Genomic DNA, 72,089 nt, shown 5'->3' with positions numbered 1-72,089 from the left:
CCCCTGAAACCACCCATAACATAAACCCCGCCTTGAAACTGCTACCCATAACGCTCAAACACCAATAACAGAAATTGTCGCCACCCATAACCATAAACCACCCATAACGACCACAAAAATGTCCTTCTACCATCTCCGATCCCCACCCCTCGAAACCACCCGTAACTCAAACCTTAGATTAGCCCCTAAAACCACCTCCTCTCGCACCCCCACCCTCGAAACCATCGATAACCCAAACCCCCCACTTTCTCTCTCCTCTATGTACAGAAAAACGCAAATAAAATGGGGTAAGGGGAAGGTTTAATTTTCGATGTAGGGGGAAGGGAGGGAGTTCTGAAATGTGGGATGGGTAATTAGAAAGGGTGGTTCAAGGTAGGGCTATCTGGTTGGGGAAGGGGTGGCCACCAGTGGGCGTTTGATGGCCAATGCTTTTTATTTTTTAACCAATTAACATGCAACATATGGCAAATAATTAGTTTTTTTAAAATAAACTTTTATTCAGGTTACCAATCATCGGGATTGAAAAAAGAAACGCATGTGAAAGTTAGGATTATTACAGAATGAATTGAACGAAAGTTGGATCATTAAAAGAAAAATGTACAAAATTAGGATTATTAATATGATTTTTTTTTCCTAAATTTTATAGTAAAATTAGGGGAGTCAATTGGGTATACGATTTGGTTTTGGGTTCGATTCATCGGTTTATAATGGATCGGTTTATAACGGTTTAAAATAATTAGTGGGTCTGTTCGGGTCAATTTTAAAAACTATAAGTGGTTCGTTTCCATTTGGATCGGGTCCTAATAAGGTCGGTTTGTAATTAGTTCTAGTCATAATCGGGTCGGGTTGAACTCGATCGGTTTGAAAACACGTTTTGCCAGTTTAAAGCGGGTTTTTGGTTAAACAGATCGAGTTTTGGGCTAAAACAGATCGGGTCTCTTTTGGGTCGAGTTGTAATCGATTCGGGTTCTAATTGGGTCGAGTTGAATTCGGCCAGTTTGAAAACAAATTTTGTTAATTTAAAGGGGGTTGCAGGTCAAAACATATTGGGTCCGGTTGTAATAGATTCAAGATAAACTAACAAACGCGTCGGGTCAAATTCAGGTGAATTAATTAATAATCGGGTCAGGTTCGAGTCATTTCGGGTTTTGAGTCAACTAATAATCAAGTTGGGTCGGGTATCGGGTAAATATCGTTGTTTTTTTAGGAAGTTAATATTGTTGTTATTGTTGTCTTCATTATCAGAAGATTACTATTATATTAATTCTTATCTATAATACTCCCTTTGATTTTATTTACGTACACCATTTTGACTAGACACACACTTATGCCTATGTAAAATTTTGACAAATTATATACTCGTATTATAATTATCAATAAGAATAAATTATAACAATTGAATAATACGCTATTAATTGTGACAATTCTAATAAGTACACATGAGATTATAATAAAAACCACACGAAAATAAAATTTCAAGCTTTAATAACTTAGTAAGTAGATCTTCAATATTTTTACCAACTTGTTAATCTTGTGGTAGAAACTCTGTTAGTAGGGATCTTGTAGTATAGTCGTTTATTTTCAACATTTTTACTGATTTGTTATAACTCAATGTAAAAAAGGGCAAAGAAAAGGAATACTCCCTTCGTTATTTTAACCTTTTTCACAAAAAATTCTCTTATCTAATATTATTTCTCTCTCCTCTCATGATCTCGTCCCCATCCAAACCCTCTACTAGGGGTTCTAATGAGCTGAACAGATTATGAGTAACTCAAAATTGACTCGGTCAACGTTTGGTCAAAACTCGGCTCGAGTTAGCTCAACCCGATTTAATTGTTCTAAGTTTAACTTGACATACTAGATAAACTTGTTAGCAACACATAATTTTTTTAATTAAATATTTAAAATTAAAAATCATAGCTAAAAAAAAAATTAGTATCACATTAGAGAAAAGTTAGTAGTTATGTCCATAATTCACCCCATTTTAAGTTTAAAGGAGAATTAATTAAATGATGATGAATGACTCTAGTACAAAGTAGGCAATATTGATTAAGATTGAACAAATGAAACAATGTAATGGGAAGAGAAGAAAGAAAGAATGAAATTGGCTGGTGAGAATAAGCTGGCATAAAGTAGTTTTGTTGAATAAAGAGATTTGGTCTAAGTCCTACATTGAAGAAAAAGTAAGGAGGATAATTTATAGAGGTTATAAGAAGAAAAACTTGAGTCATAATTTGCTCGATCTAGTCCTACATTGAAAAAAAGTGGGGAGTATCAGCATAGAAAGGTTATAAAAAGAGAAACTTAAGTCTCTTTTGTAAAAGTAATAAAACATGAATAACTTAAGGTTTTTTTTTAAGGCCAGAGTTATAAAAATGTTGGTTAAATTAATTAAATTAGGCCAAATCTGTTTTGGACTTGAACAAAACTAAAGTTAAACTTTTTTACATTAACGGTTTGATCATAATGGGTTGCGGGTTTTAAACGGTTTGGTTATAACGGGTTGCAGGTTATAAACGGTTCGGTTATAACGGGTTGCGGGTTGAAAACGGTTCGGTCACAACAATAGATTACAGGTTGCAAACGGTTCGGGTTTATTGGTTTTTTATCGAGTTTAAACGATTTCGGTTTAAAATGGGTCGGGTTACTATTGGGTTCGGTTATAATCGGTTCAGGTTGTTCACGGTTTCGGGTTGTAACAATTCAGCTTGCTAATGGATCAGGTCATTAACGGTTCTCAAAAATTCAGTTTGGTTCAGTTTCGGGGTATAAAAATTGGGTTGGGTCGGTTTTCGATTTCCAAAAAATGGGTTCTTAAAGACTCAGATCCTTTTCGGTCTAGTTCGGGTTCACCAGTTTGGGTCGGTTTTTTGACAACTCTAAGTAAAATTATTAAGTATTACTCAACTCCCTCCATTCCCGAAAAAGTTGCATTGTTGGTTTTACAAGGTTTATAAAGAAAAAAAATAATAATGGAGAGTAATAATTAGATGTCACATATTTTATGTATCAAATCATTAAATTAACTTTAAAAATAGGAATATATGTATTTGAAGTATGAAAATATTTATTTAAAAAAAAAAAATTGAGAATAGTTGCACTAGGAATATGCAAATATTTTGATAAATGGGGATAGTAGTAAGGGAAATATGTATGTATGAGGGGAATTTATTAAAAATAATTATGTTAAGATAGGAAATAATTGAAACATAATATTTAGAGGGAAACTCTTAAAATGGGAAACATAACCCTTTGACTATTGAAATAAGGTGAATAGTATATAACCTTAGTATTGGAAGAAGAAACCCTAACCTTGGTATAGTATTTTTTTTTCAAATAAAAATTATAAAAAATAAAAATATATGCAATCAGGAACATACTTCCTCCGTTCCTATTATTTTGCATCAATTGGCTTTTCACAATCTCCAAGATGCATCTTAAAATATAATCCCCCGTTTTTATTACTTGCACCTTTTACATTTTTCTTTACAATTCATTTAAACTATTATGACTAATATGTTTGTGATTTATACAAAAGAAAAAATAAAGTCTTGTGAGTACTTGTTGGAATCGTTTCAATAATAGATTATTAATTTTCAATTGTTATAATTTATACTTATTAATAACAAAAGATAGTAAAATTTCCCGGAATAATCCCACCTTTGGGGCGTCCGCCAAAAATAATCCTACCTTTGGGTTACTTTTTAATAATCCCACATTTAATGCCAATCATCTTTAAATTGTCCCAGATGATCGGTAACCTATTAAATAGGTATAAAAATTTTGTGAGTTTAGCATACACGTGTCACTGCGTGATTCATCAAAAATTTTAAATTAAAAAATAATTGAATTTAACAAAATAAAAAATAGCCTTAAAAAAATAATAAATAAAAAACTGGCAGCCCCCAACCCCAGCCACCCCTAACACAGCCCCAACCCCACCACTTGAAGCTGGAGTTAACGGGGGCCTGAAAATGTTGACAAAGACAAGCTGCTGCTAACCGGGGGCCAAAATTGTTGACGTGGACGATGAGTAGGGTTGAAATTGAGATGGGGGAAAGGGTGGAGGTCGAAATCCGGGTTGGGGAAGGAGAGGGAGGCCAGAATCGGGACGGGGGAAAGGGAGAATGCTGAAATCGACACCGGGAAGGGGGAAGGGGGCTAGAATCAGGACGGGGAAGGGGAGGAGGGGCCAGAATTCAGACTGGGAAAGGGGATGAGATTAGGGATCGGGATGGGGAATTCGGTTATTGAGGGTAGTTGGTGGTTTTAGGGTGAGATAGAAGAGAGTCGGCAGTTCAAGGGAAGGGGGAGGGTGTTGGCATGGTGCTCCGACTGGTAGCCAGGCAGGGGGTCGTGCTGGTGGGGCTGCGCGGCCATGGAAGGTGGTTGGGCTAGTGGGGGTAGTTTTTTAATTTATTATTTAAAAACTTTTATTATTTTACTCTTACAAAAAGTTTTAATTTTAATTTTTATTTTTTTTACTAATTAAATGCCGACACGTGTCATGTAACTTGGTATAACAAGTTAAATGACCGGTTGGGACCATTTAAAGCGGATTGACATTAAAGGTGGGATTATTAAAAAATAACCCAAACGTGGGATTATTAAAAAATAACCCAAACGTGGGATTATTTTTGGCGGACGCCCCAAAGGTGGGATTATTCCGTAAAATTTTTTCTTAAAGATATTACTAAACAAATTTTTGCATCGACATATGTGTTTAGGAGTGTAATGAACAAGTAATAAAATATTGAGGTAGTATATCCTCATTTTCATACGTTTAAATTTATAGAAAAATTATATATTATTAAAGTATACAATGAGACGAATACAACAAGAATTAACATCATGTGAATGTTTCACCCCATGTTTTCATGGAAAAAAGTTTATTGAAATGTACATATAAGCTCTTGCTTCCCACCACACACATGCAAAAAAAAATTATATTTTTAAAAAATAACACCATAAAAAAAAACCCAAACTCGATTATAACACCATAAAAAAGAAAAAACTTTTATTATAACACCATACAAAAACCCAAAAATTTGATTTCACCACCACTTAAAGGATTCTTGGATGAAATCCTTTAATGGGGCCTATAATTAACACGTGTCAATAGCCTATTGGTTTAAAAAATTAAATTAATAAAAAAAATTAAAAAAAAAACTTATCCCCTAACCTAGCCAGCCCCACCATCGGCGCCACCTTGCCTCAGCCGTGGATACCTTAACCAAGGCTGCCGTCACCCCTCTCCCGCACCAAAACCGGAGAAACCACCCCACGCCACCGAATTTTGCCTTCCCCCTCCCCGAAAATTACCCCACGCCGCCGAACTCCTACCACCAAACCTGAAAACCACCCCACTCCACTAAACTCCAACCAACAACATCACACCACCACCACCTACCTCAGCTACATCACCACCATAGTCGCCGAACTTCTCTCCCCTACCTACTGCCGTCGTCGAAACCCCAACCCAAAAACTTACCACCCTAATCCTTTACTCACCCGAATCCAAACCCGTACCTAGAAACCGAATTGAATCGGGGCTGAGGCTGAGCCTGAGAACGGTGTCTTTGGGTTAAGGTGGTGCGTCGTTCAGGTGGTCGGTTGGGATGGTTTTGTTGGTCAAGGGTGGTTAGCTAGGGGATCCAGCAGCGACACTGAGGGCAAGGGGAACCGGCACCGACGGTGAGTGTGGCGGCTAGGTTAGGATTTTTCAATTTTTCAATTTTTTTTTAAATTTTCATTTCTTTTATTTTTCTTTTTTTTTTTAATCCAATAGATAGCTGACATGTGTATAGTGTAGGGGCCCACTAACGGTTTTTTGGATGGCGTTAGTAAGTGGTGGTGAAATCGCATTTTTTTTTTTTTTTTTTTGTGGTGTTAGTTTCTAAAAATCCTAAAAAAAAAGTTACAAATTAGTAATATAAGGGTTACTCTTGTAAGTATAATACGGGTTACTCGATTATAATTAGCGTATGTCCTATTTACCTTATTTTCACTAATTTCAGGTCTAAAAAGTTCATGTAAGTTCAGTTTGAAAGGAATGGTGTCCTTCGAACAAGTGTATTATTCCGATAGAGGGTTCAGAATTATTAGAAAGCTAATTATTAAGTTTGGTCAAGTGATCGGAATGCCTAGTTGGAGGCTGCTTCCAATCAGTAATATTAATGCATAATTAATATTACAGCTTAATCCTAACTAAACCCTTCGAGTCACACCCAATCGAGTAACCGAACTGAAATGACGAATTAATCCGAAGGATTAAATGAGCCAATATTGTTTTACAAACAAAGACGTTGGATTCCGAGCTTAGAGCGTTGAAACCGAGCGTCATGTGTCGAGTCGATTCAACGAATCGAGAAGACGAGAAAATTAATCAAACAACAAGTCAAGTCATACGGAGTTGGGGTGGGGTGTTCCATGCACATGGAGTTGGTAGGTGTATGCTTGCTCTCCGAGGATGGATTTGTGGTCCTTACCTACTCCCTCCCTCATGTTGACACTTTAGAAGTTAAGATATTCGCTTGAGTTGAACTCAATAAGGTATCTCCCAATAGGTGAGAAAACCTTTAAGTTCGTGATACTCTAGTATTTTTTTGGTCTAGCCCCGACTAAGCTTCGGGGTCGGGGCCATCCGGGTCAGGTCTTAAGGGTGAGAGTTGTTGGAGACTTGCGCATTTGCGAAGCTCTACGCCTTCAAGTTCGAGCTCTAAAAGGAGTTAAACACGCATCAAGGGTATGATTGTCTCTCTCTCTCTTTGTTAATTAATTATATGATTGTTAATTAATATGCATGTTAAGTTACTTTAATTTGTGTGCGGACTTTAGGAGGGTTTCATTCCGCGTAGTGTTGGATATTACGATGCCCAACAGTGTTATCAAAGTCGTGCTCATTTAATTATTGTAACTAATAATTAATTAAGGTGATTTAAATGAATTTAAATTTCTTGTTTTGCTTTCTAATTTGATTAGAAGCTCGTTTTAATTAGTTTTAATCTCGTATTTAAGCTAATTTTGGCCCAAGAACCCATATTTCAACCCAAAAATAGTGAATTTTGGGTGGAACTGATGTTCTAAATCAGTTTTGACTCTTTTTGAGTATTGTCCAGAAGCCAAAATCCACCCAGAAACATGTTTTTTGAGGGGTTTTTCGTTTTTGACGAAAAGATTTAAATCTTTAAACCTTGATTAATTATGGCATGTTAATATTAGATTATGTGTATGGTTACATCATTAATCTACTGCAATTATAAGCCTTTTTAAGCATGATTATAAAGTTATAATAGGTGCTTAATTTGGTTGGCTCATTTTTCACATAAACTTGCAATTTTATAGTTTTTCAAAATAATTGCTTTGAGTGTGAATGTTTATGGTGAATTTGTTATTTTTTAAGCCCCTAAAGTGTCAAAGATCCAATATTTAATTGTTTATTTGGTTGGAACTTTACTTTCTAGATTCCATGTTGAACTAATTTTTTATTTAATCAATTTTTGAATTGATTAAAGTCTTAAAAGTTCAAGACTTGTTTTTGAAATTTAATTAATCTTCATATTGGAAGATGTAGTTTTTCAAGTTTACACAAGTTAGTGTTGGAAATTTTTCATTGGATAATTGTGGTTATTTTTCCAACTCCTTTTATTTTGTTAAATCTCATTATTAATTTATGTTTGGTTAAATTAATTGTAAGAATAACCCACAATTTTTGTAGCATCAAGTTGAGCCAAAATTAATTTAAAGAATGGTTCTTGAACTAATTCTGGTTTGTGCACTAAAATTGAATTTATTTAAGTTGGACTTGTTTTATTTTCATTTTTGCTCAATATTTGTTCTAAAATTAATTTAGAATTAATTTTAATATCACACACAAAATCGGGATAAAATCACACACAAAGTAGAATTTAATTTAGAATTAATTTTAATTATTTTCACGTAATTAAATTCTACTCTTAGTTTGGATCATTGTTCATCAACAATTTGAGTTCTTTCGATTGAAGCAATTGGTACCTATCTATTTCTCTTTTCTTTTACTTTTCATTGCTATTTAATTATGTCTTCTCTATTGAATCTTGTTTTTTTATTTCATTACTATGTGTGAGTAGATCCGTAATCCGGGATCTTGCAAAGCCCAAATATGATTGATATATAAATTGAATCTTTAAATTCTCCAATATTAACCCCAATTGACATGATTAATTGATTATGTTTATGTCAATTCTAGATTAGGAATAATTAGTATTGTTATCATCCCTTTGTTCTTATCGCAAGTTGGGTATTAACGGGATTTGGGTATTTCAATTAAGGGTTTGAAGTTCATCACGAAAGTAGATGATTGGATGATTAGGAAGTTAAGTATTGTGTTTAATGTCCCTTATTTGCTTGATTCCATGGAAATAGGCTTTGTTTTGGGGTTTTCTGATGTCCTGCGGGAGAGTTACAATTCCGAGACTGGAACCGGACGCCTGTACCTGCAAAATAACGGAGACTCCTGTGAGCTCCGCCTCCAACGGTCAAGTTAGTACCTGATTAAGGAGTAATTAATGCGGAAATTAAAGTGATTTGGTCTCTCTAGGTGAGAGTGTTTAATGTAGGTAATCTGCTTTGTTAGCGAGATCAGCCGGTTATTACTGTGTGTAATTAATATGTTTTTTCCGTAATGTTTCTGTTCTCTTTTTGTAATCCCCCTTAATGAGGATTAAGGGAGGTATTTATAACCTTGGGAAACGTGCCCATCCTAGGTTTAGGTAAACCTAGGGCCGATTGGGCTTCCCTCGGAATTTGGGCCTGGGTGGCCGGTTTCTCCATTAAGCATGGATTATGCCACATGTCTTGACATAACAGGTCCAAGGTGGACGAATAAGCGCGTGCCACGTGGGAAGCCCTGACTGTTCCAACTGGGGGACACTTGGCAGGACCTGATTGGTCCACGTGGCGCATTCCGATTGGTGGGAGCAAAATCCCTTAATCATTTTCCCCTCACAGGTGGCACGTGATTGGTCACGTGTTACCTGTGACAGGTGTCGCACTGTAACAGGCGACGGCCTGCTACAGGTGTCAGTCGGCGAAAGGACGAGAGATTTTCCCGCCCAAATTTTGAATTCTGAAAGTGACCCTTTGCCTTCTCACTTCGCCTATATAAGGGAGAGTTGTCTTGAGTCATTTTCACACTTTGAGAACATTCGGACCCCTGAACTTGCTCTGACATTTTGGACCTTTTCTGCCTACCGCCTGTTCTGACAAGCCGACTGCACAGGATTTCCAGAACTTCATCAACCGTCACTCGTTCAGGTAACTCAGTTCTCTTACTCTTAATTTTCTTTTTATTTTCTGAAATGGCACCACGGAAGCACACGACACGACCTAGGTTAGTGATCAGCCGGTCACCGGGGACGGCTGAATCTAGGACTAGGAGTGTCGCCTGCCCTTTTCCGGACCCATCTTTGCCCTTTATACAAAGTCCGACTGTATCTGTGTCTATGCAGAGCAGGATGGCCAGAACGAAAAAGACAGCTAGGATCTCAAATTCAGACGGCTCCTCCCACAGGGTGCCGCTTAGTGAAACATCTGACCAGGCGCCAGATGTGGAAGTGAAACAAGGCGGCCTGGATGCCGGCATTTCTGTGGGGGGAGTCATAGTGACCCCTTCCCATTTAACAGTTAACAAATCTGCTCCTTTTCAAAGAGAGGAGGCGGGCCCCTCCGGGAGAGGGGAGGAGTCGTCTTCTTCAGACTCGTCGGAGGACGATTCCGAGTCAAGCTCTTCTGGCCATGCTTCTTTGGGTACAGAAGAGAAAAACAGCCGCCTGCAAGAGGCGAGACTTTCTCACGCAGTTGAGAAGGGGGACAATTGGGCGGAACCATCCGCCTCTTACCGAGAGCTAAATACCCCCAACTACTGCACGGTACCTCGGGGCCGAATCACAGCCATGCAAGAGAAAGTGGAGAGCTTTATTGCAAACCACACCATGGGCCCCGACTTTCTAGTGTTTGTGCCGGATCTAGAAGACACAGTCGTCTGGCCGGCTGGTTCCAGTTATGAAAGCGCCTGCTTTGGCTGCTACGAGGCGGCCATCAAGGCAGGGCTTCGCTTCCCATTACATCCGGTTGTTCAGCGGATTTTGGATGGGTATGAGTTGGGGTTATGGCAGTTAGCCCCAAACTCCTGGGTCAACGTACTCGGCTATGTGGCCGGGTGCGAACTGCACGGGGTGGAGCCGAGCTTCGAGGCTTTCGCCCATATGAACTATCTCAGCCGGACCCCTAAGACAGGCGGTACCGGCTGGTATCAATTGACAAGCCACAGGGGCTACCTCATGACAAGAGGTAAAGCAAACAAGTGGAAGGACTGGCGGAGCACCTTCCTCATCATTGAGAGTTCTGACATTGAGCAGAACAAGCGCTTCAATAGGTGGAACAGGAATCCGCCCCTTCTTGCAGGCGGCCGTAGCATGCCGCCTGTTCTCCCCAAGGCTAAGAAAGAGATCCTTGATAAAGGACTCTTTAAAGTAGAGTCGAGGGTCGACTCTACTTCAGGGGTACGAGAGCAAGTACCCCTGCACTGCGTCCCGAGCTTCAAGTGGCTCTACAACGAGTACTTTTTGGCCGCCTGTGGCCTCAGCAGTCGGTGCTCAAGAGGTAGTCGGCCTGTCGAATACTCTGTTGTTCCATACATTTGTTGTTTATCTTTTATTAACTTTGCTGTTTGTTTTTTGCAGCTGACGCCATGAGCAAAATCACCGCCTCCAAAACTGCGGCGGCCATGTTGCGGGCCTCTATTATGCAACAAGCTTCAACCGACTCCCCCAAGAAGGGGGCACCCTTGGTGAGCTTCGAACCTTTCACCCTCTTTTTGGAGTGTTTATGCATATACTGACTTTTTTCTTCTTTTTTAGACAGGTGCTCCAAGAGCTTCATCTTCCCAACAGCCGGACCCCAAGGCCCGGAAGACGACTGTTGGGAGCTCTCCTGGTTCTGCCAGGAAACAGGTGGCGGCTGAGAAACAGCCAACCACTTCTTCTAAAACTCCAACTGGGCCGCCTAGAGGTATGAAGTTGTCCTTGTAAATTTTAGACTTTCTCCCTTTGTTACTAAGTCTAATCCGTTTGTTTATGCTTGATGCAGCCGGCCCCCAGGAGCCTGACTTGGTAGAGATGGCCAAGTCTATGATCAGGGCAGTTCCTCCAGCTGAAAGGGAGGCGGTCAGGGGTGTCGGCACCCTTGACCTTGACGGGATTGCAGGGGTCCTTGCTGAGGCATACTTAGCATATTTTTGAGTATTTGAATTTCTGGACGCCTGTTTTCTTTTTTGTTTGGAAACTGACGCCTGTTTTTTTGTACTTAGGCCCTGCTCCGAGTTAACGGCCTTCGCAAGCCGCTTGATCGGAAGAACAAAGAGGTAAAGGCTGCAAAAGCTATGGCCGCCTCTGACTGTGATAAGGCAATGTTTCAAATTGCCCAAAATGAAGTACTGACCATTGATATTCTTTATTATCAGGCGCAGGCTACCGCCGCTGTTCGGGCTCAGTTAGAGGCGGCCCAGAAGAAGAATGACGAGCTGGAGGCGACCATCACAAATCTCAAGGTCGAGCTGAAACCTCTTCGCCTGAAAATGTACTCTTACGAAGCCATGGAGAAATCCTTGGCCAGCGTAAAGGAACGCCTGGTGACCCAGGAGAAGAGTCTTACCCAAGAGCTCTCGGAAAAGGCCGAGCAAGAGAAGAAAGAGCTGGTCCGGGAAATGATGGAAGACTCCGCTCAAATCCAGCGCATGACCTGGGGCCGCCTCTTCCCCAGTGCCGACTTTGCCTCTTGGGAAAGAACGTACCGCCAGTGTTCGGAGACATATAATCAAGAGATCCTGGCGGCTGCTGAAGAAGAGGCGTTGGGGGAAGCGTTGGAGGAGGAGGAGCCGGTAGTGGCGCTTGTGCCGCTTGGGGGTAAGGCATCAAAAAAGGATGCAGCTGAAGCCGAGTCCAGCAAGAAGAGTGCTGACCAGGCGGCAACTGCTAATACTGAACTGCCCCCTTCTTAAGCTTTATGTATTCTTTCCACGGCCTGCGTGCCGTTTGCTTTGTATTTACCCGGCCAGGGGGCCGGGGCTTTGAATATTTTGCTGGTCTTTAATGACCGGCTTATTTTTAATGAATTTTTGTTTTGCTTCAAATTTGTCCAAGTATTCCATATCTAATATCCAATTATTCACTAGACCGACTGTTTTACATGGCCGAACGTGGCCGAACGTTGCAGATAGGTACGGATAGTTAGTACGCCGCCTATGCCCCTGGACGACTGGTTGTCTGTTTCCAGGATAGACGATCAGTCGGCCATTTATCCAATCAGTATTCGAACTATTTTGTCTAGATCCTGTCATTTGTAAATTTAACCAAGTAGGAAAGTGGTCTGACCAAGTAAATAGAGTATTACCTAGTCGCCAAGAAACTGAGTAGTAGAGATAACAAGCGGCGGGTACCGGTTGTTTCCCTTTATTGCCAATGTTTGTTGGCTTTTAGCTCATAATTTGTTAACCTAGCAAGAGTAGTGGTTGAGAGCCCCTGTTTGTTAAAAACAGGCGGACGACTCATACCTTTTAGGCTCCATACTAAGTTTGAGTGACTATTAAGTTAACATAGGAGTTACTTAGTCTTCGTCACAATCTAGATTGAGTAGTAGAGGTACCAGGCGGCTGAGGCCGGCTGATCCCCTTGATTTGCCAATGTTTGTTGGCTATTAACTCAATAGGTTACCTAGTAGGAATAGAGGTTTGAGTGCCCCTGTTAGCCAAAAAACAGGTGGTCTACTCAAACCTTTTAGGTTCCATACCAAATTTGTGGGAGTGACTATGAGTTAGCATTGGAGTTACTCAGTCGCCGTCACTTTTGCTTGAGAAGTAGAGGTACCAGGCGGTGTAGGCCGGCTAGACCCCTTGATTCGCCAATGTTTGTTGGCTATTAACTCAATAGGTACCCCCTGCATTTATCCCAAGTAATACAGGCGGTCATCTGACTCAGATGTCAACTGCTACCACTGGTTTGGTTAGTGATAGAGTTATCCTTGTCTCATAAACGGCTACGTGGTTGCCCTTGGGGAAAGTCGTATAGGTGCCGTGTAATTATTTTATAGAACAATGTTCCACCCAAAAGGGAGCTGCTCTCTGTGACGAATTTCATCCGGAGGGATGCCGTCGGACGCCTGCTATGATGTTGGGACAGGTCGTATTAGTTTTGTAGATTTGATCAGTTGGCTTGGCGCCTGGTCTGATCATTCGGCCTGTGGCCTTGGTAAGTTCTTGGTGAACGTAGGTGCTAAGTAAAAGGAGGGTAGCCGCCTGTTAGGCACAGGGTCGGCCAGGCCCTAATCTTTTTAGCTAAGTATTAGGGGGGTGGCTAATTGTTTGGAACCAGTCGGCCATCTTCTTATGGAGAGTAGCCGACTATATGCCCAGACGACATGCCCCTATTGTGAGTGAAATACTCCATGGAGAGTAGCCGACTGTAAAGGTGCAGACGGCATGCCCCTCTAAAGATAGAGTGAAAAACTCAATGGAGAGTAGCCGACTGTAAAGGTACAGACGGCATGCCCCTCGTAGTACAAAATTGAATAGTAAGTGCAAACTTTTATTAAGTAGCTCTTTACTTTACATCATTCAAAAGAAATATTTCTTAAAATTATCTACATTCCAAGTTCGAGGCAACGGTTGTCCGTCTGGTGTTTCCAGACGGTAGGTACCGTCCCTGACTTCCTCATAGATTCGGTAGGGTCCTTCCCAGTTGGGAGTTAGTTTGCCAGACTCATTAGCCCTACCAACTGCTTCCATTTTTCTAAGTACAAAGTCCCCTACTTTGAGTGGACGCCTGTGTACTTTTTTGTTGTATGATCTAGTCATTCTCAGGCGATAGATCTCATGGCGCAAGACAGCATTGCCCCTCTTTTCAGGAAGTGAGTCTAATGCCAGGCGCATGGCTTCCCAGTTTGCCTCTTCGTCATATAGCATTACTCGAAGAGTCGGCTCGTAGTGTTCTATTGGAAGAACAGCTTCCGCACCGTAAGTTAGGAGGAATGGAGTTTCTCCAGTTGCCCCTTTTTCAGTCGTCCTAATGGCCCAGAGAACATGTGGTAGTTCATCCGCCCATAGGCCGCCTGCTCGTTCTATCTTTTTCTTGAGACCGTCTGAGATGATTTTATTAAAGGCTTCTACCTGGCCGTTTGCTTGTGGACGACCGACAGATGCAAAGTAGTTTGCAATTCCTTGATCACCCAACCAGCTTTTGAGAACAGGCGTCTCAAATTGGGGACCATTATCAAAACCATAGACATGGGAACCCCGAACCGAGTGATGACATTTTTCCAAATGAATGAAATTACATATTTCGTCTTGATTCCCTTTACAGCCTCCGCCTCTACCCATTTAGTGAAGTAGTCGACGACAACAAGTATGTACCTCCTTCCGCCTGTAGCAGGCGTATATGGACCCAGAATGTCCATGCCCCACTTAGCAAACGGGAGTGGGCTGTGAATGGTAGTGAGGTTAGTAGCCGGACGGTGAATTAGTTTGCCAAACCTTTGGCACTTGTCACATTTTTTCACCATCTCCATTGCATCTGCTTCCAAAGTAGGCCAAAAGTAGCCCTACCGCCTTGCCCTTTGAGCAAGCATCCTACCACCTATATGAGAAGCACAGTAACCAGAGTGAAGATCGTCTAGTATCTCTCGTCCCTTTTCTGGAGTAACACACTTTAAGAAGGGTTGAAGGTACCCCTTTTTGTGAAGTTCTCCCTTTATCATTTCAAAACAGGTGGCTCGTTTTTTCAGTGCTGCCGCCTGTTGAGTATCATCCGGCAGTGTACCGTTTGTCAGATATGCCCTGATTGAATCCATCCAGGTTGAGCTTCTGTCTAGGATTCCAATAGGGTTTTCCTCGATGCTTCTCTTCTCCATTACTTCCCAAAAAACAGTTCGAGGAGTATTAGAGGAGGCGGATGATGCTAATTTTGACAGTGCATCCGCCTGGTTGTTTTCTGATCTCGGCACTTGGATCAGATGGAAATCCTCAAGGGAGCCGACTGCTTGTCGGACCGCCTGTAAATACTTGATCATGGCCGGATGGGTTGCTTCGTATTCGCCATTGTATTGACTCACTATCAATTGTGAATCGGAACAGGCGTCTATTTTTCTTGCCCCTGCCGCCTTGCACATGCGGATCCCGGCTAGTAAAGCTTCATATTCTGCCTCATTGTTTGAAGCCTGAAAACTGAAGCGTAGAGCATACTCGTACCTGTCGCCCTCTGGCGACTGACATATGACGCCTGCTCCACAACCATTTGAAGTAGAGCTTCCATCCACATATACCTTCCATACTTGGTCTGGAACTTGAGAGTCAGGAGGACGAGTCATCTCTACAATAAAATCAGCAAAGGCTTGCCCCTTCACTGCTTTTCTAGGCTCGAATGTAACTTCGAGGCTCTGTATTTCTATGGCCCATTTGATCATTCGGCCTGACGACTCCATGATGGTAAGTGGCCGCTTGATAGGTTGGTCTGTATACACGACGACTGCATGTGCCAAAAAGTAGGGTTTCAATTTTTTAACAGCCATGAAGAGTGCAAGACCAAATTTCTCCACTAGGGGATACCTCAACTCGGCATTTTTCAGTACGTGACTGACAAAGTAGACCGGGAGCTGACAGCCGTCCCTTTCAGCAAGGAGAACAGCGCTTAACGCATGATCAGAGACGGCCAGGTACATGTAGAGAACCTCTTTGGGCAAAGAGCTAACCAGCCTCGGCAAGGAATGCAAGTGAACTTTCAATTTCTGGAAGGCCGCCTCGGCATCCGGCCCCCATTCAAACCTTGCCTTTTTCTTAATTGCCTGGAAAAAGTATAGGCATTTGTCGCCTGATCGGCTTAGAAATCTTCCCAAGGCCGCCCGACAACCTGTTAACTTCTGAACCTCTCGGATGGTACGAGGCGACTGCATGTCAATGACCGCCTGCACCTTCTCAGGGTTCGCTCTATTCCTCTCTGATTGATAAGGAATCCGAGAAATTTCCCAGACTCAACTCCAAATACACATTTCTTGGGATTGAGCATGACATGGTGCCGCCTGAGTGTGGCGAAAGTTTCTCGGAGGTCCGATAGATGATCTTTCTGAAATTTAGTCTTGACAATCATATCATCAATGTATGCCTCGACGTTTCTCCCAATCTGATCAAAGAACACAGTGTTTATCATTCGTTGGAAGAAAGCCGGGGCATTCTTAAGACCAAACGGCATGACCGTGTAACAGTATAACCCCTGATCAGTGACGAAGGGCGTCTTCTCCTGATCTTTCTTCCATAAAGGAATTTGATGGAAACCAGAATAGGCGTCCATAAAACTCATCGAGGCATGGCCGGCTGTTGAGTCGACCAGGTTATCAATTTTAGGCAGAGGGTAACTGTCTTTGGGGCACGCCTTGTTTAAGTCTGTGTAGTCTACACACATTCGCCAGGTGCCATTCGGCTTTTTAACAAGCACCACATTTGCAACCCAGTCTGGGAAGTAACATTGCCGAATGAACCCTGCATCAAGTAATTTTTTAACTTCGGCGGCTGCCGCCTGACTTCTTTCTTCGCCATGGTTCCGCTTCTTTTGCCGTACCGACTTCTTTTTCGGATCCACGGCCAGTTTATGTACCGCCAGATCAGGACTAATGCCTGGCATTTCATGGACTTCGAATGCAAAGATGTCCTTGTATTCTATCAATAGGTTGTGAAAGTTGTCACCAAGGTTTCTCAGAGCAGTCGTCCCAACTTTGACTGTTCGGTCAGGATGTGAGTCGTCTAAGATCAGGTCTGCATGCTCACCAGCCGGCTGAGGGCGGAACTCATCCGGCCGCTCCTCTGCCAATGATTGCTATTTTCTTTCTTTTCTTGCGGCCCCTGTCTGGGATGCCTTTCTCTTTTTGCCGCCTGCTTCTTGAACAGGCGCACTCTCCTTGACATTGTCAAGGTCTGTTTTTTCACCGCTTGACCCAGTAGCCATAACAGTGGGCTTGACATCCGAGAGATAGAACTCTCGGGCCATCCTCTGATCTTCCCTTAGGGAGCCGACTGTTCCATTATCCCTCTCAAACTTGAGCAACATAAGAGATGGGATTATAACAACCTTGGAATTATTCAAGGTAGGTCGACCCAGAATCATGTTGTAGGCCGAGAGTTCCTCTACTACCAGGAACCGGACTACCATGTGTCGTCCTTCCCCTTTTTCGCCCAGGCGGATGGGTAAATCTACTCGTCCCAGTGGGTGGACGACTCCTCCTCCAAACCCTACTAAAGGGTGGGAGGCCGGATGTATGCAATCAGTCTGATATTTTGGTTTCGACAGACATTTGCTACTGATGAGATCTGAGGAGCTTTCGGTGTCTATGAGGATTCGGCCAACTCTCTGGTTGGCCACTTTACATTCAATAACGAGAGGGTCGTCATGCGGCCCCCTTACCCCTCCTAGATCTTCTTCAGTGATGACAATCTCAGGAAATGAATATTTGGACGACCGTTCTTGGTGAACGGAATTTACATCTAACCGCCTGATATTGTCTTTGTTGCCCCTAATAGTGGGGCCGCCTCCTGAGAAGCCGCCTGCAATGGTGTAGACGACTGCATCATCTGTATCAGAGTTGTCGGCCTGCTGATTCTTTTTGGCCGACTGCTTTTTTGAGGAAGTGTTCCCCGTAGATTTCTTGACATAAGTGTCAAGATCACCTTGCTCAGCCAGGCGGTCTAGGTACCGCATGAGACTGATGCAGTCATTGGTGTGATGACCAACATCATCATGATAAGCACAGAATTTATCTTGGTTCCGGTTGTTTGCAGAACCCTTCATGGGGACCGGCTTCTCAATTGAGATCCGTCCCTTGATTTCTTTCAGGATAAACTGGTTATCCTTGTTAAACGCATACTTTGGGGAGTATGGTTTGAATTCTTTTTTCTTTTTCTGGGCCGGTTGTTTAGAGGAATCAGCCGCCCAGACCTCTTTTCTTTTCTCATCTTTGTTTGACGACTGTTTCTGTCGCCCTTCTCTTTTGTCAAACCTTTTTCCGTCCGACTGTTTTATCGTACAAAGATCAGTCGCCTGTATATAGGCTTCTGCTTCAATCAAGGCCTCTTGAAGAGTCGCCACCCTTTTTCGAACCAAATCAAATTTGAAGGTAGACCCGTCTTTGAGACCTCTGAAAAAGTCAATATAAGCTACCTCATCCGGTAACCCTTGAATCTGTATTCTCATCAGGTTAAACCGCCTGATGTAAGAACGAAGCCCCTCCTTCTCGCCCTGCTAAATTGTTCCCAAATCAAGGGTCGTTTTCTTCGCAGGGATGTTCATGGCAAAGTTGGAGGCAAATAAGTAAGCAAGCGTCCTGAAGCTATTTACACAACCAGTCGGCAGGTTGCCGAACCATTGCTGTGCGATTCCTTTGAGAGTCGCTGGGAAACACTTGCACCAAGTGGGATCATCCAACCCTTGAAGGTACATCAGGTTGGTGAATGCCATCAGATGGTCTTCTGGGTTAGTAGTGCCGTCATAGGCGCCTACTAGTACATTTTTCACTTTGGCCGGCTGAGCGGCTTCAGTAATTTCCTTGGAGAAGGCCGACGGCTGTTCACCAAGTCTAAGCAACCGTAGCTGCCAGTCCATAGGTTGGACGTTTTTTGCTGCAGGTCCACCAAACGGAGGTGGCTGCAAAAAATACTGTTGTTGCGGCACAAATGGTAAGTTTGGTACCGCCTGGTCGCTATGAAAGCCGGACTGACGGGAGGTGCCGCCTAACTGAATTTCATGATACGACTGAGGATGCCTCATCGATGCATTTCGCAAACTGTCTTGAAAGTTTGAAGTAGAGGCCGACTCTGACAATCGGTCACTCTTCTTCAGCTCTAGCAGTAGCCGAGCATCTGTGAATGTTTGCTTCGACCCGTCCGCCTGAATATGACGAACAGGTTTCCTATTTCCTGTAGGATAACGGAATTTTGTGAAATCAAGGGCAGGTGGCTCCCGCCTCCTAGATTTAGGATGAGGAGTCGCCTCTCGCCCTTGAACTGGCTTCCTCTTCAGTGAAGTGGAGGGTTTCTTGGCCGACTGCTCCTTGACTGGAGCAGGCGGCTTCTTGTTGATCAACTCTTGAATCTCTCCCTTGAAGTCCCTCATGAAGGTCATGAGTTCGTTCCTTGTGATGGGAGTAGACCCATCAGTCGGCTGTTGCCGAACAGGCGGTGCGCCTGCTGGCTCGCTTCCTGTTTGAAGATGCTCCCGTTCCCTCCTTTCGGTATGACGGGTACGTCGGGCCCTTAGGGTCCCGTCTGAAGCTGTATGAGCTTCAACTTCAAATTCACTTGCGGTATCATGGTCCGACTGAACTTGAGGGTCGTCTAGGGGATGCCTCTCTTCAGGAGTCGGTACAGACTTGGATGCCATCTCAGAAGTACTCTCCCCACAGGCGGCGCCAAATGTTTCGGGGTTTTCTGATGTCCTGCGGGAGAGTTACAATTCCGAGACTGGAACCGGACGCCTGTACCTGCAAAATAACGGAGACTCCTGTGAGCTCCGCCTCCAACGGTCAAGTTAGTACCTGATTAAGGAGTAATTAATGCGGAAATTAAAGTGATTTGGTCTCTCTAGGTGAGAGTGTTTAATGTAGGTAATCTGCTTTGTTAGCGAGATCAGCCGGTTATTACTGTGTGTAATTAATATGTTTTTTCCGTAACGTTTTTGTTCTCTTTTTGTAATCCCCTTTAATGAGGATTAAGGAAGGTATTTATAACCTTGGGAAACGTGCCCATCCTAGGTTTAGGTAAACCTAGGGCCGATTGGGCTTCCCTCGGAATTTGGGCCTGGGTGGCCGGTTTCTCCATTAGGCATGGAGTATGCCACATGTCTTGACATAACAGGTCCAAGGTGGACGAATAAGCGCGTGCCACGTGGGAAGCCCTGACTGTTCCAACTGGGGGACACTTGGCAGGACCTGATTGGTCCACGTGGCGCATTCCGATTGGTGGGAGCAAAATCCCTTAATCAGGCTTGATAGTTGATTTGGGAAGCCATCGATAACTCGGGAGAGACCTTTGATATTGTTTAGGGAATGCTTTTTCTCTTGTCAATTGATTTGCTATTGGGGGTAGATTTATTAATGCGTTAATTATATTCGTGGTAATGCTTGATCTTGGATGCTTTAGTTTATTGATTTATTACTTTCTCTAGATTAATTGTGCTATTTAATATTTCAGCTTTTAGTGTTCGTCATCATTGATTTGGTTACTTGCTTGGTGATTACTTGAGTCTGATTAATTAGGTGAACCTTAGTCTCTTGGGATTCGACCCTTACTTTCCCGACTACATAGTTAGGAGGAATAGTTAGGTTATTTTTTTTAGGTATGCAACATTCCTATCAGTTAACAATTTTTACTAGTTTTAATTAGGCGCGTTAATTGGATTAACCACCTAGGTTAGTTACTAGTTTGTGCGTGTTATGCATTGTTACTTGTTTTACGTTGTAAAATGCATGGGCCATTCACATATAGTGAATGGATGAATGAAATGAATATTATATCACAGGTTTTATGAAAATGGCAACTAGTGGGGCCCAATTAGGATAGTAAATACGGACTGCGATCCGTTATATATTTTTGTAAATCTAAATACGGTCTGCAAACTGTTGCGTATTTTTGTACCTTAATATTTAGATTAGTCCTAGTCGTAATTACTAGTAGTTACATTATTAATGGCGATGTCTCAAAGATGGCAATTCTTAGAAGTCGAGGCCGAGATGATGTGATGAAGACCCTTGAAGACTTGAAGATTCAAGGGTCATGCTAGTTGCCAAATGCATCTTGAATTATGCTTTATGTATTTTGCTTATATAATTGCGATGTTAGATGCACGTTTAGGATTTCGAATGTTGTAATGATTAGTTTAGTTCACTTAAATTAACCAACATAGAAACCCTAAGTCCCAAAGAAAATTGAGTTAAATTTGTCATTCTAAAATGACACTTACGGACTAATGAGAATAGTAATGGGTTGTGCCAAAGTACATCATTACTACTTTCCTAGGGAAGTAAGGTCTGTTGGTGGGCTTGCCAAAGCAAGGCATCGCATACACATTAGTTTTGGTTAGACTCCACGATATCAATAAGGAGTCCTTAGATGTCGTGGCAATGGAGACAAAACGTCAAGAAAGCATTGGATGCGACGTTTCTTCGAACCAAGAGTAGCTTAGAGCTATTAGCAATTGGATTGCTTACCTTAAAATATTGAGTGTTAAGAAAAGCCAAAGCATGCTTAATAACTTTTTGATTTTTGGGGTCTTGGAATCGTTTTATTCTCGTCTAAATGGGACAAATTTTAAATGTGTGGATAAAACGCTTTATAAGATTGAAATTGCTTGTTTGCATGTATTTCAATGCTTATTATGTTATCTTTATAAATGGTAGTACTTTGCACTTATATTTTTAGAGTTCTAAATCAAATTATAATATTTCCAACGATTGGTAAAAGGAAATATTTTTTTAGAATGGTTCTCAAGGAAAGAAAAGGCATTTCTAAAATACAACTTCTCATAATTGACTTTTATGACTAAAGTCCAAAAGGACGGTTGGATATCATGTATTCAAAATACTAGGTAGTTTTGATGAACATGAATTATTGAGTTGAAATACTCGAATTGTCAATAGTTCACAACCAACATATCTTTTCGCTTCATACACTAGTGAGTAGGACTCATTGATGTAGTAATTCAAGTGCGAGTTAAAGGAAAAGATGGAACTTTGTTTACGGCACATTAGATGCTTAATTATGCCTAAAAAAGTATAAAAGTCAAAAAACTTAAAGAAATGGTTCTTAAAGTTATGAGATGATGTGTGACAAGAAATATAGGATACAAGGAACAAAGAAAAGGAATTTGAGATTCCAATTTTACCTAAAAGTTCATGTTATCGTAATTAAACTTAGCAACTTATCTTCACAAGTATTAGATACTGCTTGAGAGCTCCACTTTCAAAGTGACCTCAAAACAAATGAAGTTAAGCTACGTTATTGACTTACAAGCTTGGAATGAAGCAAGTGGTGCTACATCAGTTGTAAGGTCATCTGCTTTGTTTAAAGACCTTTAAAGCTAAGGCTGGAACAAATAATAATTATTGTGTTCCATAATCAGCAAATGATTCGTTTACACACGGAAAGACTCACATTCAAAGTAAAAGATCAATAGTTGTTCGTTTTATTTGAATGACATGGTTGTTTAAGCCATGAGTCAAGGATGCTTAATATAAACAAACATGTCTCTAACATGAAAACTCACAAGGTTCAAGTCATGGACATGATTTATGTTCCAAACATCTTTAGCAATGTCACATCGACAAGAACTTACTCAAGGCTCTATTAGATAGACTCTTGATAGTTGATCGATTCGGAAATGTTCTAAGGCAAGTCAAGTCTTACTTGTTGAAATCGACAAAGAAAGGAGCGATTATGCTTGGTATAGACAATTGACTCCGAATGCTAAAGAGAATTCCATTACTTCAACATTTTCACAAGAATTTAAAAGAATATGACTATATTCATCAAATGTAAACAAACTGGATCTTAAGTAGCTCAAAAGTTCAGTGAAGTATAGAATCGACTTGGCAAGATATCTAAACGTCTAGATTAGATAGAGCGATGTTTGCTTGAGCCAAGAGTAATCATATCAAAGTTATGAAATTGGAATTTCATAATTAGCTCCAAAAAGAATATAATATGTCTTGACGGAGACCTCGATGCCATTTGGAAATGACTCGAATGATGATGGATCACATCCCTTCCTATAAAGTTCTTAAAGATTTGCACAAATTTCTAGTGTTACACTAAACAAAATTGTCGAAGCTAAGAAAGGGCACCATATTTAGTAATGGATAGAAATAATTTCTAGCGTCTTTTCAAGTATATGTCTAGGGCTCTGAGCTTAGTGGGAGCTAAGTGGCTCAATAAGGGCTAAGGTATCTCGAGTGGGAGCTAACTGTTTATTTCACAACGAACTTTTACCCAAAGACAATATACATGTCTCTTTGTAAGTATTCAAGTGAGACTACGGGCATTACTTCCACAACCTTGAGAACATAGTATTTGTTGCTCTAAGTGGTGTCTTTCTGGAAAGTAACACATTTCCAAAATGACAAGTGGGAGGAAGATGAACTCGATGACTATCGAGATTAGCAACAAACTTAAATTGAGAATCTCCGAAGACTTTACAAGGGCTTTATCAGAATGATTGATCAAGAATACTCAAAGGACTTTACAAGTGCCTTAAATGAGAATTCACTACTCACAAAACTTTAGAAGTGTTGGAGTAAGATCAATATAATCAAAGGGCTTTTAAAGCACCTTGAAACTCAGTGTTTGATGCAATTACCCTGTATAGGTATAGAATTCACCAAAGGCTTGGATTGAATCCTATAAATTTCTATTAAGTTAGAAATAAACCTAAAACTTACAAGCATACTATTTACTATTGGATGGTAAGGGAATAGTGTCTTGTAAATTAGCTTCGACAAATCCAAGTTCCGAATAATGGTTAGAGGCCATAAAAGCCAAAAAATACTCCATGTTTTAAAATCATGCTTGGAACTTGATTAATTAGCATGAAAGGTAAAGACCCATCAATTGCAAATAAGTTTTCAAGGAGAAAACTAACAAATATGGAAATGTATATGCATACATAGCTAGATTCGTTGAAAAGGATACAAATAATTCACGGTGTTGATTTTAATAAAAACCTATTCACCAATCATAATGCTTAAGTCTTTTCGTGATTATTCTAGCAAAATTGCACATATGAAATATGGCAAAATAGATACCAAAACTGTTTGGGGGTTTTTTATGTGTCCTACGGGAGAGTTACAATTTCCTAGTATGCTCCTTCCTTAGCCTGTACCTGCACAAATAACGAAATACTCCAGCTGGGGCTGATGTGTTCCGTCTCCGAAGATTAAGTTAGTCTCTTTTTTAATGAGGAAATAAGACAATAAATGCTTCTCGATTTGAGAGCGTTTGCAAGGGGATTTGTGTTTTGTTGGTTGGTGGAAAATGATTCGATCCCCATTAATTATGTGTGCCCTTACTATTTATAGTAGGGGAGAGCTGTACCTCAATTAGGGTACAATGACACGTGTCGCAAAGGGATTAGGCCTTCGCTGACCGCTACAAGCTCAACACGTGGCAAGCCTTTATAGGGCCACGTGTCTTAGGGTATTTTTACCCTAAACATCTTCCCCTCATAGGTGTGACGTGGCATGTCCACGTGTCATCTGTGACAAGTGTCAGACGCATGGGAGGAGACGGTTCGTCTTCTTCCCTCCTTTTTTTTCAAATTTCAAGTTTTTAGGGCAGAAGGCATCGTTTCGCCTTCTGCTCCTTCTCTATAAATGAGAGACACTCTCTCTCTCCTCCACACTTTGCATAATTTTTCAAAAATTTTCTGAGAGAGCGCTCTGATACCGGCTGCATAATTTCCTAAGTTTCCTTGCACCCGGCATTTTCAAATCAAGCACATCCGGCGACCGGTTGGGTGTTCTTTCTCCAATCTCTAAGGTACCGGCTGTTCTTTCCTTTCTACTTTTTATCTTTCGTTTTTGAGGACTTTGAACGTTTCACCCCATCCGGGTTGCATGCCGCCTAGGGAGTCATTAACCCATATCTCAGTGCTGAATTCTCTCCCTCAGCCGGCTTAGCTCCGTCTGAGGGGTCTTCAACCTTTAAGATTAATGCATTCTAAACACCTCCATCCGGTTTAACACCGTCTGGGGGTCTCTGATCCATTCCCAAATAGAATTACCTTTAAATAACCAGGCATTCAAAGTACCCATCCGGTCAAACTCCGCCTGGGATACTTATGAGCTTTTACCAGGAAATGATTTCAAAAACCCCAACCGGTTTTAAAGCCGATTGGTCATCATCCCTGTCTTTTTCATGACCTTTCCAATTTTTTAAGGTGCATTCAATGCACCCCCATCCGGTGACTTACCGTCTGGGTATTGCTTGAGTAGGCTTGCTTCTGTTTTTTTTTTTGTTTTTTTTAAACATGGCTTTTAAAGCATCCCCATCCGGAATTACACCGCCTGGGTAGTTGTTTTGTCAAGTGATGATTTCAAAAACCCCAACCGGTTTTAAAGCCGGCTGGGTCATCATCCTTGTCCTTTCATGACCTTTCCAAATTTTAAGGTGCATTCAATGCACCCTCATCCGGTGACTCACCGTCTGGATATCGTTTGAACAGGCCCTTTTACTATACCCTCATCCGGATGGGGTACCTTTGACCCAACTTCTTTTTTACCGGATGGGTTACCTTTGACCCAACTTTGATACCGTCTGGGTTATCATGGAGTGAGCCTTACATTTTGCTATTTTAACCAAAGCTTATCACAACCCCCCGATCCGGTTTTATACCGTTTGGGGGTACTTCTAACTTAGCTCACTGAATACCGTCTGGGGTATTAGTCAGTGTTTTACAATTTATCTAGCTAAGTTTTTCAAAAATGCAAGTCATAACCCCCCATCCGGTCTTTATACCGTCTAGGCTACTTTTGACCCAGCTCACTGAATACCGTCAGGGGTATCATAGAGAGCTTTACAATATTCTAGCTAGTCATTACAAAAGTTTGTAAATAACCCTCATCCGGCCTTATGCCGTTTGGGATACTTCTGACCCACCTCATTGAACACCGTCTGGGGGTTTTTGGGTGAGTTAATGAATAACCGGCTAAGTATTTACTTTGTCTTTTTTAGCTTTAAACACTTTTGCGGAGTTCCTATACTTGTCACTTTCTTTTATTTCCGATTGCATAGTATTAGGATATGAACTCCACCAATGCACACACGACACAGCCTACGACGGTGGTCAGCTGGTCACCAAGAACGGCTGAGTCTAGGACTGGGATTGCCGTTTGGGGGTGCTTGGAACAACCTTCACCTACATCGAATCCGACCGTCTCTGTTCATGTGCAAGACAGAATGGCTCGGATCAGAGTGACGGCAATCGACCCTGACTACCAGTCCGACGATCCAGCCGTTGATCCGGCTGACCCTATAAATAAAGAACAAGCCGAGGAACCAGCTGAGATGGGTCCTAATGAAGAGGTTCCACAAAATTCTCCGAGTACACCTAGCACACCGGGTAACAGTATCTTGGATAACTCTGGTTCCAACGCTGAGGAATCCAGAGAGGGATCCGGTAAAAAAATCTGGAGAGGGGTCAGCTGATAATGAGGAGTCCGACCCTGACCCTGATGAAGAGTCTTCTGAAGAGGCGGCTCCTATTGATGGAGAGGCCTACAAATGGCCGGCTAAGGGCGACCCAACTGATATGACCATGTCCGCCAGGGATGTGGTCACTTTAAACGCCACACTCCCTACTTTTCTAAAGAAGAAGTCGGTTGGAGAGGGATGGGAAGTGGTTGTCCCGCCTGTAGAGGCAAGCGTTGTTTGGACCGACGACGTGGACGATGCCGACAACTACTTCGGCTGCTACGAGGCGACATTTACAACAGGCCTCCGGTTCCCCCTCCATCACTACATAAAATCCATACTAAAGGGGTATGACTTAGGTGTATGGCAATTGACCCCTAATTCATGGGTCAACATTCTTGGATATATAGCCGCCTGCGAGCTTTAGGGTGTCAAGCCAAGCTGGCAAGCATTTGTGCATAAGCATTATTTAAGCAGAGCACCTGGTGGGTGGAATGCGTGGTACACTCTCACCACGCTTCCGGAGTATATGATGACTTTGGACAAGCCGTCCAAATGGAGTAATTGGAAGAGCAAATTTTATGTCGTCTCTTCCCCCTCCCCCCAACTTAACCGCCGGCTACGTAGATACAATAAGCACCCGGCCTTGCTGGGAAGAAAATGCGCTCTCCCTAGAGTACCGGGAGAGGCATGGGACCAAATAATGCAGAAGGGTCTCTTTCTGAAGACAACCGTCATACTAGATGACGGGGGTGAGATCATAGTTCCCCAATTTTGGGTGCCCCATCCGGACTGGTTTAAGGATGAGGGTTTTTTGTCCCTTTGTAACTTAAGCACTATGTTTAACAAGGGTAGGTTCACTGATTGATCAAGTCTTTCTCGGATGGGTATGCTTTGTATGATTTCTAACCATATTTTCTTTTCTTGTTTTGCAGAAGAAGCAAAAAGAATGGTGCCACCAGAGAAGACACCGACTACTTCTGCCATTCTCTTGAGGAAGAAGCAGCTGGAAGAGAAGAAGGCGGCGATGGCCGCCAAAAATTCCGGGGTAGTCTTTCCTTAACCAGCTTTTTGTTTACAGTTTTTCTTCTTTTGGCGGATGTACCTTTTACCTTGTTACAAAGGTTTTTACCGGATGCATTCTATTGTGACTGTTTTCAGGCCGGGAGCCAAGTCATACCTCGCTCTGTAGCGAGTATGCAAAAACGTCTGGCTGGGAATATTCCCAAGCCAGCCGCCAAAGTGCCTAGGGTGGCGACTCCTGCCCCGGCTGCTGCAAGGACGCCTGACAAGGACAGGCCAACAACTGCAGGGAAGAGCCTGCAATTCACTCCCTACTTTGAAATGGTGGTGGAGTCAGCAAGACCGGATGCTCGTACTCAGACGGGCTCCGGTTCTTTAGCGGCTGGGGGGGCTTTGACCCCACAGTCCGAGAAAGGTAAAACTTCTGCCTTTGATCCCCTGGCCGCTTGGGCATATGAGAGTAAAAACCCAAGCAAGCCAATCCGGGGATTCTTCTAGACACCACCTGGATATTGGCGAGGCATATGCCCACTACCTTACAGATGATTCTATGCTTGCAAATACAAACTCTAGCCGTCCAAACTACCAGCAATATGCTAAGAGGATTGTCAAGACCATCACTCGGTCTGAGAGAGAAGCTGTGCCGGCTGTGCACACGGTCAATCTTGACCGGATCACTTCTCTCCTTGCTGAGGTACATAAACCGGATGGCCTATGTTTAAGCAATAACCTTTTTAACCGGATGCAAGTACTTTGTTTTGATCTTTCCTAACACTTTTCCCGGAAGATATTGCAGACGCTGCTGAGAGTTGATGGGCATAGTGTCCCTCTTCGCAAGAAGCAGGAGGAGGTAAGAGACGCTCAGGAAACTGAACAAAGGAAGTTGCAACAGGAGGAACTGCTGAAGAAGGCGGCTGAGGTTGGGGAGGCGGCCTTGAAGAGAGTTGATGAGCTTGAGCTCCAGGTCAAAAATCTTCAAACTGACCTTAAAGCCCTGGAGAATGCTGACAAGGAAAATGTCAATCTCCGGAAGGACAACAGCCGGCTGGTAACTGAACTTGCAAACAATCAGGCGGCTCATAAGAAAGAGCTAGAACAGGAACAACTCCGCCTGATTGCAGAAAATGAGGCCGATTGCGAAGAACGTATGAAGCTCGCTTGGAGCCTGATCCATCCGGATTCCGAGTACAAATACTGGAATCTTCGATACCAGTATGCCTCTGAGTTTTATGAGGCTAAGGTACTCGGGACTGACCCTCCTCCCGCTTTTGACGAGTGGGTTGAGCGCAACAATGCGATTACGCCGGATGGGGCTAATCAAGAAGCGCAAGTGGAGGATCAGCAGGTGGTGGAGCAGTCGGCCAAAGTTCTAGTCGATGCATCTCAGCAGCCGAAGCCTCAACAGCAGCAAGCTCAACAACAACAACAACCTCAACAACAACAACCTCAGCAGCAGCCGGAGCCAAGTATCTTTGAATGTAACTTTCCCAGACGGGGGTCCGATTAACATTTTTATGTATAAATTTTTAATCTACTAACCGACGCAGTCGGTTTTGCTAATCTACTATTTGCATTTTGTTTTTATTCATGCGTTTTTACAAGTTTTTACAATTTCTTTACTACTCATCCGGTTAACATGATCAGCCGTTCTATTTTCGCCGGATGAAGCGATGGTACCATGATATGCCCCTGAAATGGCTAACTGTTTACTCCAACGGTAAACAGGCAGCCGTTTCATTGGCAGTCGGATGGGTGATCAATGGTTCATCTATTCGTACTCCGGTTGGTACAATAAAATGCCCCTGAAATGGCCAACTGTTTACTTTAACGGTAAACAGGCAGCCGTTTCATTCGCAGCCGGATGGGTGATCAATGGTTGATCTACTCCTGCCCCGGCTGGTACAATAAAATGCCCCTGAAATGGCCAACTGTTTACTCCAACGGTAAACAGGCAGCCGGATGGGTGATCAATGGTTGATCTACTCCTGCCCCGGCTGGTACAATAAAATGCCCCTGAAATGGCCAACTGTTTACTCCAACGGTAAACAGGCAGCCGTTTCATTGGCAGCCGAATGGGTGATCAATGGTTGATCTACTCCTGCCCCGGCTGGTACAATAAAATGCCCCTGAAATGGCCAACTGTTTACTCCAACGGTAAACAGGCAGCCGGATGGGGGATCAATGGTTGATCTACTCCTGCCCTGGCTGGTACAATAAAATGCCCCTGAAATGGCCAACTGTTTACTCCAACGGTAAACAGGCAGCCGTTTCATTGGCAGCCGGATGGACCACTTTTGGGTCCTTGCCGAGTGAATCCTAGATGCGAAGGGTCAACTCTAACGGCTGCAAGTTTCTTTTAAGAAAATGTCGTTTGAGTTATCGGATTGCTAGAACAATGTACCACCCGGAAGGGAGTTGTTCTCTTCAACGATTTCACCCGGATGGGTGTCGCCGGATGACTGCTCTTTTTGGAGCAGTGGTTTTTAACAAGTGTTCTTCCGTCTGTGATTTTGCACTAGACATGTGCTAATACAGTTGTATGAATGGAAATTATATGCTTTCACATTTCAATACTATTTACAAAGAATTACAAATTCCTTAGAAGTAGTACTTTTTCAAGTTATCTACATTCCAGGTACGAGGCAGCCGCATTCCGTTTGGGATTTCCAGGCGGTATGTGTCGTTTCTAACTTCTTCAAAGATCCGGTAGGGTCCTTCCTAGTTTGGGGTCAGTTTCCCTTGTTCGTTCGCCCTACCGGTTGCCTCAAGCTTTCGTAAGACAAAATCTCCAACTTTGAGGGGGCGTTTACGCACCCTTTTGTTGCAGGCCCTCGTCATTCGCAGACGGTAGATTTCATGACACAAGGCGGCGTTGCCCCTTCTTTCAGGAAGAGTATCCAAGGCCAGGCGTATGGCTTCCCAATTTGCCTCTTCATCATATAACATGATTCGAAGTGTTGGCTCATATAATTCAATAGGAAGCACCGCCTCTGTGCCATATTCCATAAGAAATGGAGTTTCACCGGTTGACCCCTTCTCAGTAGTTCAGATGGACCAAAGAACATGAGTCAATTCCTCTGCCCAAAGACCGCCTGCTTTTTCAATCTTCTTCTTTATGCCGCCTGAGATGAGCTTGTTAAAAGTTTCAACTTGACCGTTTGCTTGAGGACGGCCAATAGATGCAAAGTAATGGGAAATCCCTTGATCTTGCAACCAAGTCTTTAGGACAGGCGTTTCGAACTGGGGGCCATTGTCAAAGACCATTGACATAGGTACACCAAACCGGGTGATGACATTTCTCCAGATGAAGGAGATGACATCCTTAGTTTTGATGCCCTTTACCGCCTTGGCCTCAACCCACTTGGTGAAGTAATCAACAGTTACTAAAATGTATCTTTTGCCGCCTGGGGCAGGAGTGTATGGCCCCAAAATATCCATGCCCCATTTGGCAAAGGGAATAGGGCTATGAATAGCTGTCAAATCAGTGGCCGATTGTCTGATCAGCCGGCCAAACTTCTGGCACTTGTCACATCTTTTTACCAGATCTAATGCATCTGCCTCGATAGTGGGCCAAAAGTATCCTTGCTGCCTGGCTCTTTTGGCAAGGGTCTTCCCTCCAATGTGCGATCCACAAAAGCCGGCATGCAGGTCTTCCAGTATTTCCTTTCCCCTTTCTGGGGTTACACATTTGAATAGTGGCTGCAGGTAACCCTTTCGGAAGAGATCACCTTTGTGCATTACAAAGTTTAATGCTCGTCTTTTAAGAGCAGCCGCCTCTGATGAGACACTCGGTAGAGTGCCGTCTACCAAGTAATCCCGGATGGGGTCCATCCAAGCGGAGCTTCGATTTAGAACTCCAATGGGATCATGTTCAATGCTTTTCTTTTCCATGACTTCCCAGAAGACTGACCTAGGCATATCACATGTGGCGGATGATGCCAGTTTTGATAGTGCATCCGCCTGATTATTCTCGGACCTGGGTACTTGGCTTAGATTGAATTCATCAAATGCCTCAGCCTCCTCTTTGACTGCCTGAAGATACTTAATCATCACCGGATGGGTGGCCTCATAGTCACCGTTATACTGGCTAACCATGAGTTGAGAATCTGAACAGGCGTCAACTTTCCTTGCCCCGGCTGCCTTACACATGCGGATACCGGCTAGCAGGGCCTCGTATTCAGCTTCATTATTTGAAGCTTGAAATTTGAATCGTAGTGCATATTCGTATTTGTCCCCCTCTGTAGAATGACAAATTACGCCTACCCCACAACCATTCACAGTAGAGCTCCCGTCTACATATACTTTCCAAACTTAATCAGTTTTATCCGGCTGTATCGGCCTTGTCATTTCAAAAATGAAGTCGGCAAACGCCTGACCCTTCACTGCACGCCTAGGTTCGAAAGTGATTTCTAGACTTTGAATTTCCACAGCCCATTTAATCATTCTTCCGGATGACTCTAAAGTTGTCATAGGCCTTTTGAGCGGTTGGTCAGTGTAGATGGTAACCGGATGAGCCAGGAAATAAGGTTTCAACCGCTTGACTGCCTTGAACAAAGCCAGATCAAATTTTTCGATCATGGGATAGAGAAGTTCAGCATTCCGGAGGACGTGGCTTATAAAGTAGACCGGGAGCTGATTGTCGTCTCTCTCAGCAAGGAGAACGACACTTAAGGAATGATCTGAGACGGCCAAGTACATGTAGAGAGCCTCCTGGGGTAGGGGACTCACTTATCTTGGAAAAGAATGCAAGTGTTGCTTCAGCCTTTGAAGTGCCACCTCAGCCTATTCACCCCATTCAAACAATGACCTCTTTTTGATTGCTTGAAAGAAATACAGGCACTTGTCACCTGACCGGCTGAGGAATCTCCCCAATGCCGCCAGGCAACCGGTAAGCTTTTGAGTCTCCCTGACGGTACGAGGCGACTGCATGTCAATCACCGCCTGTACTTTGTCCGGATTGGCCTCTATGCCTCTCTGATCAATAAAAATTCCGAGAAACTTCCCAGACTCAACTCCAAAGACGCATTTTTTCGGGTTTAACATGACTTTATGCCGCCTGAGGGTGGTGAAGGTTTCTCGGAGGTCAGCTAGATGATCCGCCTGTAGTTTTGACTTGACTATCATGTCATCGATGTACGCTTCCACATTCCTTCCAATCTGATCATAAAAGACCGAGTTCATCATTCGTTGGAAAGTGGCAGGCGCATTCTTCAACCCAAACGACATCACTGTGTAGCAGTATAGCCCTTGATCTGTGACGAAAGCCGTCTTCTCTTGGTCTTTCTTCCACAAAGGTATCTGATGGAAGCCGGAGTAGGCATCCATAAAACTCATCAGGGCATGACCAGCTGTAGAGTCTACCAAATGGTCTATCTTTGGAAGCGGGTAGCTATCTTTTGGACAAGCTCTGTTTAAGTCCGTGTAATCTACGCACATCCGCCAGGTTCCATTCGGCTTTTTCACAAGGACAACATTGGCTACCCAATCCGGGTAGTAGCATTGCCGGATGAACCCAACATCTAAGAGCTTCTTAACCTCGGTTGCTGCCACCTGGGACCTTTCCTCGCCATGGTTCCTTTTCTTTTGCCTGACCGGCTTCTTCTTAGGATCCACAGCGAGTTTATGAACAGCAAGATCCGGGCTTACACCCGGCATCTCTTCTACTTCAAAGGCAAACACATCTTTTAACTCCTTCAGCAAAAGGAGCAAGTCAGGTCCCAAGCTTTCATAAGCAACCGTTCCAACCTTGACGGTTCTGTCTGGCCGGCTGTTTTCAAGGACAATGTCAATTATTTCTCCAGCCGGCTGGGGGCGAAGGCCGTCTGGCCTCTCCCCTGACAGTGATTACTATTGTTTCTCTTTTACAGGCGCCATTTGGTCCGCCTTCCTCTTTTTACCGGCTGGCTTAGCAGCCGGTAAGCTTTTATCACAGTCGTCAAGTTCAACTATTTCTTTCTCTTGACCGTCTGTGTCAAGCATTGGTTTGATGTCCAAGAGGTAACATTCTCTCGCCATCTTTTGGTCCCCACTCAAGGAACCGACTGTGCCATCATCCCTTTCAAACTTGATCAACATTAGGGATGGAATGATGACTGCTTTGGAGATGTTAAGGGTTGGGCGGCCAATAATCAAGTTATAGGCAGTCAGCTCTCCTACAACAAGAAACTTGACAACCATGTGCCGGCCCTTTCCCTTTTCTCCGAACCGAATGGGTAGATCAATCATGCCCACTGGATGTACTACTCCTCCCCCAAAACCAACAAGAGGGTATGAGGCCGGATGCATGCTACTGGGCTTGTACTTGAGTTTTTCCAAGCACCGGTAGCTTATGAGGTCAGATGAGCTCCCGGTATCAATCAAGATCCGGCCAACTCTTTGATTGGCGATTTTGCACTCGATGACTATGGGGTCATCATGAGGCCGCCTGACCTCTCCTCTATCTTTCTCGGAAATGTTAACTTCCGGAAATGAATATTCATACGACTGGCCCTCATCCACTGAGTTGACCAGTTTCCGAATGTTATCCTTTGTGCCCCGGATGGTAGGCCCACCTCCCGCAAATCCACCGGCTATGGTCAGGATGGTATCCTCATCCGTATCCGATTGAGTAGTCGGCGTCTTTGGGGGTGGTCCTTTTACTTGTTTGGGAGCACCCTTTGACTTGGATAGATAGGATTTGAGAGCCCCCTCGTCAGCAAGCCGGTCAAAGAGCCTCCTGAGGCTAAAGCAACCCTCAGTGTCATGGCCAATTTATTCGTGGAAAAGGCAATATTTGCTCTTATCCCGGGCGCTTACAGGACTCTTCATGGGAGCCGGTTTTTCAAGATTCAACCGGTCCTTTACGTCTTTGAGAATGGAGGCACAATCCTTGTTGAATTAGTACTTTGGCACATACGGATCCGACCTCTTTCTTTTCTAGAAAGGTTGTCCGGATGAGTCTGCTGCCTATACCCCCTTTCTTTTATCTTCCTTTTTGGCTGACTGGGTAGTCCGATTCTCTTTTCTGTCGGATCTTTTGTAATCCGATGGAAGTTTCACAGCACATAATTCCATTGCCTGAATGTAAGCCTCCGCCTTCATAAGCGCCTCGTGAAGAGTAGAGACCCTCTTCCTAACCAAGTCAAACTTAAAAGTTGACCCGTCTTTTAGGCCTTTGAAGAAATCAGTGTAGGCAACGTCATCAGACAATCCATGGATTTGGATCCTCATCAGGTTAAACCGCCTGACATATGACCGGAGCCCTTCTTTATCTCCCTGCTGGATTGCCCCTAGATCAAGGCTTGTTTTCTTGGCAGGGATGTTCATAGAAAAGTTGGACGTAAACTAGTAGGCCAACGTCCTGAAATTATTGATGCATCCGACTAGGAGGTTACCTAACCAACATTGAGCAATCCCTTTCAACGTTGCCAGGAAGCACCTACACCACGAGGCGTCATCCAAACCCTGCAAATACATCAGGTTGGTGTATGCCATGAGGTGATCTTCCGGGTTGGTGGTACCGTCATAGGCACCTACCAACACGTTTTTAACTTTTGCCGGCTGGGTCATCTTGGTGATTTCCCTGGAAAACGCGGTTGGCTGTTCCCCAAGGTTGAGGAGCCGGAGCTGCCAGTCCATTGGCTGGACAGGCGGCTGCTGCTGCCCCCCGAAAAGACCTGGTTGTGCATAAGGAGATCCAAAGGGCGTGTATGGTGTCCCATGCAATGCCGGTTGGATCATATAAGGGCCGGATCGAGTGTAAACCTCGCTCGTCCGGCTGTCATTGTTTGTTCTCGAGTGCCTCCCTAATGTGGCGTTGAAGCTGTCTCGAAAGGTCGACGTTGATGCCGACTCGGAGCGCTGCTGAGTCTTTTTATCCTGAATGAGCGTCCGGGCATCAGAATAGACTTTCTTGGTTCCATCCGGCTGTATATGCCGGACGGGTTTTCTGACTCCATCTATGGCAGTGTGTATCTTTGAGAAATCAAAGGGCCTAGCCGGCATATTTGACTTCGGATGCGGGGTAGATGCTCTACCCTTTACTGTTCTGGCCGTCTTTTTTCCAAGACGCCTATCTTTCGCCTGACCCTTACGGGAGCCGGCAGTATTGTCCAGAAGGCCTTTGATCTCCCCTTTGAAGCTCATCATCATGTTCATGAGTTCATCCCTAGAGACTGGGGTAGCCCCCTCTGAAGCAGGAGTTAACCCAAGCGGTCCCCTGGTAGGATGGTTTGGGCCTGCCTGCTGCTCTGCCCGTTCCCTTTTGTCTTTGGAACGAGTATGCTTGGTTCTGAAAGAACCATCGGCAGCTGTGTAAGTCTCAATCTCGTGATTATCGGCTGTATCTTGGTCCGAGTGGACCTCAGCCTCACCAGCAGGTTGACTACCTTTACCCAACAGTACCGGTTCAGAAGTCATCTAGAAAGTACTCTCCCCACAGACGGCGCCAGATGTTTGGGGGTTTTTGATGTGTCTTACGAGAGAGTTACAATTTCCTAGTATGCTCCTTCCTTATCCTGTACCTGCACAAATAACGGAATACTCCGGCTGGGGCTGGGGTGTTCCGTCTCCGAAGATTAAGTTAGTCTCTTTCTTAATGAGGAAATAAGACAATAAATGCTTCTCGATTTGAGAGCGTTTGCAAGGGGATTTGTGTTTTGTTGGTTGGTGGAAAATGATTCGATCCCCATTAATGAGGTCTGCCCTTCCTATTTATAGTAGGGGAAAGTTGTACCTCAATTAGGGTACAATGACACGTGTCGCAAAGGGATTGGGCCTTCGCTGACCGCTACAAGCTCGACACGTGGAAAGCCTTTATAGGGCCATGTGTCTTAGGGTATTTTTACCCTAAACAAAAACCGTCTTCCTAAAATAGGATTTTTGGAAGAGACTATGGATATAGTCTAAGGGTTTTGTAATTCTAAATAATGCTATATGTGAAAGCAATCTTAAGGATTCCATTGGTAGATTGAGAAAAGCATTGCATGTAGGAACTGGAATATGTTTTTTCATAAAGTTAGAAAAAGGTTTGACTTATGGAGAAACATAGAAATTCTTATAAATAAGAAGTTTAGTGGGAGCAAAAGTCAATTTTGTGAAGGTCCAACAAGATGTTTACGAACTCTGTTGTGAAATAACTATCAAATGCTAAATGCTTAGATTTGAAAGAATTTTCAATGATAGACCAAGCTAAAGGCGATACTTAGTACATAGTAGGAATTAAGATCTATTGGATAGACTTAATAAAATGTTTGAACGAGTAAAGGAATTTACCGTGTTAAACATAAAGGACCTGAAAAGGCTTTCGACCCATATGTGTAAAACTAAGTAAATGTTTGAATTAAGTACAAGCTAGGAAAATACTAAGTCAAACAAGAAAGACTCTAGTAGAGATTTTCAACCGTATCATATAGCAAACAGTTTAGCAAGACTCAGTGAAACTAAATGAGCTAAAAGTCACATGAATAGGATGAATTGGGAATATTTCAACAATTGAATCCATCATGTATGCTACGATAGGGAATCGTCACATGACCTGCATGCTTAGAGCATGATAAGTATAAAATACCAATCGACTTCAATCTAAGCAATGGATCGTTTGATTATAATCAAGAACGTCCAAATTACTTGGTTAAGTAAAAGGATGAATTCTTGATATATGGAAACAAATATAATTTTAATATTGATGTTGCGAGCACAACCTTAGCAAGGATCAGATCCTTAACAAGGAAGCCATTTATAAGCACGAGGTAAAAACGCGTCGTGGCTTGAGAATGGCAATATGAACTTATGTCCATGTATATTGTTCGGAAATTTAAGATAACTTTCCATAATCACAAATGATTAGGGTATCCAAATCATTGTGAGCTAGTTGGAGTAAAATCCAAGCAAAGCATCATTAGGAAATCTGCTAAAGTATATGTTGAGAACATTATTGCCTTAAAGGCAATAATAAGGAAGTTGTTCAATGGATAGTTCGTTGTTGAACTTTGATGATTATAGGTTGTCAAGTTGAAGATCTCAAATCATGAAAATGAGTGGGAGCCATCACTTGAACAAATAAATCCTAAATCGCATATAATCCATAACACTCTCAAATCTTATCATCTTATTATGAGAGTTTTTGATAATGAAGATGCTAAGCTTTGCAAAGTAATCATAACTAAACCTATGCAATAAGTGAACCACAACATTCACAATTGCATAAAAGAAATCAAGCATATTACATATGGGTATGATTTTTATAAATGTTTTGTCAAGAGTATTACTCTTAAAACATTTGGGGAAAACCATTTATCATAAGATGAAACGTTGACAAGTTTCATAGTGGAATAAAAATTTTACTAATAAATTCCACAAACTATTTAATTGTGGTTTAGAATTAAATAATGAGTCCATTCGATTTGAGAATATTCAAAATAGGGTATCAAGGCCATGCCTTGGATAAAGAAACACCTATTAAGTGATCATCGAATATCATATCGGAAATTATCCCTAATCGAGGTCATTTGAAAGTAGGACGACTAATGACCGCTTGAGATTAGTGTGTAGTATGATTTATAGCACCGTTTCTTGTGCTACAAGGACAAAAATTGTCATAAATCATTTGCACAGGTATGAGTTTGGAGCTATACTGGATCAACCTATGAAAATATATTAAGAGATTTAACAATCGTCATAAGTATATCGCTCATTATGGTTATCGGAACCTCTTTCCTCGACCATGAGTGTTGTAAGTTCTCTTGTTTGAGTACTAGTACATTTTGATGTTATCAAACATCTGTCGTAAAAGGGGATTATAACGGCAACACTCGGGCGGCCAGGTCCTCTTAGTAAGGGAAACTAACAATGCAAGACTGGGAATGTCCCCCTATTAACAATAGGGAACAAGTCTTTGTTGTTTACAAGGCCTCTCGAAGAGCGATACTGTGAAAATGCATGGTCGCGCTCAGATGGATTTTAGAAATCATTTGCTTAGTGACAGTTGAGCTCGGAAATCGAGAAACATTTCTGGACGTAATAAGAATGATGAAAAATCTTACCTCATAGTTCATGAAGAGACATTAAGTGACATAGGAAATAGGCTATTCTCTAACAACGCATTTGTCCGGAAGGACAAGTGGGAGATTGAAAGGAATGGTGTCCTTCGAACAATTTTATTATTCCGATAGAGGATTCGGAATTATTAGAAAGCTAATTATTCAGTGAGGTCAAGTGATCGGAATGGCTAGCTGGAGGCCACTTCCGATTAGTAATATTAATGCATAAATAATATTACAACTTAATCTTGACTGAACCCTTCAGGTCACACCCAATTGAGTAACTGAACCGAAACGACGAATTAATCCGAAGGATTAAATGTGTCAATAGAGTTTTACGAACAAAGACGTCGGATTCCAAGCTTAGAGCGTCGAAACCGAGTGTCATGCGTCGAGTCGATTCAACAAATCGAGAAGACGAGAAAATAAGTCAAACAACAAGTCAAGGCATACGGTCCTAGCCGGCTGCCGATTGGGCTTGCGATGGCAGCACCACAGCCCAGCAGCAATAGCGACCCGCAAGCGTGCGAGGCCTGCTATGCTGCGATGGGTCGCGTTGGCTCGCCCAGCCGGGAGCACAAGGCAGCCAGCGTAGGCCGGGCCTTGGTGCTCAAGGCAAATGGCCCAACCGAAGGGCCAAGGATGCCACATGGCATGCCTTGAGGCCCAAGGCTTGGGGTCTACCATGCACATGGGGTTGGTGGGTGTATGTCTGCTCTCCAGGGATGTGTTTGTGGTCCTTACATACTCCCTCCCTCATGTTGACACTTGTCATTTGATTATTGCATAGTTAATTTAATTTAATTTGGAATTAAATTAATTGCTTACTTTTTTCACTCTATCATTTCTCCCACATGGAAAGATGATTGAAGTTTTTGGGAGCCTTTGCCTATAAATACCAACTTTAAAAGTTGGGATTATTCACTTGAGTTGAACTCAATTAGGCATCTCCCAATAGGTGAGAAAACCTTTAAGTTCGTAATACTCTAGTATTATTTTGGTCTAGCCCCGACTAAGCTTCGGGGTAGGGGCCATTTTGCAGGTCTCGAGGGTGAGAGGCGTTGGAGGCTTGCGCATTTACAAAGCTCTACGCTTTCAAGTTCAAGCTCTAAAAGGAGCAAAGCACTCATCAAGGGTATAATTGTCTTTCTCTCTCTCTTTGCTAATTAATTATATGATTGTTAATTAATATGCATGTTTAGTTACTTTAATTTGTGAGCGGATTTTAGAAGGGTTTCATTCTGTATAGTGTTGGACACTACAAAACCCAACACAGTTATGTTAAGATAAGTTTAAATAAGTTCAGTTCATAAAAAATATGGGTTATCTCTAATAAGGGTTATCCAATTCAAATTACAACTAAACTAAGATTAGATAAGTTTAGTTAAGTTCAAATAATTGAAAATCAAGTTAATAGAATGCACTCTTAATGTTATCAGAATTATCCCAAATTTTGGCAAGCCGCACAAAAAATGCGCTGAACACATTATGCTAAAAATGATAATACAAACTGAAGTATATCTATGCTTAATCTTTTACAAAAATAAGAGCATATATTATGTTAAATATTCATTGATGATTCACATTATGCACAATTTTAAGGAAGACGCATGCCAACTAGTCAACTACTCCGTAGATATTTGGATATTATGATTTTGAGTTGTCAGTGACAATAATCGACTAACAGGGCATCATACTATGACAGCTACCTGCATTGTTTAGACCTAAACTTTTCTGAATCAAGGAGCTGAAGAACAAGCTTCTCAAGCCTTCTGGTATTTATACTAGGTTTTATAGCATCTGAATTCCCAAAACGAGCACATGGATCCTTTTCTGGAACAGAATTTCCCAGGCACCATCCCCCGGGGGCAAAGTAGCCATCTGTTCTCCTTAAAAGTTCCCGATCAATCTGCTCAAGAACAGGGTCATTCATAGAAAATCTATGTGCAAAAGGAGCACCACTCTGTACCATATCATTGAAATACTCCTGGGTCAAGTTGACAGGTTGCTGATTCGGAGGATTGTCCCACTTCATATACCGAAGGTCATGGTTTACAGTAGTATTCTGATAATTTTTATGGTTACAGACCACAGTGTGAAAGTAGCCCTCAGAAGAGGATAAAAAATTTGTGTAATACATGAGTAGTGTCCTAGGAACATTATCCCATCCCCATATACAAAATTCAACAAACGATTTAGTCAGCACCACCCACTCAGACCCTGTCAATGAAAACCAAAGCATCAGAATATTATACGGCCAATGCACAAGCATATGGTAGGAATGCATATTATAACAGGCTCAAGGCAGAGTATGGCCCCTAAATTGTTTCACTTAGTAAAGTAGTTTATTAGAAAAGACAACAAATACATCAACTGGCAAGAAAAAAATAATGTGAGTCGCTAAAGCGAAGTTTTTAGATTGTAAGTTGCTTTTGAGTTCGATTCTGCTAGAAATTATAACAAAGAAGAGCATGTGGATAGTAACATTGACATAGTATGACAATAACAAAGTTAGAACTCAATTAAGGCAACACGCATAATGTCTTATGCAACCAACACATCCAGGATTCTGTTACACGATTACTTTTTTCTTAGCAAGTGATGTGCGTGATATTTCAAAAGGTATGTACGACAACTTATAGCATGTTCATTTTAATTTAAGGTATTTTATATGATCTCTAAGGCAATGATACCAAGTAGTAACACTAGTAACAAACAACTATAAATATAATGAACATTAAGTGTCAAAATTGAGCTAGTCAACTAATTAAAAATAGCATAAAGAATGAGGGTGCAACCGTGCAACTGACGTGGATGTTGCCTGTAAACAAAATAAACCCCAAAATCTGCCATAAGTTGTTAAAAATACTTGTATTCAAAGATATTTTTATTCTTTGACAAAGCTTGATGGAAAAAGTCACCTATAGGCATCTAGCCATCCCCCAGTGGCAATTCCCATTGGAATTAGAAATTCCTACATACAACTAAGCAAATCTTGGCGTTTCCTAAGAAAATGAATTTAATCTGCATTGAGGGGGCGCTTGATATGAATATTGGAAATGGAGTGATTAGAAGAAAAAAATTAAATAAGGAGAAGGAAAAATTCAATTCACAGTTACCTTTTTATTTGTGTAGCTTAAACATGAAAAGGAATCACCTAAACCCAAATCTCTTTATTTTTGTTTGAGAAGGGTAAGGGTAATTGTTACCTTAGCTGTAAAGCGGTAAAAAATGGGTGGAAATCATTACCCATAGGTAACGGTAATTGTTATTCAAGCCTTCTAACCAAACATTTGGTAACGGTAATGATTTAATTGAATCGCTTTCCAACCCTAAAAATACTCTTACCAAATATGCTCTAAATGTTAAGGGATGGTTCCTTATCACGCGATTCATGTGCATTGAATGTTAATGAGATTGTATCCCCTTACCACTATTGTAAACCTCTCTTAAATTTGATTTGTATACTATTTCTATTTCTCACGCTACTGATGAGTGTCGTTTATGGCACTCCTGGGGTAGTATTTTTCTTTAGTTTTTGGTAATTTCTAGCTTATTTTATTGCGTTTTTAGGCAATAATGCTTGCTTTATGTGAATGTGTGATAATTTAGAGAAATGTGTGTTTGAAATAGTTTTCTAATTCCTCTTACGCATTTCTTTGTTATTCTTGCTTTCCTGTTTTCTTACCTTGTTTGTAGCTGTCGGAGCTTTCTCGAGATTCAAGGATGAAGGAGGAAGCTTGATATTAGCTTTAAAAGCCAATGTGATTAGGTTTGGGAAGCTAGAGCACGAGCAAGGAAATGTTGGAGGCAAAGCAAAGTACCCAGGCAAGACCGCAACAACCTAGGGCATGATTTATCAACTTGCCCTAGGTTCATGGATTGAGTTCTTGTTTTGGGAAAAATGGTCCCCCGTGCCATGGCATCTTAAGCTATCCGAGCTCCCCTGCCTAGCTGCACTGGCGCACAGGTCTCGAGCAGGGGTGCGCAATCCTTGGTCTGCGTTTCCGTACCCAACATTTCACGGGGGCGCAAATGTTAATCAAGAGCGCGCCCAAGTGGGTTACTTGCCTTCATTTAAAGCATTTAATTTTGTTATTTGATGATCTTGTTAGGTGATTTTCATTGCTATAATTAGTTGATTCAATCCTTTAATTCAATTCAATGTTGATGATGATTTTGGTTAAGTTAGTAGTAAAATTTAGTACATTCTTTGCTAGGGATTAGGGTGAAACATGTTTAATAGATCAATGTGAGCTTGATTTGGGAAGTTTGAGTGATTTCGTATGGTAATCCAAGTGATTAGATAAGATTTGCTTTGTGCTTATATTGATTGGATTGGCCTCCCTTGATGTTAGCATGCTTGCATGATTGAATTCAATTGACATGGGAATTGATGTTGTGTTCATCATAATTGGTTGAGAATTTGATCATGTTTCTTCTTATTGCCTTGCTTTAGAGGGATCTAGGTTAGATAATATGAGGATGATTGATTGAATGCTCCTAACTACTCCTACTACTAGTCTTTGCTATGCTTAAATCACTTGTTTCCCACACTTTGCTTGATTGACCATGATTACATATGGATCTCAAATCCCTAGTGTCTTTTATTGATTGATTAAATTTCGTTCTTGCTTGTTGCTACTTGATTTAGTTTAGTTCAAATCTCTCAATCTCGATTTCGAAATAGCTTTGTCTTCAATCATTTGCAAAAGGCTTCCCTTTCCTCGTGGATCAACCTCTTACTCGCCACTTTCCTAGTGTTGGTCTAAGTTGACATAATTTTCCCTTGTCAATTACACACCTTATCCTTTTCCTTTTCCTTTCCTTTTTTTCAAACTTTTATTCAATTAATTGTCTTATTATGCTCTTGTTCCTTTTCAAACGGTTCCTCATAACGATTCATGTTAGCCAAACCCAAATCATCTCAGGACTAAGGCTTTGTTATTGTTGTATCGAACGTCAATGGGAATTATTTCTTCCTATATCCAACCAAACAAGCACTTGACTAGCCCTAGATTGTTGTACACTTGTAGAAACTTCTCACAAGTCTTGCCCTTCTCATTGTTATTCATTTATAGTATTAATATCTTATAAATATGTAAATTTGTCATACATTAACTCTCCGTTATCTTATGTAATAGGAAGGTCTATTTTGTCTTTTTATTGCAATTTGCTTTCTTTTTATAAGAGCTCCCAATAATGGACGGACACCAACTCAAGAGAATGGAATACACACATGTAAAAGCTATATTGAGAACCTTAAGAAGATGATGAATCTTAATATGAAACAACCAAGAAAAGAGGGGAAAATCAATCAACAACAATTTCAAAGCAACAACAGAAGATAAACCTATGCTTAATTTTGAAATCAATGAGATTTTCTCTCAATCTTATTGATTATTTGCTTTCTTTGTGATTGTTACATTGTAATCTTTGTGATTACACCTTAATCCTAGCTTTTTGATGCGAGAGAATCGACGCTACTTTTGGGCCGTATTCGACTAATGTTGACTTGATGAAGATGGGAAAAATTTGGGCTCAATTTGAATTATTTGGATAATTTTCTTCGTATACGGGATGCAACTTAGTTTGTTTGTTTTTTTTAGTTATGATCTTGTAATTAATCCTAGCCTTTTATTTTGTATGGTTTAGATTTAATGAGGTTTAGGGTTTTATTTCATGTACTAGTGTCTTCTTATAAAAGGAGATCTTTTATGATGTAAAACGGAGACTTGTTTAGAATATAAAAAATATGAGAGTTTTTCTCCTTATTGAATTCTTGGTGATCTCTCCTTTGTGGTAAAACCTCAATCTTTATCAAACTTTGTGATTAATTAGATTGAAACCCTTGTTTCTCCAGACCTTGTGACAAGTGATCAAGTTATTTTGCTAGATAATCTTACTTTTTGTTTGATTATTTTAGCTTGTTTCCTTAAATCTTGATCCAAGATCATATCTTTAATTTTCTTTGCCCTCAAAAACTACAAAAATCATCAAAAATAGATATGTGTTCTTCTTTTTCACATCAAATCTAAAATCAAGTAGCCAACTTTATTCCCTAAGGGTAAATTTAGGTGGGAGAGCCAAACAAGGCAAGGTGCTAGCACTTGAACAAATGCAAGCAGCAATTTATAACACTAGAAGCTTTTTAACAAATACTTAAATGACCGTAGGGAGCCCCTTGATGTCTAGTTTGAATTATATTAGCATGTTAGCTCATTCATTGGAGATTATTTTGAGTTGGCCAATCTATAAAGCTTCTAATTGAAGGAAACCCAAGAGACTCTTATGAAATGGACCTTACTTACAGCAGTTACCTATGATCTAAGATAACCTGGATAACAAACTATAGAACCAACTTTTACACAAAATTAAGTTCATTTAACCAAATTGTTTCGCAGTACAGCTGTCAGGTCAAACTTGATTTCTAAGGCTTAAAACTTCATCAAATCAAAAGAAATATTTAATGAAATACTCGTTAACTAGTTAAGCATTATTATAGCCATTAGCTGTCTATAAGCACGATTAGTTGACCTAAACACCCTTTCAGTCACAGCTTAAACCTAACTATGTTATTAATGTTACTGATTTTGACCAGTTGTGAGATCATACCTTTTTTGTCACGATTGTACCCTTTAGTGAATTAGTGAGAGCAATTGTGGAAATTAGTCTCTATTAGTTTTGATAAACTAGATAAATAACCAAAGAGCCATAATGGGGTTGTTAACTACAGCTCAAATCCAAAACACCCCCTCCTGTTCTAAGGGTGCAGCAGCATTGGAGTCTTAAGTCATTTTTACAGTCTTTTCTCCTCATCTAAGCTGCAATAAAAGAATTTCCATATGCAAAATTGTTTAGCTGGGTTAGATGACCTTAAGAGCAGCAAGAAAAATCCCAACCACATGTAAGTTTTTTGTCTCCAAATTAACTTCTGCGCTGACCTTGTTTCGGTCTTCTACTTAAGTCTTTAGCTATCTAGCATTCTAGCTTGATCTATAACATCTAAATTATGTCCTTCAGTTACTTTAGAGTCTTCTGTATTTAGGGCATAGCAAAAAAATCGTGGGTGCAGTTGCAACCGCTGTAATGTCACAATACTGCATGAGCAGCATCTCAGGTTAAGTATGCTTATCAGCAGCCATCGTGGAATGAAAAAAATACGAAGTAAAATAAATCATACATGCAAAGATTCACTTTTGTGTAGTGTTTCCCAAGCAGTCAAGTATTATGTGTGTTTTATGAACTTTTGATATGATCTCTAAACCCCTAAATAAGTTTTGGTACATTGTTTATAGAAACTTGAATGCGTATTCATCCTTTTGAGGTGTTTGACCTATTCTAAATTGTAATTAAAGTGGGGTATAAAGCTTATTTTCATTTCTTAACTTAGCATTACTCTCAGAGAGGAATATTGGGATAATTTACATATTTACTAATCAATGAAGCATCTTATTAACTTTCTTTCATCCATCCTCTTTTTATCGCTTTCCTACCGATTTTAAAATCCAAAAACATGCAATTTTCTTAGTATTAGTTTAACCTTAATCTAGATTACTTAATGCTGAATACTTAACATTATGCTGCATTAGTGATAATTTATTTAAAGCAAGATGATATAGTTTTTTCATCTCGTGATTTCTTTCGATTTAATTCATCCATAGCTATTAGAAGTAATTGTATGTGTTAGCTTTGATATTCATCACAGTGAGTATTTGAGCCTTAATTTGCTTAACAATGCCTAGTCCAAGAAAATTTTGAATCATACTATTAAAGTGAATTTTAACATTAGTAAGTAGATTCTTAGGTAGAATTGGGCGATACCCAACCAAGCATATTAGTAATAAATTAGGGGGTTTAAGGGAAGAATTAAACTGTTTACATAATTCTAGGGGTTTTTTTTTTCAATTGATTGTATTGATGAAGGCCTCATCCATATATGTTTTGTTTTTTTCAATCTAGTTGATAAGCTCTTGTATAGATTAAACAGCAGCTTTTAGTGTATTAAAATTGGTAGAGCATCTCAAGTTAAATAGAGTGTGTATCTTTTATGATTTATTGATAGATTTGTAAAAGGAATTCAAGGTGGAGATTTGGTTTTTTGTTGTATCAATTGTTTAGCACGACAATCTAGTTTGGATCCTTGGTAGAGGATTAAGCTCTTTTATGGATTGAATAGCAGCTTTTAGTTTATTGAAATTGGTGGAGCATCTCAAGTTAAATAAAGTGTGCAAGAGAGTGTGTTTATATGATGTATATCTTGTATGATTAATTGATAAGATTTGTAAAATGAATTCAAGGTGGAAATTTGATTTTATGCTCTATTGATTGTTTATCCCGATAATCTAGTTTGGATCCTCTATAGAGACTTAAATTAAGTTATTGAACACTAGATCCCCTTCCTTAAATTCCCATAAACTCATTTTGTGTACACTTGTGTGCTAGACCCCATCACCTATGTTTGGATTAAAGGAAATGGAGGGAAAGGGAAAGGAAAAGAAGGGAAATGGAGGGAGGGAGTATCTTTAATTTGGATAACAAATTAGGGATGAAGGGAATCAGAGGGGAGAGAAACGGAGAGATTAAATTTTAAGAAAATGATCCCTCCAACAATGGAGATATTTAGAAGGAAGAATATTAGGAACTACAGAGATGAGTACTAATCAATTTGTAATCAATAATTAACAGAGTAACTGAAACAAAATGATAAAGTTGTAATTGAGGTAATCATAAGATAAGGGTACCCCGTATGTGATGTGATAGCATTCAAGCCAAAAAGTTTATCTTAAAATATTATCAACAACTCGAGCATCGCCCAGACACAAAACATAGTTAGTTAAATGTCTTTGTTCTTGGATGTGTTATTACATACATACCAATATTTATCAGTCATAGAATAGCCGTATTAAAAGTAACTTGGGATATATTATAAGAGATTTTGCTTTTATATTGGTTCTTTTTCAGTTGTCTTTTAATTCCTATTGGGAGCCTTATTAAAAGGTGTAAACTAATTATGTTTTCTTACATATTGTTATAAAAGTAAACAAGTTAGTATAATGATGTTAACCATCAGCAATCAAAACCAAATGAAGGAAGAAGGAAATGAGCCCATGATGAATATATTACATAACTTTTTCAATAACTAAAAACATAAGAAGCTATTAATCAAATGATCTTGAAAGTTTATGATAACCACCAGAAAATAGAAACAGGTTTTGTGATTCTAATAAACCGTCAAGACAAAACCAGTTAAAAAGGGGATAGTTTATATTGACAAAAAAAAGGCTTGGAAAGAACAAATGCCTAATTTTCAGCTCAAATTCTAAGGTGTAAGGACAGCACACATACACACACATGCATACAAGTACAATTACACAAACACACAAGCACGTAGCCACGTAGGCATCGAAAATGCACACACGCAAAGGCTAACACACATAGTTTAAGTTTCAGGATACAACACTAATAGTTAGCCAGTTAGGTCAAGACATGACATGTATGACAAAATAAAAGAAGAGAGGGGGGAGGGGGGGGGGGGGTTGTAAAGCCTTACCTGTGAACAATTTGAACGAAGAAGGCATAGACCTTTTTTCTTTTGCCCAAAAAACTCCCGATTTTTTTACATGATACAAGCCAGGATCAATGATGATAGGTCTTGCTCTTTGATGTCTGCATACAGAGGACGTCTGTTAATATTCTCTTTTACTGATAATTCCGAATTAATAAAGACATGAAATAGAGGCTAGAAGAATACTCACTCTTTCCAACCAATATCACTCGTGTGCTCAAGAAAGTTCAAGTCTCTAGGCAAGTAAGAGAAGATGTGCAGAAGATCTGCGTAAAAAGACAACACTTCAAATTAGCTTTATATAAAAGGGGGAAAATAAAATATACATAAATAAATAAAAAGAATTAGAATGCATCGTACAAAGATGAAACGCTAGAAGCACTTCTATATTTGTGCCTTAAAAGTCTTGAATATCAATAGGAGCTATTCAGCCACTTCCTCCTCTTCTTATCACTGTCTCTCTACTTTATTTCTCCTATTTCTTCCCTCAATTTTGAAATAAACTAAAATTAGCCTAATAGGAAAGAAATGAAAATTTGGACAGTAGAGTATACTTGAAAGAGAAGTACCACCGAAAAGCATTCCAAAAAATTCTTAAGGACCAAAAGCTTGTCAATGGCCTGATAATCAATAATGAATATGACAAGTATAAGGGATAAAACTATTGTTTGTTAGTATGTCATCTGTGCTACGGTAGTAAGATCAGTACTTCGTATCGAAGTTGAGTCAATACGGCTATAGTATGTTTGTGCTGCATATTCATATCTGAATAAATTACTGTTTAGGTTGATGAACTTTATACTCAATTTTTTTTTCTCAAAGACCTTTAAATATCTTTAACCACCAGTACATTCAATCATTCAGTCTTTACTCTTTAGGTCATATAATTTGCTTACAGAAATTTTTACACTAATTTATCCATACATCAAGTGATGGCTAACAATGAATAGGGTCATGGGTGTAACTCTATGAAATTATTACTATATACACGGTTGAAGATTTGTGACATGGGTAATTTACTCTCTCCATCCTATTTAAATAAACAACTTTTCAAATCAAGTAAGTTGAGTTACAATGTTTCTTATATCCCTCTTACAGTTTTCAAGATTTGATGCATAGTACCCTAATAGTTAACAAGATGCTTACTCAACAGTCAGTATAATCATCAAGAGTTAGTATTGCCCTGCTGAATTATCAACTTATGCAATTTCGATCCCCCCCCCCCCTCTCTCCCCTGCACTCCGACTTCCTGTTTCCAAGTAAGTCCACATAGCATTATCTACCAATACACACATCTTACCAACATCCATTGAAACTTAATTTAATTTTGAAAATTCTTTTTGTAAACAAGTCGTCATTAATAACACATGCTCATCCAAAAATGCAATTCTGGAGCATAAACACTTTTAAGCTCATCATTGATTTAGGGATGGGTTATATTTACCTGATTTTCACCCATCAAAACTTACCAAAACTTGTAATAGATGTAAATTGAAATTAGTACCCTTATTAACTCTTATCAAACTTATTTTTCTTCAATATATCTTATATGAACTTATTAACCCTTTACCGCCTAAATCAGGTGGAATTAATTTCAACATATTAGGGCCTACATGACATTTCTTTTCCCAAACAATATAGAATAATTAATAGCTTCTGAATCAAACACTGCAACTAAATGCTCAACAACAAAAATGCCAAAAAAAAAAAAAAATTACCATCCTGTGAAAAAAGAGGATAATCCCAAGCATTAAGATTAACAAACCAATCCCAATCTTTGGCCTGCCTCAACAAAATAGCAACACCATGAAGCATTGAAGCAGAAGCAGTTGGACCCTTTGAAGTGATCAAATCTGCCTTTCCAACAACAAAAACATTCCTATACTGCCGCACCACCGGTTCCGATTTCGCAAACTTAGCAATTTCAACCCTTTCATCCTCCGAAGCATCGAGATCAAAGTGAATTAAGTAGTAATTTCTGGGATGATACAAAGCTCGAAGCAATCGCTTGACTTGCGGAGCTTCGCCTCTGGTCGCTGATATCAAGTAAGCGAACCTCGGGATTTGTGGAAGCCTTGATTCAGAGAAATCTCTTGAGTTGTAATGGTGTGATGATTGAGAAGTGGCAGTTGAAGATGATTTGCGTCGAAGAAGAGCAAGAGAAGAGATGAGTAAGAGAAAGAAAATGGAGAGGAAGAAGATTGAGATTCGCCATTTTTTATTGGTTGTGATGGTGTGGTAGATGTGTGGATGTTTCATCGAATTTGAAGGTCAATTTTTTGGGATTTGAAGAATGAATGGTTTCATAAGGAGATCTTCAAAGCCGGAGTTGGGAACAAGTTACCTCCGCTTACCTGTTCAGCCATGCCTTCGGTGTATGAATACGGAGTAAAGTAGCGATTGAGGAATAATTCAAGTGGTTAGAGCTCCTCTTGTGGATTTTTAAACACAAAAAAATATTACATTTGGTAGTGAACTTTTCTCCAAACTAAGTCCAATTGACAAAATAAATACCAAAATAGTTGTGTGGCAAAAGTATTTACCAAACTAAGCTTCTAGGGTAAAACGTTGCCTCGGACAGCGTTTTATGCCCGAGTTTTTTTGAAAAAAAAAATAATTCAACCTAAAAGCGATTTTAGATGTTGACTTTTTTTAAAAAAAATTTATAATTTCTGTTTTTTAAAAATAAAAAGAAAAAAAAAATAATAAACACATAAAACTCTGTCTAAGACAGCGTCTTATGTACAACATAAAACGCTGTCTGAAACAGCGTTTCTCTGCTGGTTTGCAGCACCAGCTGCCAGCAGCCTTTGTTCTCTAATTTCTGCCCCAGCACACCACCCCTGCCTTGATTAAGCCACCATAGTCAACCACCACCCCCACCACCAACCCCCACCGTCGACCACCACCTTCCGCCACTTTCAACCACCGTTATGCACTTCAAAACAGTCCGACTACCCCCAACAACACTTCAACCACCTCCACCACCAGCCCCAACCTTTCCACCACCGTCGACCACCACCCACCACAACCAACAGCACTAAAACCACCATGAACCACCACATTAACCACCACAGGCCATCGCTTCTACCCCATTTCTGATTATGGATCCCAAATGTCTGTTGTTTGATTATATATCGGCCTAGAAGAATCTATTTTGACTGACATAAGTCCGATTTGGATAAATAAGGAAATTAAACTTCAAACTACACATAGATTCATTCAACAAACATGTATTATATTAATAATGTAATCGTTATATACATTATTCTAGAAAATGTTTGTCTACAACAAATAAATCATACAATACTATCCCGACTCATTAATTCGGGCTAAAGGTTCCCTAGCCTGAGTGTCGTCCGTCTGTCTACGACGCCGACTATAATGAGAAATGGTGGTGAATGGGTCTCGGGGCGGTGGGGGAGTGAGTTGGCTGAACGATGTGTCCTCCTGGGTCCCGATGGGCGTAGTACTGTGGATGACGTACTCCTCTGCGTTTGTGGGTGTCGTATGATCACCTTCACCGCTACTCTGGCCGGGGTCGAACTGTGAATGGAAGGAGTGGCCATCTTGACTGTCCCGCTGGTGGACGAGATAACCGTGACCATGTCTCTGTAAGGAAGTCACGGACATATCTCGCATCCGCTCGACCTAGGCTCTGGTGGGTCCGTCTGCAAGGGCGAGTGATAGTGCATCAAACATCCCCACCATATCCGCCACCTGCAGTAATCATCGGTCAATCAGTTACATGATATATAAAAAAAATAAAAAATGAGGACGATAAGTAGAATAAAAGAAATTCACATATCCGCTAATGACGTCATATGCTGGATGGTAATGTGTGGACGGTGGTGTGTAGCTGGGGTTAATGAAACGGCGTGTAATACGCCTGTACCACACCATGTACGGATCGTGAGGATCCATAATGTCCTGCATCGGATCACCTCGAATGACATAATCCAGCCGTTGCTCCCATAGCTGAAGGAATTGACAATGCTCTAGTGACCAGTTTATCTCCCCCTTTCCCCGCCGGTCAATGCCGTGAAGGCGTACACTGGTGTCACAATGCTGGGGAATAGACTGGCGTAGCTAGAACTGTCGCATGACGCGGTCGGGTAGGTGACTCTCCACGACCTCGAAACAAATCAGGGGGACCCTGGCGCGCCACTCTGCCTAATGATCCAGTAGATGTGCAGGCATGGCATCTACCAACTCCGGTACATACGGATCCCTGGTGATCTGCAATAACACACCAAAATAAATACTATAATTAAGTTAGTCCACATACAGTATACACAGTACATAATGTTTACAAATATCTTAAAAGTTTCCACCTGATGCTCAGTGAGTCGATCAAGGACGATTTAAAGGCAAAGAAAGAAAATTTCTAACAACATCCAAAGTAGAATATAAAAATCATCCACGTGACCGCAATTTTACAGACTTTAGAAAATCTGGTACAAAATAATCAAAATAACACTACTACATACTACTACAACAAATAACAAATATAAACTTAGGTCCTACGTCGGTCTAGATGGACAAATAGTTCAGTTGTGACCTTGCTGGTGACAACGACTGCATTTGGTCGGGGGCCGGTTGGTGTCATCCATTTCATTGCGTATGCACTACGACCTTGGACGACCTTTTCCACGAACCATGGTGCCGTCCGAAATGAGTTTAGGGCCTACGTAATGTGCCCACTGTGCCCAGGTTGTCTCACAGGGGATAGGCCAGAACTGTGGTGCATAGGTGTTCATGTAGGCGGCCGATTTCAGTAAAGGGTCCACCCACAGCCGCTCCGATAGTGAATACGTCGCACAGACTGCTAGCACATGAGAACATGGGAGGTGGAATATCTTCGGTTTGTTGCATGTACACGTTCTCAACTGCCAGTTAACAGTATGCTTATGGCCTCCTTTAATACCAATTCGCTCTCCCCTTTCTGTTGTCACTTGGTAAATATGCAAACGGCGATTATATGCATCCACTCTATGATATTTGGCATTTGCGGTGTTCTTCTCTAGGATCGCAGTGACCTTTAGGGGGTATGGAAGTTCCTGATCAGACCTATTAACTCTGTGGAAGGTTAGCTCGACAAGGGACATAATCGGTAGAAACTGAGCTCCCTTCAACGCATTGTTAAATGTTTCCGAGAAGTTTGTAGTACATATCCCATATCTGTGACCATTGTCGTGAAAGAGAGACCACATAGTGAACGGGACTTGAGCAACGTACTCAATGGCCTTGGTACATGCCTCACCAATGAAACACAGATCATCTTGAAGTTTTCTTTCCTGCCTTTGGTACGCCGTAGCCTTGAACATATCTCTCATGTCGTTACTTCGCACGTGAGTCTTCAAGTTAGAAGCTATGTGGCGGACATAAAACCTGTGATAGGCTCGCGGTTGGGTGAATCCAACATTAGGATCATTCATTGTTGCAATGATCCCAGGATGTCGATAAGATATAACACAGAGGCCATCCCGTTGCGTGACACGATCCTGAATACAACTCAGGAACCAAGACCAACTGGAAGTGTTTTCCCCTTCAACCACCGCAAATGCTAGAGGAAATACTTGGAAGCTTGCATCAACACTTGTAGCAACCAACAGTGTTCCTTTATACTTCCTGTACAAGTGCGTCCCATCGATACAGATAACAGTCATACAATGTTTAAAGTCGTCGATACAAGGACCGAAGGCCCAAAACACTCGTTCAAACACTTCCATGTTGCTGTAGTACACACCGTCCACCAAAGCTTTGTTTTTCTATACGACACATGTTCCCGGGTTTGACTGTAGGAGTGCCTGCATGAAGTGCGGAAGTCTGTCGTAAGAACTCTCCCAATCCCCAAATATTTCAGCTATAACTTTCTCCTTGGCATACCACACTCTCCGATACGGGACATTGAAATGAAATTGCTTGGAGATAAGTTCCTGTATGAATTCAACTTTCAAGGACGGATCTTTCCGCACAAACAACTTCACATACTCTGCTATTATGGACAAATCCAAGTGTGGGTGATCAGTAGATAGTACTTCAGTGACACATGTTTCCATGTGCGGGCCTTTGTACGTGACTATGGTAAAACCACGCGAGTGCTCACTAGATTTGGTACCTCGTAGCATCCAACCACATTTCTTCTTGCATCGCAGATGAAGGACACTATCATTCGAGGTCACTGTGGTGTAGAATTGATTCCTCTGTATAGAATACATCTTCACCATTTCTTGAAGCATTTTCTTACTTTCAAAATACATTCCCTTCTCAAATTCTCCCTCGGGAACAAACGGTGTGTGGCTACCCGGTTTGGCCCAATACTGATCAACTTCATAGTTCTTGTTTACCTCACTGAACCAAGGTACGGGAGTTCTAACCAAGGGCTCGCCAACTTCCATCTGTGCAGGCTCATCATCCTCCTCTCCGTTCTCGTCCTCATCATCCATTTCCGCATACACATCATACACCAATAATTCATTATTCACAATATTATTTGGCTCTTCTCGAGACGGTGATGCTTGAACATCACCTTGTATAGGCGAATAACTATGCAATTGCATCGGTGAAGATGCTACGGTGTTCGATGACGAAGGACCGGGTTGGCCGAACATTGTCCCACATCCCCCCGCATGTACTGGTGAAGCTATATGAGAACTTAACGACATGTGAAATTGATCGTCCTGCAACATTAGACTAAAGGGTCCCATCCCATATTCATTCGATGGAATGTAGTTTGAGGGCACTTGGAAGGACGCGGTGTTGTGATCGGAGACATATGTAGCTTGTTGTTCTGGCCGAGTACTTTGTTGGGTACATATAGGCACCGTTTCTACATATATATCATTGGGAACACCCTTCATTGCAACAATGCTCCTCAAAGCTTTCAAATGTCTGTTCGTAGAAACAGGTAACACTTGAACCCCATGACCAATATCAAACCTCATTTTAATGTTCAGTTCAACATTCATAGGGTTTGAACCAATATTACTATGAACCTCGTTCATCAAATCGTTGACTGTCATGTTCGGTTCAAGTGTTAGTGGTTCCATATTTCCTCCACTATACTCAACATTTGATCCATCGCACAAAATTTCACCTCCCCACCGGCATAACAACACTACATTTTGTCCGGTCATATTCTACATAACAACCAAGACACATTTTACTAAAAGGTGTTAAACCATCCCTAAATCACCACAATCAAACATAAAATGTTTACATACTTTACAAAATAACTACTAAGAACCCCAAATGTACGAACTTAATTATCTCCATAATTTGATCTATTATATATCTAGTAATTGCACTTAACGAAGACATAAATCCTTCAATCTCCCACTTGTCTGAGATAAGTGTGCAATATCAAATTACTTAAGTCAATATGTGTCGATTTGATAATATGATTGCATCCCATGTCAAGATCATATTAATCTACAAATCATTTCTTGAAATATGAGCTAGAATTACAAAACCAAATGAATACTGAGTAATACATTTAAACACGGCCACGTATTTTTTGAATTCTCCCTCTTCAAGCGGCCATGACACATTCCCTAATTAAATAGGTAGACTCAATCCAATCTTGTGGCAACCAAAGCTCCCACTCAACTTTTGAAGTAACTAGGAAACACCTTTTATAGTCCCCTTTTACGGAATGACGTTTGGATGTACCACAATTAAACCAATCATTGAATGAAATCAATGTTCCACTCATGACAAAGGAATCCACTAATATATCCGGAAGTTCTGTACTTGAACTTCAAAGTAGGTCAATAGTTCGATCATGCATCATTCATGCATACCCATGTGATTGACCGAGCATCTCTATGCCCCTATAGCCCATGAAACCAAGCTATCCAATCAATCTTACATGTTAGTCATTTATTGAAATAATTTATGTCCAATTTAATGATTTCGAACTAGGAACATAAATAATTTATGAATTTAGTTCACCTGTGGGGTTTCATTCACCAAGTCATCAACTTGATGAACCCAACAATTCATAATTATTTTGGACATTTTATTTAATTTTAAAAACCATGATTAAATAAGATAAATAATAAATTTCTGTTTAAACATAATTTTGCAATTTGATGTATTACTTATGTAATATGTTTTCTCAAAACATATCCAACTTAAATTACATAACTTACTTCAATCCAAGACTTTAGTATGACTCTCATACCTTGGCCTATGGAAGGGGTTTAGTAGATAGATAAGTGATATTCTCACTCAAATGAAACTTCGCAAATATTGACATCCCGCTAGTCAATGATCTCCTGAATGAAGTGATTATTCCTCTCAAACTGTTTAAATTTGTAATGTGACCCTGGCTTCTTTGATTAGCAAAGGCACCCTCTTGGTCACAGGACAATTTGATCCAAAATTCCTCCTTAACTACTTCTACTGTAGCTGAATATTCATATTCTAACATTGAGTCTGCGACAGTGCTTTGTTTTGAACTCTTCAAGCTCATTGTTTCTAGCTCCATTCAGACATAAAATGTATTCATATCAAAATCTAAAGTTATCTTTATCTGTTTGGAAACATGTATTTGTATAACTCTTGACAACTATCTCACTTTTTCCACCATGAACTAGAACCATTCCTACTGTCCTTCTCAAGTAATTAAGGATTTGTTCTTAACAGCTTTCAGTATGCTTATCCTGAATTTGCTTGAAATCTGCTACAAATGCTCAAGGCATATGTAACATCCAGCTCTGTACATATCGTGGTACATTCATACTACTCAACTCTTCTAGCTTTTGAGGACCCTTGAGTTTTTCTGAGCGTAATACCATGAAACATGGGAGAAATCCTTTCTTAGATTCTTGCATCTCGAACCTGTCAAGAACCTTATCAAAATAAGTCTCTTGACTCAGTTGAATCATCCATCAAGATCTATCTTAGCTTGTGGATCTTAATTCCCAATATGCATTCAGCATCTCCTAAGTGTTTCATATAGAAACAACTCCTCTACCATTACTTCACTGACTCAAGCATTGGTATGTCATTTCCTATGAGCAGTATGTCATCTACATACAAGACTAAGAAAATCAGATTGCTCCCACTAAACTTCTTGTATGTACAAGATTCTTTTTGCTCTTAAAAGAAATCAAACTGTTTGATTGCCTCATCAAAAACGAATGTTCCAAATCCTTGATGCTTGCTTCAATCCATAAATGGATTTCTGAAGTTTGCAAAAATTTCTAGGATTTTCTAGATCTTCAAAACCCTTAGGTTGTGTAGTATACACATCCTCCGTCAAGAACATTTCAAGAAGACAGTTTTGATATCCGACTGCCAAATTTCGTAATCGAAAAATTAGCAATCTCTAGAAGAATCCAAATAGACCTAAGAAACAAATGGGTTTGGCCCCATTTGTAAGTCTACCAAGACTAACATACCTTTTCAAACATGGTGTCCATTCTGAATTTTACGGCCTTGCCAGTTCCTGAGTTGGTGCTTACCAAAGCTTGCTTGTAGGTTGTGGGTTCCACTTATTCCAATAAGAAAAATTTAGAATCCACATTTATAAGAATTTCAACAAACTGTTTGTTTTTTTATTCTGAGTAACCTACGACAGGTAGGAGCAACAATAGAATTATTTTCTTAAACTCCTTGAAGGTTTTCATATAAGTGGGACGATAGGAGTCTCGCTAGTTGAATTAGCTTGTTCTGACACATGATTCGTCAAATTATCTGACTTCATGCGCCCTCGCCTCTAATGTGGTGATATCCTCATCCATTTGTTGCTCGTCTCGAATTTCTTTGAGATCCACTTTACCCCCACTTGGCTTTATAGAAAGAGATTACTTTCTAAAAAGACACCATCGCGAGCAACAAACACTTTGTTATCCTGCGATTGTAGAAGTAATACCTCTTAGTTTCTATGTGATAACCCATGAAGAAACATTTATCTGATTAAGGGTCTAGATTGTCACTTTGTGAATGTCTTACATAGGTTTCACAACCCTTAATCTTTTAGAAAAGACAACTTTGGAACTTTTCCAATCCATAACTCATATGTCGTCTTCTCAACTGCTTTGGACAGGTTTTTGTATAGTATATTCAACTGTTTTATAATGCATATCCTCTAAACAATATTTGTAAATCATTAAAGCTAATCTTGGATCGAACCATGGCAAGCAAGGTTTGTTCCTGTTTTCTAACACACTTTGTGGTGGTCCTTTGATTTGTGAATTGATTCCACAATCTCTCAGATGATCATAAACAATTCTTGAGTTAAATATTTATCACAACGATCATATTGTGGTGTTTTAATTGTTTATCTCAAACTGATTTTGTATTTCATTATGGAATTCCTTGAACTTTTCAATGATTCCAACTTTTGCTTCATTAAGTAGATATATCCATATTTACTTAAATCGTTAGTAAAGGCAATGAAATAGTTATATCTAGCTCTTGAATTTATTGGTCCATATACATCTATATGTATGAGTGCCAAAAAGTCATTAAGCTCCTTCACCCTTTCAACTAAAAGGTGATTTGGTCATTTTACCTAACAAGCATGACTCGCAATTCTCAAGTGATTCATAATCAAATGAGGATAAGAGTCCATCTAATTGTAATCTTTGGATGCGTAATTGGTTTATGTGACCTAACCTTACTATCCCATAGGTAGGTTGGGTTTGATTCATCTGTTTTCGCTTTTGTGATCTACTTATATGAATGTCATAAAATAAAATTAACTCATAGCTAGCCAAATAAAAACAATTTATTACCTTGGTCATGGATCAACACTTGTCCAAGCCAAGTAAACCAATAAGTATTTCAACAAAATAACTGAAAAATTGTCTCAAAATCCGGTAATAAGTCTAAAATCATTATGAAAATTCTGAAATTAAAACTATGAAGCTATTCCTGGCCACTTGAACACTTCTCGTGCACCCATAATAAGCTCCATTTCCACGCTAGCCTCACTTCTTTGCAGTTTTTGCACAACATGAATAATGTTAGCACTGCAACTTGGTATCACATACCTAAGTGAAAGTTAAAATGTTTATAACATATTACCTGAGGTCGATGCTCCATTCTTCTTGAGGTAGTCAAGGTACTTTTGGCAATTGCCCTTCCAATGCCCTTTCTTCTTGCAGTAAAAGCATTCACTTTCACCTGTAGGCTTGGGCTTTGGAGTCGCCTTGGGCTTTTCAGGAGCCTTGGCAACTTTCTTGCCCTTGCTCTTGTCACTTGCCCCTTGCCCCTTCTTCTTGAACCCTTTCCCTTTCTGGAACATAAGATCTTTCTTGACATCCTTGGGGATTTGCTTTTCTACACTAACCAGCATAGCATACAACTCATTCATAGTCTTTTCAGCATCAAACATGTTAAAGTTCATGATAAACTCGTTAAAGGACTCTAGAAGTGAATGGAGAATGATGTCCGTAACCATCTTATTATTGTATGGGTGCCCAGTTTCTCCATATTTTGAATTAAGCTGATCATTTTGAAAACATAATCATGAACTGTTGCACCCTTCTCCATCTTACAGTCCAAAATCTCTCGATGGAGCTTGTACCTCTTAACTCGCGCCGGTTTCTTAAACAAGGCTTTGAGTTCTTGCATGATAGTGCATGCATCCTGATCTTCAAAATGCTTTTGAAGGCCAGGCTCCATAGTAGCAATCATTAAGCAAGTGATTGGCATAACTCTGTCAAGAGTCTCCTTATGCCTACGCTTCTGAGTCTCAGTAGCGTTTTCTGGCAAAGGTGCAGGCAATGGGGTGTCAATGGCATCTGCTCTACCTTCAGATTTCTGAACAAGTCTCAACATTATTTCCTAGTTGGAAAAGTTGTCTCTTGTCAACCTATCCTTCTCAAGGAATGGTCGAAGGTTGTAAATGTTGTTGTCATTTTTACGGCTACCCATCTATGACAGAATAAGGCAAAGTTTAATAATTATGTTTTATAAAATTTAAATTACCATAAATGAATTAAGTAGGTTACTTTAAAACACTTTATTCAATAATTAAATGATCCCAAATTAAATTAAGTGATTCCAAGACCCTTTATTTGTGCAATGATTAACCAGACTTTGGCCCTACCATCAACCATTACATTTTCAAGGTGAGTAAACTCTTTACTGATTACAACTCTTATAACTCTTGGTTGAATAAATTAACCATCACATGTTTAATTATTACCCTTTGCTTCAAGGTTCTAAACTCTTTATGATCTGGAATTGGTCCTTGATAAAGACCTTGTGCAACCTAATGAGCCTAATAGTTCAAAGGGTCCAAACACACATTCAAGGGTCCAAAAGAATCAAGTTCCTATTGTCCATGGGCTATTCATTCATGGCTCCAAAGTAGGCAATGTTTCACGCATGGGTTTCAACATAGCTCCATCTTTGTACAAGTCATGCGTGACTTGGATGGATGAGTAAGCAAGGAGTTTATTTTCCTTGAATGCCTTGATGATATTCGTAGCATTGAGATGGAGTATTCTCTTGTTCCAATCAGTTTTGAAGGCAGCCAAGACAAGGGAATAAAGAAGGGGGAGTTACACGGTTTTAAGAGTGTGATTAAGAAGAGATTTACTCTCTTGTTGGGCGCCATTTTAGGGTGACATTTTAATTAAGTCTATGTTTTATTTTCAGTTGTTAGAGTGTAATTAGCTGAGTTAAATTGCTATAATAAAGTTGTAACTGTCAGCCGTTGAAAATAAGGAGAGCTGGGCGTATTTGCAGCGAGTTCCTTAAGGAAATTCTTTAAGGAACAACAACAATTATTAATCTACAATGTGTGGCGGTTTTCATGGGAACCGTTACACCTAAGGGCTGAGTGTGGCTGGCGACTTTTGAGTTCCCTTTTATTAAATTAGCTAAGTAAGATGATTAATGTAACTACTTCCTTAGTCTATAAAAGGAAGTCTAGTCTAGCTTTTGTAATCAGATTATTATGAATGAAATATTTACCTTTGAAATATACTTTGTGTTATTTCTAGTTTAACTTGTGGATTCAAGTTACTTGAACTCGTGGACTCAAATTTGTGAGCTTAACTCGGAGTGTTCGGAGTTAGCTTGTTGTGTTTAGTATAGTGAGTGTTCAACACTAACCATACTTATCCTCAGAAACTAGGTTCGATTCCTCACTCTCAGGAACTAGTTCCTATTCCTTATCTTGTTCCCATGCCAAACTCCTAGCCTAAACACTAAGCCACCTAAACACCTAGCCTAAACACTTAACCCATAACCCGAAACACACAACCTAACCTTAGATTCCACATCACTTTAGGTAACTAGAATTAAAATTGTAAAACTTGATTTACCCCAAGTCACCTAAGATATAAAAATGACACCCAGCTTTGGCATGACCTATCATTAATTATCGAAGGGTTATTGGGTTTTAAATTGGGTAAGCAATCTCAATATTATCGGGACCTAGATTTATTATGTTGTGATTATTTAGTGAACTCTAGCGCATCATCAATCAACATAAATAAAATTTAACATGCATAATCTACTAACTCACAAATGAAACATGACATAGTATGGCCCCTTAGTCCTAAGAAACTAGAATTGAAATGCTCCCACTTGAACCTTCATAGATCTCCATCCACCTTGCTCCTTTGGGCCTTCACTTCATTGGCTTCTTTGGACTAAACTATTTAAATAACTAATCTATTTACTTTAAATAAAAGTGACAAAAATACTTAACGGTTCGCATACCGTATTTAGATTACAAAAATACATCACGATGCGCAGATCGTATTTACAATCCATGGGCCATACTAGTCTATATATAGCAACATAATATCATATATTATATAAAAGTTTCATATAATAAATCACTCAACATGCTAGCCTAAACTACAACATCGAATGTTCACAATTAAGGTAGCGCAGCTCCTAAAATATCTCATATTTTAAAATTCATAATTAGATAATATCATATATTATTCATTGCCATCTATAAAATATTATATATTTTAATTTTGGCATGAGATAGAATCAAATCTTATTTTAATGTGGAAAGATAATTCATATTTATTTTCCATGATTATCCTAACAACTTTAAGAGATTCTATCCTAATTACTAGCCAATCAAATAATTTTAAAATTAATTATTTCCAAATCTAACTATGGGATAATCACATTATTTAAATCAATTATTATCCTTTTGGAATATGCTCAAAATATCCTAACAAATCCTATTTAAAATTAACTTCTTTAATTATGGATAATCACCAAATTTAAAAAATTTGAAAATTTGATTATATCCCCAAAATAAAATATGATTTTATTTCGAAAATATTTTAAAACAAAATATTTTTTTTTTTGAAATTTGCCACAAACACCTGCCACCTTGGTTGGCCAGCCGAGGCAGCACCCGCTGCCACAAGGGCAGCAGCAACAGTAACAGCTACAGCCGCTGCAGCTGCGTGCAACGCTTGCACGGCTGTTACCCAGCCACTTTCGGACCGCCTGCCCTCCCCACCCTCCCTCTCGGACTGCACCCTGGTCGGCAACCACCGTGGCTGCGCCACCCAACCGTGGTTGCCGACCATATTAATTTTTTTTTGTGTTTTAATTTAATAACAACTTTTGTAAAATTAAATTAAATCAATCCAAAATTTAAAATTAAATCCCTATTCAATTTTAAAATTAGGGTTTATCATAAAATTAATTCCAATTTAATTCTAACTCTTAAAATTAAATTGATGATCATACGCAAAACATTTTTATGCATGAATCAATTCTAATAGAAATTATGAGACATAAAACAAGTCGAATTAAATAAAAAACAAGCATAAAAATCAAAATTTTAGGGCTATAATTTTCAAAAATTCGAAATTAGGGTTTGGGGTGTTCGAAATTTCCGAGCATATTAGGGCTAATTTTCGGTCCTCTCTAACCTATTTTGAGCATCATTAAATCACATTTATTCAATTCCAAGAGTTAAATCACATTTAATATAATAATTGAACCATAATTAAATTAATTCTCCCTCTTAATTGATTATAAAATTATGATCATGGACTTCAAATAATCATATTATTATATTCAAGCGTGTTCATGAAAGAGGCTAACTAATACCACTGTAGGACTTTTAGGTACTATAAGCGGAATTTCATGAGTCATATTCATACGCCCTACATCAGGATCACATGCATAACACACAAGAATAACATAATTATACCTTTAAAGCGTGAATTCCACGTAGCTATTCGATTAACAGATTAGGGAGAGAATAGAGCCCCAAGCGTGACTCCTCTACTTAGTCCACGGGATTTGACCAAGCGTCCACCAATACTAGATTGATCGAGTGAAAGGGAAAACCGCGATCACCACCTTCCTTGGACAACCGAACACCACCACAATCACCACCACCACCGCACACCACCATAGCCGTGAGGAAGGAGAGAGCCATGAGTGAGAGAGAGAGTTTTAGGAGGTTGGTCTCGTGTTTTCTAATTAGGGTTTGATCTCACTGATCATGAATTGTTATCTTCAATCCTAGGCACCTAGTCTATTTATAATCATATTATAATTAGACTAGGAGAAAAGCCCAAACTCTCTAAAGCCCTCCATATGGCCGGCCACCTAGAGTGATGAGGCCCATCATGAGCCTCGTCCTCTTATGCTTGATCTAGGCCCTTTGTGTGACCTTATAGGATCCGTCCAATTGGGATTTGACCTATTTTACTAGCTCAAAGATCGTTAGTACCTCTAGCTATGATATAACAATGACCCAAATGTACGAACTTAATTATCTCCATAATTTAATCCATTATATATCTAGTAATTGCGCTTGACGAAGACATAAATCCTTCAGGTGTAGTTGTACCTCTATGTACCCCTTGGATCCGCCACTGTTTTAAAGGATGACTTGATCCAACCTTGTGGCCACAAAACTCCCACTCAACTTTTAGAGAAACCGAAATGTATCCTATATAGTCCCCTTTAACGACATGACGTTGGAGTACAATAATAGTTAAACTAATCACAAGGAAGTAGTGTGTCCCACTTGATTAGGGGATTTTTCTCCCACCAATCAGAATGCGCCACGTAGGCCAATCAGGTCCTGCCAAGTGTCCACCAGTTGGAACTGTCAGGGTTTGCCACGTGGCGCACGCCTATTTGTCCACCCTGGACCTATTATGTCATGACACGTGGCATCCTCCATGCCTAATGGAAAAATCGGCCACCTAGGCCCAACTTCCAAGGGAAGCCCAATCAGCCCTAGGTTAACCTAAACCTAGGATTGGCACGTTTCCCAAGGTTATAAATACCTCCCTTAATCCTCATTAAGGGGGATTACGCACATTTAATACTCTCACCTAGGGAGACCCAATCACTTTTATTTTCCGCATTAATTACTCCTTAATCAAGTACTAACTTGACCGTCGGAGGCGGATCTCCAATCATCCGGAGCATCCGTTTGTTTTGCAGGTACAGGCGTCCGGTTCCAGTCTCGGAATTGTAACTCTCCCGCAGGACATCAGAAAACCCCGAAACATTTTGGCGCCGTCTGTGGGGAGAGTACTTCTGAGATGGCATCCACGTCTATACCGACTCCTGAAGAGAGGCGTCCCCTAGACGACCCTCAAGTTCAGTCGGACCATGATACTGAGGAAAAACTTGAAGTTGAAGCTCATACAGCTTCAGACGGGACCCTAAGGGCCCGACGCACCCGTCATACCGAAAGGAGGGAACAGGAACATCTTCAAACTGGACTCAGTGATCCAGCCGGCGCACCGCCTGTTCAGCAGCAGCTGGCTGATGGGTCTGCTCCCATTACAAGAAACGAACTCATGACCTTCATGAGGGGCTTCAAGGGAGAGATTCAAGAATTTCTCAACAAGAAGCCGCCTGCTCCGGCCAAGGAGCAGTCGTCTAAGAAACCTTCCACTTCAGGGAAGAGGAAGCCAGTTCAAGGGCGAAAGGCAACCCCTCATCCTAACTCTAGGAAATGGGAGCCGCCTGCCCTTGATTTCACAAAGTACAGCTTTCCTACTCCAGGAAAGAGGAAACCTGTTCGTCACATTCAGGCGGACGGGTCGAAGAAAATATACACAGATGCTCGGCTATTGTTAGAGCAGAAAAAGAATGACCGATTGTCAGAGTCGGCCTCTACTTCAAACTTCCAAGACAGTCTACGCAATACCTCGATGAGGCATACTCAGTCGCATCATGAGAGTCAGTCAGGCGGTACCTCCCGTCAGTCCGGCTTTCATAGTGACCAGGCGGTACCAAACTTACCATTTGTACCGCAACAACAATATTTTTTGCAGCCACCTCTGTTTGGTGAGCATGCAGCAAAGAATGTCCAACCTATGGACTGGCAGCTACGGTTGCTTAGACTTGGGGAACAGCCGTCGGCCTTCTCCAAGGAAATTGCTGAAGCCGCTCAGCCGGCCAAAGTGAAAAATGTATTAGTAGGCGCCTATGACGGCACTACTAACCCAGAAGACCATTTGATGGCATTCACCAACCTGATGTACCTTTAAGGGTTGGATGATCCCACTTGGTGCAAGTGTTTTCCAGCGACTCTCAAAGGAATCGCACAACAATGGTTTGGCAACCTGCCGACTGGTTGTGTGAATAACTTCAGGACGCTTGCTTACTTATTCACCTCGAACTTTGCCATGAACATACCTGCGAAAAAGACGACCCTTGATTTAGGAACGATTCAGCAGGGCGAGAAGGAGGGGCTTCGTTCTTACATCAGGCGGTTTAACCTGATGAGAATACAGATTCAAGGGTTACCGGATGAGGTAGCCTATACTGACTTTTTCAGAGGTCTTAAAGACGGGTCGACATTCAAATTTGATTTGGTCCGAAAGAGGGTGGCGACTCTTCAAGAGGCCTTGATTGAAGCGGAAGCCTATATACAGGCGACTGATCTTTGTAGTACAGGAAAACAGTCGGACGAGAAAAGATTTGACAAAAGAGAAGGACGATAGAAACAGTCGTCGAATAAAGATGAGAAGAAGAGAAAAGAGGTTTGGGCGGCTGATTCCTCTAAACAGCCGGCCCAGAAGAAGAGGAAAGAATTCAAGCCATACTCCCCAAAGTATGCGTTTAACAAGGATAGCCAAGCTATCCTAAAGGAAATCAAGGGACGGATCTCAATTGAAAAGCCGGTCCCCATGAAGGGTTCTGCAAGCAACCGGAACCAAGAGAAATTTTGTGATTATCATGAAGATGTTGGTCATCACACCAACGAATGCATCAGTCTCATGCGGTATCTGGACTGCTTGGCTGAGCAAGGCGATCTTGATTCTTATGTCAAGAAATCTGCGGGGAACACTTCCTCGAAAAAGCAGTCGGCCAAAAAGAGTCAACAGGCTGACAGCTCTGATACAGATGATGCAGTCATCTACACCATTGCAGGCGGCTTCTCAGGAGGCGGCCCCACTATTAGGGGCAACAAAGACAATATCAGGCGACTAGATGTAAATTCCGTTCACCAAGAACGGCCCTCCAAATATTCGTTTCCTGAGATTGTCATCACTGAAGAAAATCTAGGAGGGATAAGGGGCCCGCATGACGACCCTATTGTTATTGAATGTAAATTGGCCAACCAGAGAGTTGGCCGAATCCTTATAGATACCGGAAGCTCCTCAGATCTTATCAGTAGCAAATGTCTGTCAAAACTAAAATATCAGACTGATTGCATACATCCGGCATCCCACCCTTTAGTAGGGTTTGGAGGAGGAGTCGTCCACCCAGTGGGACGAGTGGATTTACCCATCCGCCTTGGTGAAAAAGGGGAAGGACGACACATGGTAGTCCGGTTCCTGGTAGTAGAAGAACTCTCGAACTACAACATGATTCTAGGACGACCAACCCTAAATAATTCCAAGGCTATTATAATCCCATCTCTTATGTTGCTCAAGTTTGAGAGGGATGATGGAACAGTCGGGTCCCTAAGGGGAGATCAGAGGATGGCCCGAGAGTGCTATCTCTCGGATATCAAGCCCACTGTTATGGCCGCTGGGTCCGGTGGTGGAAAAACAGACCTTGACAATGTCAAGGAGAGTGCGCCTGTTCAAGAAGCAGGCGGCAAAAAGAGAAAGGCAGCCCAGACGGGGGCCGCAAGAAAAGACAGAAAATAGCAATCATTGGTAGAGGAGCGGTCGGATGAATTCCGCCCTCAGCCGGCCGGTGAGCATACGGACCTGATCTTAGATGACTCGCGTCCTGACCGAACAGTCAAAGTTGGGACGACTGCTTTGAGAGTCCTGGGTGACGACTTTCACAAACTATTGAAAGAATACAAGGACATCTTTGCATTCGAAGTCCACGAAATGCCAGGCATTAGTCTTGACCTGGCGGTACATAAACTGGCTGTGGATCCGAAAAAGAAACCGGTAAGGCAGAAGAAACGGAACCATGGCGAAGAAAGAAGTCAGGCGGCAGCCGCCGAAGTTAAAAAATTACTTGATGCAGGGTTCATTCGGCAATGTTACTTCCCAGACTGGGTTGCAAATGTGGTGCTTGTTAAAAAGCCGAATGGCACATGGCGAATGTGTGTAGACTACACAGACTTAAACAAGGCGTGCCCCAAAGACAGTTACCCTCTGCCTAAAATTGATAACCTGGTTGACTCAACAGCCGGCCATGCTTTGATGAGCTTTATGGACGCCTACTCTGGTTTCCATCAAATTCCTTTATGGAAGAAAGATCAGGAGAAGACGACCTTCGTCACTGATCAAGGGTTATACTGTTACACGGTCATGCCGTTTGGTCTTAAGAATGCCCCGGCCACCTTCCAGCGAATGATAAACACTGTGCTCTTTGATCAAATTGGGAGAAACGTCGAGGCATAAATTGATGATATGATTGTCAAGTCTAAGCTTCAGATAGATCATCTGTCGGACCTCCGAGAAACTTTTGCCACACTCAGGCGGCACCATGTCATGCTCAATCCCAATAAATGTGTATTTGGAGTTGAGTCTGGGAAATTGCTCGGATTCCTTATCAATCAGAGAGGAATAGAGGAGAACCCTGAGAAGGTGCAGGCGGTCATCGACATGCTGTCGCCTCGTACCGTCCGAGAGGTTCAGAAGTTAACAGGTTGTCTGGCGGCCTTGGGAAGATTTCTAAGCCGATCAGGCGACAAATGCTTATACTTCTTCCAGGCCATTAAGAAGAAGGCAAGGTTTGAATGGGGGCCGGATGCTGAGGCGGCCTTCCAGAAATTGAAAGTTCACTTGCATTCCTTGCCAAGGCTGGTCAGCCCTTTGCCCAAAGAAGTACTCTACATGTACCTGGCCGTCTCTGATCATGCGTTAAGCTCTGTTCTTCTTGCTGAAAGAGACGGTTGTCAGCTACCGGTCTACTTTGTCAGTCATGTTCTAAAGAATGCCGAGTTGAGGTATCCCTTAGTGGAGAAATTTGGTCTTGCACTCTTCATGGCTGTTAAAAAATTGAAGCCCTACTTTTTGGCACATGCAGTCGTCGTGTATACAGATCAACCTATCAAGCGGCCACTGACCACCATGGAGTCGTCAGGCCGGATGATCAAATGAGCCATAGAAATACAGAGCCTCGAAGTTACTTTCGAGCCTAGAAAAGCAGTGAAGGGGCAAGCCTTTGCTGACTTTATTGTTGAGATGACTCGTCCCCCTGATTCTCGAGATCCAGACCAAGTCTGCAAGGTATATGTGGATGGAAGCTCTACTTCAAATGGTTGTGGAGCAGGCGTCATATGTCAGTCGCCAGAGGGCGACATGTATGAGTATGCTCTACGCTTCAGTTTTTAGGCCTCAAACAATGAGGCAGAATATGAAGCTTTACTAGCCGGAATCCGCATGTGCAAGGCGGCAGGGGCACGAAAGATAGACGCCTGTTCCGATTCACAATTGATAGTGAGTCAGTATAATGGCGAATACGAAGCAACCCATCCGGCCATGATCAAGTATTTACAGGCGGTACGACAGGCAGTCGGATCCCTTGAAGATTTTCATCTGACTCAAGTGCCAAGATCAGAAAACAACCAGGCGGATGCACTTTCAAAATTAGCATCATCTGCCTCTTGTCATACTCCTCGAACTGTTTTTTGGGAAGTAATGGAGACGAGAAGCATCGAGGAAGACCCTATTGGAATCCTAGACAGAAGTTCAACCTGGATGGATCCAATCAGGGCATATCTGACAGACGGTACCCTGCCGGATGATCATCACCAGGTGGCAGCGCTGAAAAAAACGGGCAGCCAGTTTTGAAATGATAAAGGGAGAACTTCACAAAAGAGGGTATCTTCAACCCTACTTAAAGTGTGTTACTCCAGAAAAGGGACGAGAGATACTAGACGATCTTCACTCTGGTTACTGCGCTTCCCATATAGGCGGTAGGTCGCTTGCTCAACGGACAAGGCGACGGGGCTACTTTTGGCCTACTTTAGAAGCAGATGCAATGGAGATCGTGAAAAAAAGTGACAAGTGCCAAAGGTTTGGCAAACTAATTCACCGTCCGGCTACTGACCTCACTACCATTCGTAGCCCACTACCGTTTGCTAAGTGGGGCATGGATATTCTGGGTCCCTATACGCCTGCTACAGGCGGAAGGAGGTACATACTTGTTGCAGTCAACTGCTTCACTAAATGGGTGAAAGCGGAGGCTGTAAAGGGAATCAAGACGAAGGATGTAATTTCATTCATCTGGAAAAATGTCATCACTCGGTTCGGGGTTCCCATGTCTATGGTTTTTGATAATGGTTTCCAATTTGAGACGCTTGTTCTCAAAAGCTGGTTGGGTGACCAAGGAGTTGCACACCACTTTGCATCAGTCGGCCGTCCACAGACAAACGGCCAGGTAGAAGCCTTTAATAAAATCATCTCAGACGGTCTCAAGAAAAAGATTGAACGAGCGGGCGGCCTATGGGCGGATGAATTACCACATGTTCTCTGGGCCATTAGGACGACTGAAAAAGGGGCGACTGGAGAAACTCCATTCCTTCTAACTTATGGTGCGGAAGCTGTTCTTCCAATTGAACACTACGAGCCGACTCTTCGAGTAATGCTATATGACGAAGAGGCAAACTGGGAAGCCATGCGCCTGGCATTAGACTCACTCCCAGAAAAGAGGGACAATGCTGTCTTGCGGCATGAAATTTACCGCCTGAGAATGACCAGATCATACAATAAAAAAGTACACAGGCGTCCACTCATAGTGGGGGATTTTGTACTTAGAAAAATGGAAGCAGTTGGTAGGGCTAATGAGTTTAGCAAATTAACTCCCAACTGGGAAGGACCCTACCGAATCTATGAAGAGGTCAGGGACGGTACCTACCGTCTGGAAACACCAGACGGCCAACCGTTGCCTCGAACCTGGAATGTAGATAATCTTAAGAAATATTTCTTTTGAATGATGTAAATAGTCGAGGGCTACTTAATAAAAGCTTGCTGTTTCATTAAATTTTGTACTAAGAGGGGCATGCCTACTGACAAACAGTCGGCTACTCTCCATGTTTAATTTTCATTTTTACTTAAGAGGGGCATGCCTACTGACAAACAGTCGGCTACTCTCCATGTTTAATTTTCATTTTTACTTAAGAGGGGCATGCCTACTGACAAATAGTCGGCTACCCTCCATGTTTAATTTTCATTTTTACTTAAGAGGGGCACGCCGCTTGTTCCACACAACTGGCTACTCTCCCATAACACAGTTCACCAAGAACTATCAAAGGCTCATGGCTGAAATGATCAGACCAGGCGCCAAGCCAACTGATCCAAATATAAGTTTAATTCGACATGTCCCAACATTATATCAGGTGTCCGACGGCATCCCTCCGGATAAAATTCGTCGCAGAGAGCAGCTCCCTTTTGGGTGGAACATTGTTCTATAAAATCATTACACGGCACCTATACGACTGTCTAACCAAGACAACCACGTAGCCGTTTCCCGGACAAGGATACCTCTCACTTAACTGACTAATCAGGTCAAACAAGTGTTCGCAGTAACCGTCTGTGTCAACCAAACCGATTGAACTACTTGGGATAAGAACAGTCGGTATCTTATGAGTTAATAGCTAACAAACATTGGCGAATAAAGGGGAACAACCGGTACTCACCGCTTGAAACCTCTACTACTCAGTCACTTGGCGACTAGGTAACAATTATGTTTACTTGGTCACTCCTTAAAAATTTAGTATGAAACTAAAAAGGTGTTCATACAGCGCCTGTTCACACTAGATTAAATGTGGCGGGGAACAGTCGGCCTGGACCGACTAGAGTCTCTAGCTTAAAAACAAAAAAAACAAACAAGGCAGGTAGGAAACCACCTTCCTACTTGGTTGAAGGAGATCCAGTCTTTAAAGTGGCCGACTGATCGCTTAGCCCGGAAACAAGAAAACCAGTTGTCCAGGGGCATAGGTGGCGTGACTAACTACCTCGTACCTGTCCGCAACTATCGGCCATGCAAAACAGTCGGTATAGTATGCAATTGGATATCAAAGTTTCGATACTTAGCAAAATCGAAACAAATTTGAAACAAAACATTTTTGGCATAAATAAACATAAAAGATACAAAAAGAAGCCGGTCATTAAGACCGGCAAAATATTCAAAACCCCGGCCCCTTGGCCGGGTAAATAGAAACAAACGGCACGCAGGCCGTGAAAAGAAGACATAAAATCTTAAGAAGGGGGCAGATCTTCAATAGTAGCAGCTGCCGCCTGGTCAGCACTCTTTTTGCTGGACTCGGCTTTAGCTGCATCCTTCTTCGATGCATCCACCCTAAGCGGCACAAGCGTCACAACCGGCTCCTCCTCCTCCAACGCCTCGTCCTCAGCAGCCGCCAGGATCTCTTGATTATATCTATCAGAACACTGGCGGTACGTTTTTTCCAAAGAGGAAAAGTCGGCATTGGGGAAGAGGCGGCCCCAGGTCAGGCGCTGGATCTAAGAAGAGTCTTCCATCATCTCTCGGACCAGCTCCTTCTTTTCTTGTTCGGCCTTTTCCGAGAGCTCCTGAGTAAGACTCTTCTCCTGGCCGTTCACTCGGAGTAGGGCCTAAGTAAAAGGGAACAGGCGTCAGTTTTCAAACAAAAAAACAGGCGTCCTGGAATTTAAATAACCAAAAATATGCTAAGTATACCTCAGCAAGGACCCCTGCAATCCCGTCAAGGTCAAGGGTGCCGACACCCCTGACCGCCTCCCTCTCAGCCGGAGGGACGGCTTTGATCATAGACTTGGCCACTTCGACCAAGTCTGGCTCCTGAGGGCCGGCTGCATCAAGCATAAACAAACGAGTTAGACCTAGT

General features: G+C 41.3%; 1 protein-coding gene across 1 annotated transcript; it reads right to left on the bottom strand.

Moving 5' to 3' along the window:
- Positions 1-39,827: 39,827 nt before the first annotated feature.
- Positions 39,828-50,241, bottom strand: LOC110697574 (beta-glucuronosyltransferase GlcAT14C). The gene is made up of 4 exons (XM_021874946.1): positions 49,579-50,241; positions 48,051-48,126; positions 47,846-47,961; positions 39,828-40,512 (listed from the first exon to the last, which is right to left on the bottom strand). Exons 1-4 carry the CDS (start codon positions 50,117-50,119, stop codon positions 39,998-40,000), a joined length of 1,248 nt encoding a protein of 415 aa, XP_021730638.1. The 5' UTR covers positions 50,120-50,241; the 3' UTR covers positions 39,828-39,997.
- Positions 50,242-72,089: the final 21,848 nt, after the last annotated feature.

This window comes from Chenopodium quinoa, unplaced genomic scaffold, assembly GCF_001683475.1.
Source record: "Chenopodium quinoa cultivar QQ74 unplaced genomic scaffold, ASM168347v1, whole genome shotgun sequence".
NCBI lineage: Eukaryota > Viridiplantae > Streptophyta > Magnoliopsida > Caryophyllales > Amaranthaceae > Chenopodium > Chenopodium quinoa.
The sequence above is the reverse complement of the archived record's forward strand: the minus strand, read 5'-3'. Positions and strand labels throughout refer to the sequence as shown.

Bases quoted from the DNA above. Each gene is read 5' to 3' on its own strand.
- LOC110697574 (XM_021874946.1), bottom strand. From the start codon at position 50,119: ATGAAACATCCACACATCTACCACACCATCACAACCAATAAAAAATGG. The intron at 48,127-49,578 runs GTAATTTTTTTT...CTTTTTACGCAG, and splicing joins TCCTCTTTTTTCACAGGATG to ATCTTCTGCACATCTTCTCT. The intron at 47,962-48,050 runs GTGAGTATTCTT...CTCTGTATGCAG, and splicing joins AGTGATATTGGTTGGAAAGA to ACATCAAAGAGCAAGACCTA.